At 41.6% G+C, this 72,089-nt stretch overlaps 1 protein-coding gene across 1 annotated transcript; it reads right to left on the bottom strand.

Moving 5' to 3' along the window:
* Positions 1 to 11,909: 11,909 nt before the first annotated feature.
* Positions 11,910 to 67,760, bottom strand: MBOAT1 (membrane bound glycerophospholipid O-acyltransferase 1). Its single transcript, XM_080611726.1, has 13 exons — positions 67,580 to 67,760; positions 41,501 to 41,646; positions 40,920 to 40,997; positions 38,884 to 38,979; positions 29,325 to 29,380; positions 27,290 to 27,344; positions 24,404 to 24,587; positions 22,613 to 22,805; positions 19,698 to 19,801; positions 16,886 to 16,950; positions 15,959 to 16,091; positions 14,588 to 14,739; positions 11,910 to 12,828 (listed from the first exon to the last, which is right to left on the bottom strand). Exons 1-13 carry the CDS (start codon positions 67,667 to 67,669, stop codon positions 12,696 to 12,698), a joined length of 1,485 nt encoding a protein of 494 aa, XP_080467852.1. The 5' UTR covers positions 67,670 to 67,760; the 3' UTR covers positions 11,910 to 12,695.
* Between the last annotated feature and the right edge of the window lie 4,329 nt (positions 67,761 to 72,089).

Below are 72,089 nucleotides of genomic sequence, written 5' to 3'. Positions count from 1 at the left end.
AACTGACAACCATGCTGGCAGGCTCAAAACGGTGTCCAAGCATCCCAAGGGATGGTCCATATGACAATCTACCCTGTGTGCAGGTCTGGGGTGCCTCCAGAGGTGAGCAGTGCACACCCTGCCCCAGTGGGGTGGGAGGGAGGCTGCCCTTGCTGCTGCACTGGCTCTGTGCTCAGCAGAGTGCTTTCTTCTGTGAGGCTCCCTGTCCTGCCACTGTCATACACACTAAATTCATAAGGGAGGAACAAGACAATGCACTAGATGGAGGTTAGCTGGCCACAAACTCTCAGCCTTGTCCCTCAACAGATGTTTGGCCTCTTCAGGAAAATGTCTACAGTGAATTTTGGGTGTAATTTTCAAAGGACATGAGAGAAAAGGCAGTATTTGCAAATGCTCCTCACCAGCATTTCTGGGTTGGAAATCCAGGAAGCCATGAAACACACATGTTAGAAAGCACTCTTTGCACCACGCCATCATCCAACCCCATCAATACCTCACTTGCACTTGCAGAACAACCTTCATGTACATGTGCAGCCCAAAAAAGTTTGAATTAAGGAAACCTCCATATAAACTAGCCTAAAAAAAACCCTTCAATACACCAACACTTTCTAGCTCCTGGTACAGTGACTCTCATGAAGCTGTGGCATTCAAGGAGGGTTTGTATGCAATACGCAGATGTATCGTTATCTGGATAATTTGTCTTGTGAGGCTTTTTTATCCTGCCTCATTGAAACGCCTCCACTGCACTCCTGCCCTTGCCTTAACCTTTCAGGGCACTAAGAAAGAGCAAGCAATGAAGAGCCCGTAATGCTGGGGAAATAAAATATAAAAAAAGCAGTATGCAAAAGAGAGGAAAAAAACCTAAATAAAACACAACCTGAGGTTTTAAGAAAAGCATCATAACTTTGGGGCTGGAGGAGGCACAAGTGCATTTGCTTCAGATCAGAAGAACTAAATCCATCTATGTGCAAGCTGCAGTATTGAAGCCGTCAGTACCCTTTTGCTGGTGATTGTGTATCGCTGGTGGTTAGCAATGCTGAAAATACACATGTACCTTCTCTCATATCTAACCTGGTAGTGAGCTGAAGCCCTGCTCATTCTCACTTTTAGGCACAGAAAGGAAACCTTCAGGGTTTATTTAAACGCACTGGAAAGAAGAATACTTGTGCGTTTCGCTGTGAAAAGCAGGGAAGAAAGGCAAAAGGGCCCCAGCGCTCTGCCCTCGTTTTCAGCCGCTTTTGCAGCAGAGAACTCGCTGGTGGCTGGTTGGGGTTTTGCCGTCCGCTCCCAAATTCTTGAGGGAGCAGTGCCACCTGCCGGGACAGCACGGACGCGCCGCCGGGACCGGCGGACTGGCGCCTCTGAGTGAAGGCTTCCTTTTGACGTCATGCTGCAAGAGGAGGATTGTGCCGAGGGTTTGCAGCCCCTGATCAAATGCAGCGGGGAGGCCGGGGAAGGAGCACGGAGCGCGCAGCTTTTCCGCACATCAGTCCTGTTCACTCACTGTTTGATTCCCTTCACCACAACTGTAGATCAATAGAATCATCATAGAATGGTTTGGGTTGCGAAATGCTCATCCAGTTCCAACTCCCTGCCATGGGCAAGGACATCCTCCACCAGACCTGGTTACTCAAAGCCCCGTCCAACCTGACCTTGAACACTGGCAGGGGTGGGGCAGACACAGCTTCTCTGGGCAGCCTGTGCCAGCGCCTCAGCACCCTCACCACTTTGTGCTTGAACACTTTGTGGGGTTCAGTTTTGTCTAATTTAACTACAACAATTTTCCAAGGAGTGACGACTGGATTGCTGGTTGTCTCCTATACTGCTTGCTGCACTGCAGCCCTGAGCTGGACACCCAGCTTCTGTGCTTCTGCCTTGGGGCACCAGGCTGGGAGGTGATGGTAGCCCGCCCATACACCAGTTGCATGGGGCGTATCATGGGTGATGTCCTCCAACAGCTGCCCGAGAAGGTGGGCAAAATCCTGCCACCAGCCATGACAGCATGGTCAGGGCTAGGAGCAGTAAAGCAAGAGATCTGAAAAAAAAAATCCCCTGTTTTCCTCTGAGTGTTCATGTGTGTGTGTAATTTCCATAATAATTGTGTCTGTTGTCTGCAGACATGAATTCATTACAGCAGGAGGTAAGAGAACAGCCAGCGTCAATATACATTTCAAATTCCTTGCTACGGCCTTGATTTATATGGCACAACCTGAAACACTGACTAGCTGGTTGCCTTTCAGTGGACTGAATTTAGCATGATAGCTGAGAGGACTGAAAACAAATGAACAATTTTTGCTTTTAAAACACTCTGTCTCTGCATTTTTCATTTTTAAGAGTTGCTAGATGTGTTCTGGATATCCCCCTGCCCCCTACACTCTACCCTCCTCCTTTCTCCTGTGCATGCCCCATCAGCACTTGCATTAATCCAGGCCCCAAAGTATTAAATTGATTCTTAGTAGTGTAGGCACCCCGGGGCAGAATATTCCAGGAATAAATGAATTCCTCATCTCAGAGCCTCCATTCTGACTCACGTAAAAGCCCACTGCCCAGAGCAGCAGTGATGACCATGCAGGAACAGGTCCTGCAGCAAGCACCCCACCCACCCTGGGCACCACCAGACACGTGCTGGGCACACACAGATCTGAGATGGTACAGGCACTCACATGGATGCTCTTTGAAGAACATCAGTGTATTGAAATAGGTGTAATAGGAAGAGGGAGCCCTGCGGAAAGAAAGAGGTCTGCAGCCATTATAAATGGACCTTCACAGTAACAACAACAGGGGAAGGGAATAAAAAAGCTTTCAGGGAGAAACAGAAAATAATGTTTTGCAATTACAGTCCACAGCTGCCACAGCTCCAGCGCGCGTGCTATACACAGGTGCAGCTATTATAACAATGAATGGAGATCGCTGAAGGTGCCATCCATATGGGTAATAATATGAGGGCTGAAAAGGTATTTTCATTTGCAGCCTGATGCTGGGAAGGGGAAAGAAATAAATAAATAAGTGGACTTTTATTTAAACAAGCTCAACCACCTAGGTCTCAGCTTCATGTGAGGCTGTGGCGTAGTAGGTGGGCACTGGCAGAGTAGCTCCTTACACCATCTGACTGGGGAAAGGCTCCCAATGCACCAGGTAATGTCAGAGTTGAGACCACAAGGCATTAGCCGACAGGAAAACTGGCAGCTTTTGCTCTTTCTTTGCTCTAAATAGAAAGTTTATAGAAGTTTCTTCCCTTATTTGAAACACCTGAACTGTGAAAGGTACTTGGGAGATGGCAAAAAGTGGGAGGCTCTCTTCTGGTCTCTTCCACCCAACACCCACGCTCTGGCAGTGCCATTTTGCCAACTTCAGTGCCAGGGTCCCTTACCAGCCTGAACAAGGGAGAATTAGACATAGAAAGTAGGCCGTGGGACCCCTTCATCAATATCTTGCTCTTTCCCTGCTATGGTGAGCTTTTTCGTTTTCAGTGTCTAGGCCACTAAGCATATTTCCACTATCAGTGAAGATGTCTAAATCACAAATGTAAGGCTAACATCAGGTTTGCCTTTTCCTCACAGAATTCTTGGCAGTTGTCCACAGACCTTCAAGCATCCACAAGTCATAGCTCCCTGACTTAGCATGCAACATGGACAGCTTTCACAAGTACAGGGATGTCCTCACCCGCCTCACCTCTACCAACTATGAGCCCATGTCAAGGTCCCTGTTGCTGCTAGTCTAAAGCTAGCATAAGTCCTCACAATCTGCACCCTTTAGACTTGCAGTCCAGACACAGACCAAACCCTTTATTTAAACATATTCTTTTGGCCTTGCCTAGAAAACCCATGTCACACCTCAGTGCTCTACCCCAGCTTCAGATGGGCTTTTGATGAACAACCCCAGGCCTGAGAAGCCAGTCAAGCATGGGGACACAGGCACAAGGCTCACGAAAGTCTGACCCAGCACAGCACAGGGCAGAGGTATGACATCTGAAGCGTAGCTCATTCTCTGACCCTTGGAGGATGCTGGGGTAGGGTCCGGATGTTTTCAAACTGATAGTGCCAGGAACATGCTGAATGCAGGCAGGGGAAACAGTTACCCCCGGCACCAAGGCAAAAGCATCCTTCAGATTTCTGAATAGGTCCCAGTTCACCAAGTTAGGCAGAACCAATGTCTTTTTATAGGCCTTAAAATTGAGGGAAGCATTAAAATTAATTTGAAAACTTTGCAGGAAGCTGGCATAATGAAAACAAAAGTGGATTGATGCACTGGCTGGCATACCCTCGCCCTGGGAAAGAGCTCAGGCAGCCGCTTCCAGAAAAGCTGGAGCCTGCTGGAAGAGAGCACAAAACAGAAAACACTGCTCAAAGGAAGTTCGCAGACAAAGTGGCAATGTGGAAGAAATTATAATGATTAATACAGTGCCTGAAGTGTGCAGGGGACTACTGAAGATTGGAAAAAAGACCAAGAGATTTGATTTTCCACTGCCCTTCATCAGCAGCAGTCATTTTATACCAGTGCAAAGCAGGAATGCAATCTTCACGTTACAGAACAAGTACACTTTATATTGCCTCTGTCTCTTTTCCTGCTGCAAAGATCTCAGGAAAAGGGGCAATCAAGACTATTTGTCCCTGACCACTGGGGCTTGGAGCTGAAGCTAGGACATAGACCATAAACAACAGACAAAGGGAGAGGGAAGCCACTCAGAAGGGCTGCCACATTTACCTCTGGCTGAGATGGAAGAGGGAGTAAGAATAACCTGGGAACAGCATCCAGTGAGCAGCTGCAGAAAAAGCACTGAGCTGAAGAAAACCTTCTTTCTTATCTTAATTTGATTGGTATTGAGAATTCTGCCACAATCAATCTTTTCTAAAATCAAAAGCAAACCCAATTAGAGCCTTAGATAATAAAATTTTAAGCCTCTAGTTCAGATTCAGCCACCTCCCTCTATCCATCATAGCAGGTAACAGCAATAAATAAATAAATATGGATTGATAGACAGACAGACAAAACACGTACAGAACGTTACCAAGCCCAAATAGCTGCTTTTTGCTGTGGCACCAGCGTCGAGCAGACCAACAGTGCACCCTCAGGGCATTCCGGGTTTGTCCTGTGAGGTGCGACCACGTTCCAGGTACTGTGGTTTCTCCAGAGTTAAGAGGGTTAAGATTTGAGTTCTTGAGTTCTGCTTCCTGAAAAGCCATGGTTTGCATTAAAAGGTTTCTCACTCAGATTTATCGTGAATGGGAATATGTTTCTGCCAGGTCTGACTTTAGCTGCTCAGTGCAGATAAGCACCAAACCAAACTGCTGATGAGATTTTCACTATCTGTGAATTAAGCAAATTTAAAAAGATCTAGATGGCCTTTAGGGCTGCAACAATGGGGAAAGGGGCACATAAAGCATAGGTTTCCCTCAATAAATTAAAACCACATATATTCACCTGTTACTTATTTGCTGCATCAAATCCTGAGCAGCTGCGATTTGCATGTTGTACCTCACTGTACCACACAGGCGCATTATTTACCAGATACAATAAATAAATTAGAACCAGTCAATAAAAAAGTGACAAAAACTCCAGGTGTGTTGAAAGGAGTAACTCAGCCTGAACAACGAAAGGATCAGGAAAGGTCTGACCTCTGCCCAATACACACAAGTATTCCTTGCTTCTAGTTTGCAGTCTGTACAGCGGAATTACTATGCAGCCAAGTGTCTCCTACAGGTCATACATCTGTGGCAGGGGTAATATATTCAGCCTCTCTAAAGTCTGGCTTTGTAAGGCTTCGTAAATATATTGGGATGTATAGTAGCTGTATCTTAACATGTATTTATGTTCTGTGATAATGTTTGGACTAAGCTTCTAACGGAGATCACAAAAGAAAGAAAGGGGCAATGTTCAAAGGAATAGGCTACATCCACCTAAAACAAAAAGCAAACAAACAAAATCAGAATAAGCTTTGTGGATAGATCTTTTAATTTATTATTTTTAAAATAGGCAAGGAACATTGTGTGTATTTGGATATCCAAAATATTCTTCCAGCTCAAAAATATTTATCTCCTGACTTGCATGCTCTTGCAGCAGTCTCTGAATTCCTTTGAGTCATTAAAGGATTTTGTCCTCAAGTCATTCCCATTAGGGGAATATTCAATTTAGAAACTTGCCTCCTGCTCAAAGTTCATATGTGAAATTCATGGTTAAGATCCCTCCTCGCTGAGTTTCAGGTTGGTGCCCTATCCCCTGAAGAGACAGAGATACTTAACAATTAAATATTCCTTTAGGCTACATCCCTAGGAGGCAGTCCAGGAATGCTCTCCAGCCCAGGGATCTATGTGCCCTGACTGTTTTCACTCTGGGAAGGTGTGGTCTCATCCCATCTCTCCTCATGCTTCCTTTCCTACAGGAAGGGAAATTCCCTGCAAGGGTAAGAAGGGATATGTGGTGCCCTCCCGGTCCCCAAGACAGGCAGTGGGGGTCTCTGGCCACAGAGCCACCCAGCCACCTAAGGCAGTTGGATGCTGCTGAAGAGCTGGGAATGAGACCCAAAATTATCTCGTGGTGCCTAAATTCCATGCGTAAATCTGTCAGCTGCTTCAGGCTAATGTTAGCACCCAAGAATTAGGAGCAACCTGAAAGGTGGGAGGAAGAAAGGACACTAATTTCTTTGCCTGTTCAAAGACAACACAATTCTGCTTGTACAAAGCAAGTTATTTTTCCATTCTCAGGTTTTTGATATTAAGAATTAGCTGTCCACTTTCCAGAAAACAGGGAATTAGTCTTTCCAGACTACATGTTTAACAGAGAAGAAATGAATCTTCATCCTCTCAAGACATATTCCCTCTTCTTCTCTTACCCCCTCACCCCCTGCCTCATATCTCTTCTATGCAGTTTTTCAAATAGTTTAATAATATTCACAGGGACATTAGATTAATTGGATTTTAATTCCAAATGACTGTGAAAGCAGAGAAGTGAGTCACCAGTCCATGCTAATGAGAAGATCTATTAAGGACCCTTCTCTGATAGACACATAGAGTAGGGTTATAAATATTTCATATTCAATTAATTGAATTTTGCCCCCTGTTATATGATGCTGCCCTGGAATGTTAATCAACTGGGACCAGAGAGAGAGAGAGAGGAAGAAGGGGGAGCAGGGGGGGAAATCTAAAAAAGAGGCTTTAAACAACATCAGAGCCGTTCCCATCCCTAAATCCTCCCAGTTCACACAGCGCCTGCACATCAGAGCGTAGGCTTTCATACAGACTGCATCTGGTTGCATACAGTGGATAAATTAATGTTAATTAATCAGACAGTCATTTTATGAAGAACTGTGTGCGAAAGGTTATTCAAGCCCTGCTGCAAATAGATTTATAGGTATAATTGCCATGTTGAATGACCCTCTGTACATAGGCTCATTAAACTGGCCATCAGTCAAGAAGTCTAATTGAGGCAGGCCAATAGCACGCCGCTGAGACCACACGGCTGGCTGCAAACAAAATCCCTCCGCAGAAGCCAGCTCTCTGAAAGCCACCAATATTGCTGCTTCCCATCCTTTGGCCAGTTTCTGCCACTGTCGCTCCTGCCAGCTAAAACCCTGGGCAGGAAGGAGGGAGAAGAGAGGACAGAGGAGAGCTCCCGTGCCCATCCTGGCTCCCTTGTCCATAGTGGCTTTACATAGTTTACAAAACCTACCAAGGGACTGGGTGCAGCATGGAAACAGTTTTATTGACAGCTGTAGTTTCCAAAAGACATTCTGGCCTTTGCAGCTGGGAATGGCTTGAATGTGCAGGCTTCAAAGGCACTGAGGTCAGAGAGCAAATATAAAGGCATTAAACATTCTTGATGATGTCTCATATTTTAAGAGCATCTCTTGATTTCGCTGGGGTAGGGGGGAAGCACAGAAGCATCCAGCCCAGGATTTGAAATGCCCATGACTGGCAATCAAGCACACACATAGTACCTTAGAGATCAAGGCTGCAGTCCCCTGCGCTGGTGCAGCAGAGGTCCTGCAGTTACACTGTGGCAGGCGTCATTCCTACAGGGGCTGCATTGAGCCCCATGTCTGCTGAGTCCAGCATGAACTCCTCCAAAAGCAGTAGGCAAACCTTGCCATTGTCTCTGGAAACAGACACATGAAGCTGTATGATGGCACTTTAGAAATCCCTTTTGCTCCTTCTTGTGGCAGCAGCTGCCTGCTCATGGTCCCTTGTCACAATCTTTCTGTACCTGCAGTACCCACCTTCACAATTATGTCTGCTGCCCACAGCGATCTGTCTTTCTGCTCACAATCTGTGTGAGGATTGTCTCTTATTTCATGTACCAGAGGGGCCCTGCACTCAGGTTTGCACATCAAGGGCAGAAGTTGCTCCTGTCTCTCTCTCCCCATCTCTTACGCATGTGCACAGATGCCGTGCATCGCACATATGTTCACAGGGTGAAAGAAGGAAGGAGGAACCACACAACACCCCAAGCTATTCTGAAGCAGTCTGTTCAGCCCCTCACCTGGCTGCCCTGGAGAAACTGTGGACCAGGCCAGCCAGGGGGGGTCAGAGGGGTTCCCATTTTTTGTCCAAGCTGCTTCCCGAGACACCTCCGGAGGAAACCTGCCGCATCTGCTGCACACTGCACTGAATCATTAAAGAGTACTTGGGGAAAGAAAAACCCACATCAGAGTCACAGACAGGTAAATCAATTGAATATATTCATATTATCTATTCCTATACTCACATTATTCTGATGTTGCCTTTAGTTTGTGTATCTCCCTGATCAGATATCAGATCCATGTAGCACCAAGTTTCTCAAACACAAATAAAACAAAGCAGAAAAACTAAAGTGCAATAATACAGAAGTCATCAAAATAAGAGTAAATATGAACAAAGAGAAATCCATGTGTCTCAGAGCAGTGACATCACCACCTGAAGATGCTTCTGATGAAGAGGGGTACCAATTTCCATCCCTGGACAAGGCAAGAGTAGCTTAGTATGTCCAGGCCCTTGTAGTGTTTCCCTTCACCCTGTCCCACCATGACTGGTTCAGCCTTGGTACACTCCAAACTCTTTTCCCAGTACCACTGGGCACTGTATTTATCAGTGCCGCATATGAGAGAGGGATTGGGAAAGCCAACTGTGAGCATGGCATGCTCCTGGATTGATGGCCTGCGATTTGTGCCAGGGCCTCGCAAGCAAGCTACACGGCCAGCATCTACATGTGCAGGGGACCACACTGCAGCAGAAAAGCCTCCAGGCGCCCTGGGGTTCCACTTCCAGAGACGCTCTATGGACGGACAATAAGTTGGGTCCTGAGGGCAGTCTCGGGGCAGTTCTCAGAACTGATTTGCCCCCATCCTGCAGTTGTTTTCCACAGACCATATTTGAGTTAGGTGAACGAAAGTGTACCCCAAGTTCTTAAGGCACATAAACACCCTCTTCTCTACCAACAAGCAGCATTTCCTCCTGTAATACTAGTTTTCTCCAGTCTTCCTAGGTCTTAAATTTCTCTTGGCCTTCTACCCCAAAGCAAAACATATTCGTTATCATGAAAACCACCTGCTGTCCTACAGTTAGCACAGCTGCACTGCTGCAAAACCCTAGGCATTTGCCGTGCCCCGCACTCGGCACACTTCAGTCTTGATTCGAGTGTTTGCCTTGGCCCAGTCGCCCACAGAGGGCACTGCTCGTAAATGTAACCCAGCAAACGCTCATCAGCACTCTGGAGGCTGCGGTTTCCACCCGGAGCAAATCCGAACACTTCATGCATATTATTACTGCCGTCTCCAAGAAGAAAGGGAGCAGCAGGCTGATGTTACACAAAAGAACATGTTTTTAAAGCACATACTGTGCATTTGTACTCATGCTGAGAAGTCAGGCAAAGCTTCCCACTTTGTATCACAGTAGAACGCCATCTAGCCCCCCAAGAGCAGAAGCACATCAGTTCAGTGATGTAAGAAAAGAGAATAGTACCTCAAAGAACGTTTGGTATTTCCATATGCAACCGTGCATATCACTTCATCTTGGGCAAGGATGAGGAACATGCTGTTCCTCTGTCCACATGTGGGCTACAGACATCCCTTATAACACCCTTCTAAATTTTCATGGCAAGTTTCCATTTGTTCCTTTATTACTGCAGCCAGTAAAATGTTTTTCTCAAGTCTCCAGTTTAAGAATAAGGAGATAAAGGATTTAAATATCAGAGACAGTGACCCCACTGATAGGAATTTTACCACTAAACTTTCTTGGGTGTAGCGATTTCAACCTGTATTTCCAAGAAAGGATCCAGATATAGTTTGCTGAGCCTGCTTTTAAATGTGCAAGAAAGAGGTAAGTGCACATTTATGCAAACACCTACAAAGACAGTAAAAATCTATGGCTTTCTCACCCACCTACCTCATTTTAAGTGATGCAAAAATCCCAGCTATGTGCAATGTATGCATGCAGAACAGAGCAGCCAAAAAGGAAAGAAAAACATCTACCCACTCTCTATCCCACTTCTACACTGTCTCCATTGCTTGGCATGCTCCAAAGGGACACATAGGAATGCACTCAAGGACAGAGACAGCTTACAGGACAGTAAAAGAAAGGACTTTATGGTTCCAGTCCACAGAGAAAATTGCTGAGCTGTTGCTTCTTTAAATACAAACTAGATCCCATGGACAGCAATGCCCAAGCCCCTGGGAAGTTCTCCCCAGGGAAGAACCCTAGTTCTCTCCCACAAGAAACATGGCTGGCACAAGGAAAAGTTAGATACTCAAGATGCAGCTGTGGCTGGTGCCACAAGGAGAACACATGCATGAGGATAAACAAAGACTGGCCAAGTTAAGGATAAAGCTGCCATGAAAACTAAATCACAAAACCAGGGGTCATCTTGTCTCCATTTCAGCAATAGCAGGATGTAAATCCCAGCTGCTCTGTAGAATCCAGCAGACCTGAACATTTTCCGCCACAAGTGTGGAGGACCCATTCACCCCTTTCCACATTAGACTCGGCAAGTTTGTGATGAATAATGCCAGACAGTGACACACAGCAATTGTTTATTTAGATCAACCTTTTAATCCCACATTGCCCTCAAAATATATTATCAAATATACTCTTCCATGAACTGTGCTTTAAGTTCTGAGGTGGTCATGACAAAAAAATCCCCCCAGAAAAAAAAAATTTAAAAAAAAAATCAACTTTTTTTTGGAACTTGTTTTGGTTTCACTGATTTGTTTCTTCCCAAAACATTAGGATTCTGCAAAATTTTAATCTGACACAAAAATCAGAATGCAGTAAACAGCAGATTCTTTGTGCAATCACACGTCAATTAAATGACCATAAAGCAACGGTCACACCAATACTTTAACAAGAGAATTGCTTCTACAAAATCCTAATAAACACATTCCTAAAAAACAGTAATTTTAAAAAATGTCTTAGTTGGTTTTGATGTGTCGCAACAGCTTGTTCTATTGGGGTAAATGGGTTTAAAAAAAATTAAATACACCTCCCTGACACAGCATTTTGCAGGTTATCTCGACGCACAAATAAGCTCTTAGAAATTAAAGCCTCAAAACATCTCTGTAAGCCAAGGACTTTACAAGCAGGGCAGCTTGCATAAACAGGCCAAGCCACATTGCAAGATCATATAAGGACTTGGTCTTGACTCTTGTGATGCTCATATCACAACACATATTTTGTAGGGAATGACTTATTATGATTATGATAATTAGTGTTCAGGTTTCAAATTACTGTTACCCTGCTGGAAAGTAACAACTCCATAAGACTGAATGTTTCTGAGTAAAAGAGTCTGATCCATTACAAACCTTCTCCAGATTTAACCCATAACTGCAAGCTTTAAAACACTAAACCTGCACAGCTCCTCAGTTATTTTGATTCTAAAATGGAAGTGCTGCATCACGCTGAAACTGCAAAGTAAAGCTGATGTAGCAATGAGCATCAGCTGCATCGTTAGAGAAGTACAGCTCTACAGATCACAGGGCAAATGTGACTTCTTTCACTCTAGGCTGGGTTTCCCCATGCCTTTTGTTTTGCTTTTATTTGGTTTTAGATTTTAGCTTCGCCAGTTGCAAGTGTTTCCCAACACCTACTCCCCAAGGGACTTGTCTCACCTTCATTGCCAGCAGGTGTCACACTGAAGGATGTGAAATACCCTTGCTACCAAGCTCAGGCTGCAGTCCCTGCTCTGGAGATTGCTCAGGAAAGCCCTGTTCCCTCTTCTCCCTGCCAGGGCCAAAGTCAGTGCCAGCACCTTGAGCAACCCCATGTCTGTAATTGCACCATCTCTTTCCACAGCCAAGAGATGAAAAGCTTCCCCTGCCAGCTGCCCACAGCACCAGGCTATCAGGCAGCTGGTCTAACTCTTTACAAGCTGCTTCCTGTCCTTTAATCACAAGATTATTTATTGATTAATAGTTGCATATTTCTGTAAAAGAGCAAAAATGCCTCTCTGAAAAAGTTTAAATATATAAAAACACTTCATAAAAATATTTATTTAAAAAGTCAAAATGCCCAAGGAGCCTGTAAACATTGCCTGTAAAATCTCTGTTAACTGGAATAATTTGAAATATAGTAATTCAGGCTCTTTTCTGCCCTGTCCACTAAGATTTTAAGATAAGCAATAGAAATTCCACTTGTCTTGTAGTTTGACCCTCATCCCACCTAGTTTTTTTCTTTGTTTGTTTCCAATATGACATCTTGATTTCCCAGTGTTGGCAATTTTCCTTGTAGTCATCATTTGTCTTTTCTTTTAACAGAGTTCAGCATAGCCTGATTCTGAGCCTTTCTTATGGAGTGAGCTTGAGGTCTGATTGGCAGCAAGAGCAACACCAAGATGCTTAGAATGTGCATGTGAAAATACATAGACCTGGGAACAAAAGCAGAAAAAGAATATTACATTTTTTACAGGTCAGAACATGAACTGTGAAACCTCAGTAAGCCCATGCAGAATTTAGTGCTAAGAGATGTGTGCAGAAAGTATGAACCTGACCTAGAAAGCACAAAAATACACCCTTGAATTTCACACAACAGCCTATGTATGCAATATCTGCTGGTATCAATGAAAAAGTTGCCAAGGGTGTTAATGAGGTAAAGAATCAATCAGCAAACTGCAGAATCCAAAGTCTGACAGCTCAGATTAAGCCATGTAATTCAACTCCAGAATTATTCAGCCCATCTTTCTTTAAATGTTAAAGTATACAAGGCTACATTCTGAAGAAACATCTTTCATGCTTAGGACATAAAATTTCTGCACGTTAATAAAAAAAAAAGTGTCAGAAAGGAAAAACTTAATACCAGTTGTTGAGATTTTAAATAAATCAAAACACTCAACTTCTAACTGGGGAATGTCAGGTTCACAGAAGGGCTGTGTTTCTGAAGGCAACTTGAAGGCAACTTCAGAAACAGATTTCTACTCAGACATATCTTTATTTGGCATCTTATTAAACATCAGGGGGTTTTATTTCAAATAATTTGGTATACACAAGATGGAATAGAAATAAAAAATATTTAAACAAATTACACGGGGCTGTGGCAGCTTGGGGAGGATGATGCTTAGAAGCAGTATGGTCCACTCCTTAAAAAGAGATGCACCTTTTTGTGGTCTTGTTTATGTTTCTTACCATAGTTCTTGGTATCTTTGTAAAGTGCTTAAGACCACTGCTAGGTGTGCAGTGTTCCAAAAACTCGTGCTGTGGGCCAAAGGCCTACAATTTCCTTGCTTAGCAATCTTGAAGTTTAAATGTTAACTATGTTCAAAATCACTAGGAAAAAAAAATATTAAGGAATGAAACTAAGAAAGATCTGGAGTAATTTTTATATGGTAAGCTTTCTGTGTTGAAATCAAACATTTTAAGAAACAGGAACAGGAAATGTCAAAATCCAACCCCCTTCAAACAGACTTACTGACATCAGCTTCTTGACTACCAGTTTTATGCCTTTTATGTTAGAGGATCAAAACCTTCTTAACCAAAACCTGTTACTCTATGTTGACAGTTCACTGTAGAATGAAAGAAAAGTAAAGCAATGTAGTCTATTCTCTCTTTGCAAATTATTTTTTCAATTTCTCTATTTCAAGTTATTTTAATTAGAGTATATTTGATACACTCTGAAACACCAGTGTTCTCCTATTTTTAAGGAACCTAAGGAAGTAATCACTTCCTATGAAATATACAAAATGAAAAGCATACTCATTTCAAGAAGTAATGCTCTGTCAGGCACCTTCTTTATCTCCTGCTGACTGATCATATCTCCTGTTCTTATGTGTTCAGCAGCTGGAAACCTGGTCTTTTCTCATCAAGTCCTTCCTACTGCCAACTCACACGTTTCTTAACCTCTCCAACCTTGGCCACTGTTAATGGTCAAGACTCAACTGTTTTGAAAAAGGAAACTGAGCATGTGAAAAGACACATAAGGAAAGGCTGAGAAGTACAGGGGAAGTGTTCTGCATTGGCATTATTATCATCTTGTTAAGTTACAGGAGTGCAAAAATCACCAAATTATTAAGCATCCGTTTTGAATTCCTTTCAAATTTGATTTAATACCAAGTGCCTTTAAGTGTGGTTTTGGGTTATTTAACAAGAGCCTGTGCCAGTCTGGAGAGTATGAGTCAAGAGGAGAGGACTTACTTGTAAAACTTAATAGTGGGCTCAACAGCCAGCATAACAAATGGTGCAATAGTATAGCACACTGCCAGTTGAGTGACAACCCAGGTGACAACATCGTAGGCTATCTTGAGAGGCACTGAAGATAGAAAGTAATGTCTAAAATTGTTTCTTATCTGCAGGTCAGGGAAAAGTAAACAGAAAAAATCATAAATTAATTTCTCAGGCAAGTCACACAGACACATTGTAGTATATGACTCTTCATGTATCATCAGCATTAGTATTACAGGAAAGTTTATACATCAGACAGAAAGCACTGCATGTAGGAAGACAGACATGTATTGACTGGTATATCCAAGAGAAGTATACCTATTGATATTGTATATTGACTGGTATATCTACAGAGAAGCAAAGAGAGAAGTGCCCCCCAGTTTCCTCTATAGTAATCACAGGAGCAGACTCTCATGCTGGGTATCTGGCATACCTTTGGGGAAGGAAGTTGTGATTTGATGTTTCTCCCTCTTGATTTTATTACTGGTTATCAATGGTGAAACAAAATTACTTTAAAAGAACAAATATGTGTTTACGTTTGTGTGCATGTGTTGTTCCCTAAAGGTTTTAGTTTAGCTTCACGTCTATGAAATCCTCATAAATGAGAGGCAAAGCACGTTAAGAACACATGTTCAGCAACCTGTTCTAGCCATAGCAGTTAATATGATCACTAGTTTAATTCACCTTTAAATTGACCTGGTTATTTATCCATAGTCAAACTCTCAAAGACAACAGTGGTGCTTCCCAGCCCTGCACAACTGGCTGGTTCAGCCTGAAAGATCAGCAGTGATAAATTAAACAACAGTGAGTCATATCTTCACCATTTTGTCTTTGGTGACTCTACCCATGATGGGGCACATAAACACCATAAACCAGTTTACTGCATCAATTGCATCCACATGAAAGAGTTTATGTTTGGGCTAATCCTCAACTCATAACAGCTTCTTATGACAGACTGGGCCCAGAGCAGATTACACACAGCATATAGGTAACACGACCTAGCAGAAGTCTGGACTCTAGCATGTCCTTGAATCTCAAGCTAATTTGGCTGCATAGACATAGCCAGTGGCACTACCAACTGTACACCCACAAGCAACGTTTCCTCTGACAACCAGGAACAGCAATACAGCATGTGCAGAATTGGTGCTAGTTATAACTGCTCAGGGTACTTTGAAATCAATACATCAATTCAGAACAAAGTTTCAGTGAACATCAAGCCTGCAAAGGCGTGAAAGAGAACTCACAGCAGGGACAAGTTGCTTCACCATGTCAGGGTGGTCCCTGCAGTTGACAACTGGATAGTATCTAGCATAGTCTTAGAAGAGAACAATGAAAGGTACATACTGCTCTGGCTGCAAGTGTGATAAGGATTCCAGTGAGAAACGTAAAATAATATCCAGGATAGATACCATGCCACAGAGCCGACAGGATAAATGTTAAAGCTGTAGGGTACCAGGGAGCTCTGTCATAGCAGACACTGCAAAACAAGAACAAAACAAGAAAAGGCTGAATACAATTGAACAATTGACACTGCAGTTCAAATCCTTCTCTGTTTTTAAGGTCTTCTGTTTTCTTAATGGTCTTATCTTGCTTCTTTTGCGGACTAGGACATGAGGTACTCTCTCTTCATTTAGGTGGAGGTTTTACGTATTTATGCACTGAGTGTCAAAAGAGTGCTTGTACAGATATTCCTGGTGCTCACAGTATTTAAATAAATAATGGGGCAAAGGGCAGGTAAAATTTCATTCACCTTTATACCTCTATCTGGAATCACCCTTTACCCTACAAGACCAAGAGTGACTCAAAAGACAAAGAGATATGACCCCACCTTTCACTCAGGAATGAAGGTATTTTTAGGCACTGTTATCTGGCAGATGCTGGGAAAACCGGGAGTGTCACAAGCTATTGCAAAGTGGGGGATTTCTGCTAACTTTAGCAGCCCAAAATCTTACTCCAAAGATGCAAGCGAATGACACCATTTCAAGAACACACCAACTGGTCTATTTGGCTATCTGAAGTTTAACTGAAATGCTGGAAGACTGAATAGTTCATTTATGCCTTTGCTGCTCATAGATAAAATGCAGGCATTTTACATTTGCAACAATAAAACTTTACAGCACCAAATACCCTTGTATTCCACCAACCATTACACACACAGGAAACAAAGAAGAACAAGAAGATATACATTTGTGAGATTGACCAGTCAGGGGGTTTCCAGGCCATCTATAGTTTTGGGGCCTCACAAGCATGTCACTGATTCATTACTCTTACCGTTTTAGCCAGGCAGCTGTCTGAATGTTCCAGTTTTCAATGTACATTTTAAAACTTGTCGCAGTCTAAGAAAGAAATTCACATAAGTTAGCACTGACACCTGTAAAATAATACTTGCATTTTAAATTAGAGAGGAGATAGACAGAAAATACTGATTCTAGTAGCTAAGTGCTGTGCCATAGTCCATCGTTACATTAACATGCTTTGGAAGGAACATTAATTAAGCTGATTGCTCACCACTAGCACTTGGCACTTGCTAGCAAATCTCACTTTCTTTTGTAAAATTAAATACAATGTTTGGTTATTTTTCAAATCATGGGAAATCTGAAAAGCTTTCTTGTTTTAAATGCTTGGCTTTCCCTTCAGTTCCTAAACAGCGTCATTTTTGGAAGAGATATCTTGCCACCCATTACGCAGGCTGGACTTCCCTAGAGTGCTATTAAAACAAAGTGCTATAAAACCTAAAAGAAATTGATTGTTATTTGGAGAAGTCAGGAGGAAGACTGAAAAACATGCACAATAAAGGTTAGGATTAAATTTAGAAGGCAATTCTCAGCCCATTGCCCAGCTTGGCAAACCAGTTTGGATTTCAGGGTCCTGGGAGAACATCCTGCACCTCTTCACAGCATCAATTCCCCCAGCTTTAGAGGGCTGCTGGACTCCATTCAGCATCAATTCCCCTAAACCTGGTCATTTCACCTCTGACAGTTCTGCATCCCCACTCCCTCTTGTTCCTTGCCTAATGACAGAAGCCTCTGAGGACCTCCTCACCAAGCAGGGACATGATTCACTGACACCACGTTATTTTGCCCTATTAGCTGGAGGGAAAGACACACTGAAAAGACGGATTAAAGACAAAGGCTTCCAAGGGGAATACGCAGATATTTTTGCACTTCCACGCAGAATCCTGAAGGCGAGTGCTTCATCCTCTGTGTTTAAGGAGTTAAAACAATTAGCAATTCCCAATGCAGTACTACCACATTTTAATTGCATTGCTGCACCAAGAGAAGCCAAGAAAAATATCACTTCTTTGCCAACTAATATTGTCATTCTCTTTTGGCCTCCTTTAAGTTCCCCTGTTACATTACCAAGAAAGAAAGTAGCCAATGGTTGTCAAAATCTGCATGCTGCCTAGGCTTTCAAGTCCCCATCACATTTTAATGCCCCCACAACTCCTACCATGTGCTTATCTTTACGACAGATCAGGTCATTTCTTAGCCACATTTGGCACTAAAATTCCTAATTTAAGCAATTTTACATATGCAGGTGGCTATACCTGCTGAAAACACATTGTACAATCACAAACTTCAAGTTCTGGAATTATTATTGGCACATGAAGTGATAATTCAAGGCTTACCCAAAATAATGGGTTTTGTAGCCTCTTTTTCTCATTTTGCACATGATCACATCAATCGAGAACACTCTGTTTTATGCTCCTGGAAATAATTTCTCCATCCTGATCTCTATTGCCCTTGTGACCAGTAAAGAAAGTTTTGAGGGGCCTACAGTTCAGTGAATAGAGAGGAGCAAAGGCTCCTGTTTCCTTAATTTAGCTTGACTGAGGAGCACTGCTTGCACTTCCCTTCTTCAAGCAGAAATTGCCTTGGCCCATCAAGGTAGGAATCATCTTCTGCCCCAAAACTGAATCAGACATTGATTTAAGATCTCGGAGTTGTATCTAGGGTGCTGCTGCCATTGAGGAGTGTAAAATATTTCTGGTTGTATATTCTGAACCACTTAAGAAGAGATGTACACTGAGGATTAATTAAGGTAAAAAAGGAGGACAGAGAAAGGATGTTGAGAAAGACAGAATGTATAATGATACTTCCAGTTTTGGCATCTTTCAAGGATGAATTACAGGAACTCATTTTTGAGAAGAGCTATTACGGCACATCTACTTAGTCACAGATCATTCAGCAGTAAAGCAGTCAACTTATTTTCATCTGCTTTTCCTTTTAAAATCATAACTACAGAATTACAGGGGGGAAGCTCCTCTTATTTTGAAAGAAAAGAAGCCTTTAGAAAGCAGTCTCAGACACACATATTTTCACATCTCACTGGCATTCACAAAATACTTTTAGAGGCAAACAAATTACATTGTTTCTCTAATGCAAAAGATGGCCAATCATAAATAGCTTACAAAAGACTAATGGATGTTAAAAGTATACTGCAGTCACAAAAAACATGTGCAAGACATGTTTTGAGAAACAGCGTGGTTTGCTGAACAGAGCTTTAGATCAGCAGCCATCTAAAGTTCTATCTGGCCCTGCCAGTACCCATCCAGGTTCCTCAGTTTGTACCCACTATCTCTTCAACCCTTGCTCTTCACCATTTACAACAGGCACTCCAAGCATGTGCAGGGACCCAGACTTTGCAAGCATTTGTGCAATGCCTACTCACAGCGGCCTCTTTCGCTATTACCACCCATCTCAACTGGGCTAAAAAAGTGGGAAGACTGTTAGAAGTAAACAGCATACACCACAGATGGTGGAGAATCATAGCTGTGAGCAATTTACTGACCTGATGAACTCAGCTACAATCCACAGTAATTGACTGCTCATTTATAAAACGTCTGATATAATCACTTATTAGCCCTCTATGAACTATTAAAAAATGCAACCTGAATACAGAGCGTGACGAAGCCTGTGTGACAGATGCTTTTTATCTGCCCAGCAGATAAAATGCAAAACCTCTTCACGTTAAAGAGGGGTAGCCTGGTGGCACGGACTTGCTTTCCTTCTAGCAAAGCTTCTCCCCATTAGCATGGTTATTTCTCTATGATTATGCCAATGCAGCCACAGCTTTAACTCACCTCAATGTTCCAGATATTCAAATTGGACAACAGGTCCCAGCGGAAAGTGCCTCTTTCATCAACTCCACTGAATCCATAACCAGCTGCATTGTTGACTGCATCTGCTGCAATGTCAAAGCAAAACAGATCAAATCAGACTGCTGGCAGAGTCACGTTTTCTTACAAGTCAGTATGACACTAAACACACATTCAAGCCAGCTTTGCAGCAATTAGCATCCTCTCTTTCAAAGAGAAGCTTCCTCTTGGCAAACAGGCACTGTTATAAGGCAACAGAAGAGTCATTTCCTCCAGAGGAAAGACTACCTACTCCTTGGGCAGAAGAATAAATAATAAAAGAACAACAGATAGTAATCACTTTAACTTGCCGTTATTACTCAAGATAGATAGAGTTGCCATAACTAAGCACTTTCCTCAAAAGGGTACCTGGATGTCACAGCATTTTCCAGAATTAAGAACTGTAATATCTCAAAGACATGCTTACCATTTCTATTAAGAGTTCCAACGTGGTTGTTTAATTAAGACTTTCATTCAGACTTCCACAGAGAAAGCCTTTTGCTAATCCCATTGCTCAGTGCCTCACTAAAGTATCTCACCACCTCTATAAATCACATATGGAGTAGCTTTGATTACAGATTCAGCTACTTTAAGTGCAAATAAAGGCTTGGGTATTGGTAGGCATTTCACATGCTGAACTCTTTGCCAAGGTGCCGGTCAACTACCTCCCCTTTCACCTTCGCCTGGGAACCACCTCATCACTGGATTTCAAGATTATGCTTTCAACATGCCCCTGCCAGAAATCCTCTCTCTGAGTACTAAGAAAACAAGAGGTATTCATTATCTCTGGATCTCTAGGTGCAGCCAACACTGGTGATTATTGGAACAAAAAGGAAAAACAAAATACAGGTAAGGCTTTCCATTCCAGATCATTTTCAAAATACAAGTCTGGTTAAGTTATGCTTTAAAAAAGTCAGCATTTATTTCCCAAGGGTGAAAACTGATTTTGCTTTGTAAATGCTATGAGTACAGGCACAAAAAATCCTGGATTTGGTCCTCCTTGATTCAAGGGTGGCAGGGACCAGTTAGTGTTTCTTTGCCAAAGCCAGGAAACAAGAAGTCTAAGGACATAATAATACAGCAGATCCATCAGACTCTTGCTTCCTGAGCTGCTTTGCAGAGCAAGGAGTGAAGCACAGAACCATCACAATTGCCTGCCTTTAAATTCCTCACAAGACCCCAAGCTCCACAAAGCCCAGCTGAGATTTCCCCAACTTGAACAGCTCTGGCTTATCATTTTCACAGCTCCTTGGATGCAGGAGCTCAGACCCAAATTGGTTTCATCAGCAGCTGTGTTAGATTTGCAGCCGTGTTCCCATGACCATCCCTAATGCAGCAAAAAGCTGAATTTTCCATCTTTCTATGGATCTGGAGGAATTCAGCGGCGTGGCTTTTGGACAATAGCGTGCCTGTCCTTTTCTGAGGACAGGAAGCGCTTATCAGCCTTTTCAGCAGGCACTTTTGTGATGCCCTGGGCCATGCCACCAGGAGCTAAACTGCAAAAGGATAAAGTGTCTGCTGTTCTGCTGCCTAGATTTGAAAAGTGAATAATAGAGGCCTCACCCTCCAGTATGCAATGCATGCTTTTTGTGAACTGCCTCATTTGTAAAGAGATTTCTACAGCCTCTATGGCTTAGCCATATCACAAATCCAAGTTCAGTTTATCTCTTTGACAATGGACTTTTAGTTAATTATAATACTGGAAAAAACTGAGACAACATTTTAACACTGGGTCACACAAAAATAAGATTCTGAGCAAGCAATTCTTTATCCCAAAGCCTTTCCCATCCCACACATGCTAGTCCTGGCCGCCTTCCCTCGATCTGTCAGTTTTAGTCTCAGCAATTAAATCGCAGCCTTGTAATCAATTTCCCCGGCTCTTTCCTTCCCATCTCTATGACACTCTGCTCAGTTTCAGGTGTATGCATTGCTGCCTGAGCTTTCAGGATCTCCTCTACACACAAAGGCTTTTTAATAACAGCAAAACAAATGCAGTCTCTCAATTTTTAGCCTGGCCTAGAAGGACTCAGCTCCTCACACTTAGATGGGAAAGGTGACTTCTAAAAGAAAGAAAGTAAAATACAAAAAGATTATTTTGGCCACCAGTCTAGCTGGCTCCCAATAAAAGAAATTTACTTTTTTTCTATCATGAGTTCCTCTTTCTTCTCTTCTCCTTTTCCTTCCAGAGATTCTTGGGTCCTTCTCATCATCTCCTTTGTTCCCCACCTTCCACATGGTCTCAAATCCTTTCTCTTTAGCTTTCAAAGCTAACGTGAGCACAGAACCACACTATGCCTTAATGCAAAGCCTAACTTCAGCCCCCCAATAAGCACCACAGCTTTCTGATACAGACGCATGTACTAAAGATGTTCCTAAAAGAATAGAGAGATCTGTTTGCACTGTAACATACTTGTAAAGCCTGAGTCAGCATGACACATTTTAACCTGCTAACTTCACTGATACATGTAAATTCTAAATAAAGTATAAAAATCAAAGTTTAGAGGGGACAAACTTTCTTCCCCTCAGTAAAATTAATTTGGTACAATTACAAAATTTTAAGTAAGATGAAATTGTGACATTGACTTTACTGGCAATCAGCTGAAAAGCACATTTCGTGTCAATGGGAATTTGGCATAGGGAATGTCAGACAAGGTAGATTTGATGCCTATTTTTCAAAAGTTTTGACATCTCCCCACTTAAGCAGGGTCCACTGTCTACAAGAACACATGTACAAGAACACACTTCCACAAGGACTACAGGTCTAGGAACTAATTTGTTCCCCCTCATCCCTCATGTTTCAGACCACTTCCCCCATTTATGAACTTGTTACCTACAGAAATAAGTGATGTAACCAGACTTACCTAATGTCCATGCAAAGTAATACTTTGGTTTTGCTGCCTGTGCTACAACATACAGGTAACCAAGTCTTGACAAGAAGGGTGTTTTATCAAGAAATTCGTTATCAATAATATATGCCATAGGAAAGTTCTTGGTAAGTGTCAAGAATAAAATGAGAGATACTAGTGCGATACACAGCTTGTACATCACTGCTCCCTAAAAAACACAAACAAAAATGAAGCATCATTAGAAACATTTGCTTAAGGGGAAAAAAAGGCAGTGCTCATGACATACAAAACCAATGCATTTCAAGAACCAGTAAAGTTAGCAGTGACAAAGTTAATAATAATTAATTTAAAGAGATGGTAAAGAAAAGGTCACCATCAGAGCTTTGGCTTAATTTGGTTTATTGAGCTACCTATAGATAGGTACAAAGGACAATTAGGAATCAAAATTGGTGGTGAACTTCACAAGAGACTCCTAACATCAGTCAGTGGAGGTCCTCAAATGAGAAAGGAAATAAGCAAACAAAACCTTACAATGGAAACCAGAAATCCTCCCTATAGGTATTGTCATCTCCTCTAGCTAAAGGCTGGATTCCTCCTGAAAGCCAAAAGCATTCAGTACAACAGTAGGTCCTACTGTTCAGCTACCATCCAGGGATCCAGCTGAAAATCACTTGTCCTAAAAGCATACATCTTACCTCATATTGTGAGAAGGTCTGCATGCTGTGTATCTGCTATACCACAGTATTTTCTATTACAGGTCTCTAGCTTTCTATATATTACTACTGACAATCATGTCAGTAGTTTGAAGCTCAATTTCAAATACACATCAGGAGTAAACTCTGCTTGATACAGTCATAATTAAAAAGGTAAATCTAGTACTCGGGTGCCATGTAAAAATTGACTCACATTCTCAAAAGACCAGTAGCAGTGCAACATACTATCGAAACAACAGTGTGTTTTTTGATCCCAAGTACTGTTTATATATTCTCCATATTCTGGAATAAACTAATGTGCAATTATCTTTAATGCTAATTTTAATGTTTTCTGCTAACTCACATCTAAAACGATATAGGTCTTATTCTGACTAACGTAAATCAGAATTAGCACCACTAAAGTCAGTAGAAATAGAAGAGTGTGCAACAGGAATCAGATATGCCTAGGCATGTACTCAGCTTCTGAGAAGGAATTCTGCACACACTCACAAAGCTACACATTCAGTGTCACCTTAAGATAAGGGAGAGGAATCTGGTTCTAGTGCTACATTATCCTGCCTTACCAGGTCATTTTCTAAGAAGGTTTTAGTATTATTTTAAAAATATAAAATAAAATTTGTGCTAATAGTATGTGAAAAATGACCTCTACATCATCTTACAGCTTGAGATTCTCTTACAAAAAAGAAACTAGCTGGAGAAGCTAGTTTTTGATTAGATGTGATTCATGTACTTCCAACATCTCTTGCACTATGGGTGAGATTTGACTTGCATTCCTCTTCTGTCTGAAGCTGAACAGCAACTTGTCATTGTCAGAACCTGCAGACCATTCCCATTGCTACACAAAGGACATGCATCAATCAATGACCCGTTTTGTAAGCCGAATGCATCTGGGAATTCAAAAGAAAGACACTATCCCGTTCACCCCTGACCCTGAGATAAAAACAGGGGCCACTTCACAGGAAAAAACTCACTAACGTTTACTGGGAAGATAATCCAAAAATGGATTTTCCTCTTAGTTTTTAATTACAAGATTCATCCTCAAAGCTGTACTCTCCTGGCCTTTGCAATAAGTCTTTGTCATTTTAAAACTTACAGTTGGAGAAGGATCAGGAAGTCTGTCATAACCCTTCTGCTTCCAGTTCACTTCTAACAGTTTCATGTGCACATGCCTCCCTTCAATGAAGGCTATATAATCCTTGTAATTGCTGCAAGGCCCAGCTATGATGCTCATAAAATTGAGGAGATAGCTTAAATACTCCAATAAAGAAGGTCTTGACCTGTGAAAATCATCCACACACAACAAAACAAAACAAGGTAAAACACAGCAAGGGCTTTCACCAATGCTTTTTGTTGTACTGTTTGCCTCAGCCTCCAGCTCTCTCCTACCACCCTCCCCTCAGCTGAAAGCTCACTAGATGTGTTTTGGAGAATATGAAGCACAGCCTCTCTTATATCCCAGTGATGTCTGGCAGATGGCAGTCACAACAAGGGTATCGTGGAAGTGCTTAAGCTACAGGTGAAAAAAATGCTACTGATTTGAATAGTTGTCATCTTATTGCTTAGAAACATTTTAGTTAAAAAATAGTAAATTTAAATACCCACTCTCAAACAAATTGACTTGCACATTTTGAATAGGCCAGCAGTATCAGGAGTGAGAAGCTGATAATTGTCTTTGAACCTCTGTCCAGTACGTCAGGGACCAGTAACAGCTGGTAAACCACAAGCTGAGTGACACTGGTCTCACCAAGCTGTGCCATGCAGTACATTGCCTTCTCATGCAGACCACAGGGCAGGGAGCATTTAAGACCAGGACTCTCAGGCCTGAAAGGAGCTCTCACGCACCCTTCAGTTCATCCTTTTGAAGAATGGGAAGTGTGATGTGAGACATAGAGGAAGAGAATGAAGAGGTACTCTGTCCTACTGTGCAAATGAAGGAAGTAATTGACTGTATTGTATCATGATCAGGAAAAGGAACCGATTGGAAAAAAATCCACATAATTAAAAGGCACCTGAACACAAAAGTCAAAGAAAATCCATGATGTTCATTATTTCCATTTTGCAAATTCCCACAAGTTCCTTTGGACTTTTATATTAGATGTAAAAGGAAGAAGATCCATTGCTCTTACTATGGATCAGTGGCATGGAAGAGAAAGATGCACAGGCCTCTCACCCCTAGTGTAATTTTTAAATTGTTGGGCTTGTTTTATTGGTGTGGCAGAAAACACCAACATCCAAATTCTACACAAAAACACAGTGCTCTCCACTAACATCCTAATAGCCACCCTCCAAGTAAACAAGGATGAGAATAGAAACTAGAGTACAGTGGTTCAGGGCTCTCCTATCCAAGAAACAGATGAACACTCACAAACCAAAATCCACTTAAAATTCCTTCAAACCAAACTAAGTTTCTAGCAGGAAAACTAAGCAACAGTTAAACATTTGCTGTTGCCTACTTTTATTCTGAAGTGGAATTAGCTTGAATAAACAGTTAGCTTAGCCAGGATTTTCTGCATTCATGCTAGTGGTTATTGTAGATGTTAGTGACTAAATGGTATGTTCTCTGGTGAAAGCATTTCACAGAAAGATGCAGCAAACAACTGGGATAAGGCTCATCTTTCTGTTCTGCAAAATCAGGTCGATGATTTGGGCTTCTGAGCTCTACAGTAAGATTGAAAATAAAGTCATTAGTTTCAGCTTAGATTCTGCACATGGTTGGGTGGGGAGACATGAGCAATGCATGAAGGAATGTACAGAGGATGAGTGAGAAACAAAACCAGTCCAAGAACAGGAGGGAAGACAAAAGGCTGTATTACCAAAGGGGATTTAAAACTCTTCAGTTGTGACTTGTCTGCCACCAGCACTTGAGTTACTGGCATGTACTTTTCTGTTATGAGCTCATCTACTGTACAAGAAAGAAAAAAAAAGGCCTGTTTGGTGAGAATTTGACTAGAATTAATCATATGGTCACAAGGGCCCAGTGCAGCTAAACATTATGCTGTGAGCTATAAAAATAGATACAAAGCTATTGGTCATACCAAAAGTTAAACAACTCTTCCTAAAGGATTTCTGCTTTTCAAGAAATTACTCCCTCCTTACTTTTAGAAGCTCATCAGCAGATTTTCTGATGGCTGAATCTTCTGCCTTGCAAATGAAGGAAATAATTTCCTCAGCCTTGACCATTTCATGATGAATAGTAGTTATGGTTCTAAGACTAATGCTGTAACACTAATTCTTCAAGAAAAAAAGAAGAAATAAATAAAAAAAAAAAAAATCACCTGTATCCTGCACATGTATTGAGAGATAAATTAGGAAAAGAAAAGGTGCTCAAAGATATGATCGACATGCAGTTTCCCTCCAAAAACTAAGAGGACAAGTCACACAACGCAAAGGACTGGGAGTGTTAACATTCCTGAGGGAGTTAGGAAAAATAAAATTTCAGAATCCAAGAAGTATAGCAAAGAAAAGCAGTACTTGAAGTGACAGAGTCAAACCAAAACAGATTTTTACTACTACAGTGGTGACAGTGGAGGAGTATTCTGCTTGGAAAAATAACATATCAAAGATAGGATGAAGACAACACCCAAAAGTCCATATAATACAGTCTTGGCTTGAATATAAATGAGTTGATTCAACAAAGACTAATATTGTTGCATGTGGAGTCTATATTTAAGTCAGTGAGATGTTGCCAAGTACTTCAGTGCTTTACTGACCACCACTGGATGATACAGACAGAAGTCTTAGACTGAAGAAATAAGAAATAAAGCAGAGAGTATATATTTGTGTAAGAAGGGTACTGACAGCAGCATTACAAACCAAAACTGCTCAAGAAGATAGAAAAAAACCCAGGTAGAATTTTTGGCTTATCATGGGCTGGAAAGAAGAAGGGAACATTTTCATGGCCATGTCATTAAACAACCTAAACCCTAAACTTCTCTGGATGAAATTAAACACAAATCACTAGAAAAAATTAAACTCTTACTTTACAGCAAGCCGATTCTGCTCAGCAGTGAGTTCCTCAGCTTGTCGCCCTATTCCTAGAGAGAAATAAAAGCCACATTAGATCTTTCCAAAAGCTGGACAGTGAAAGCTATCCCTAAAGCCTTATATTTATATCCCACAGACAACTTTCTTTAGCCATAAACTTTAAGATTTTGTCACAGGCAGTTGTAATACAGCTCAATTCCTAACTTTCAGATCAAGTATACTCATGTTCTACTCCACCTCTTCACCCAGTTCCTTACCTCTTTCCCCCTTTTGCACCCTTGCTACACTTTCAGAAAAAGCAGCCATAGTATTCTCCACACATAATGCAACTCTCAATGCCATCAGCTGGTAGCAACTCCCAGCAGCCTCTACTAACCAGTCCTGGCCTGGAAAAACGTCTGTTGCCAGAAGGCAGTGGCTCATTTAAGCACAAGGCTCCCACTGGCTTCTTGGTGAGAAATGGAACATTTCACAGCAGGGGGAGTGGACAATGGAAGAGAAATAGACTCTTTAGTGAGCAGAAGTTCCACTGGTGTGAACAAGCAGCCAGGCTGCCCGCTGCTGGAGCAAGCGTAAACACACATATCAGTAATAATCTGGAATTGTCCAGACTGGAAGGGCAACCTCCTGTTGAGTCCACAAGACCTTTGAGGCCAGAGGTAGAGCACAGACTCGCTGCCCAGGAAAACTATGGAAAAGTCTTTTATGATGGCTATCTTCATACTGTTCACAGCTCATAGCAAATATCTCAAAACTTTCACTCTGAAGCTTAAGTTGCACATACTGCGGGGAATCCTACTGGCTTCAGCAGAACAACTCACCATGGTATGAGTCACAAGACTCAAAGCTGAGCATGCACATACACAGCTTTACAAGATCGGAGGCTTGTCATCAATTAACACAACTGTTCTAAACGTTGTGGCCATAATTACCAATACACACAAACACAAGACCCATTTCCTAAAAAGACTGCTGATAAACTGCTCATTTCCATTCTTTCTCCATTCTTTCAGTTTGCAAATACTGGGAGGGTCTGAGTTCCAGGGAAACAATTAAGCACTTAATTATTTAAGGGGCTGGGTATTTTGTTTGTCTGTTTCCATTTATGGGCGGCTGCGTTCCATTTTTACAAATAGATATTTGTCACTGATGCTTGAACCACAAGCTGCATCAACTGCACTATGTATGGAGGTTCAATGTAATTCATGTAATTCAATGTAATGAGCCTTTTCCACGATCATTAATCTGTAGGATTTTCAGCTTCTGTGTCTGCTGTTATCTTTTCGTTCTGTTCATTTACCTTAAATATTCCAGGTGTACATCTAGGTGCATCTCCTAAATTTTACATCGTAACTACTCTATAGCAGGCTACTCATTTAGTCACCACAGCTCATAATGCAATGGGTCTCAGACCATCAGAAATTCACATCACAGTGATGATGATTGATGTTTCTAGCCTTACAGCTGTACTAGACACAGGCATTTTACTGGGAAATAATAGTGCTCTTTGTCACAGCGCAGCACAAGACTGAAGACAATGCTATTTTGCTTGCAACTGTGATTCTCCCTGCACTGGGAAAAAAGCTATTGAATTCCATCTCATAACCCATGGAGTACATTAACACTGTATATATCAATGATAGTATATTTTTGCTTCATTAATGTTATTGACTGAACCTACATATCGAACACAACTCTTGATTTTTGAGAATCAGGAACACCTTCAGAGAGCTTAATGGAGGTGCACTGTAACATCTAAATAGCAGATACCAGTACTAGCTAAAATCCAAATAAGACCCCCCCAAGAGAGCACCTAAGGGGGAAAACGGTTGTCTTTGTTACTGCAAAGACAGTTCAATCCTAGAGAAGTGATTAAAACCTGAAGTTTCTAATTTTCAACCACAAAAACATTTTTCGTCTTTATTTGGAGCAGCTTGCTGAACTATTTCATCCACTCTGTAACTCAACCACAGAATGCACTGGTATAAAAAGACTGTCTTCAAAACATGGGAAGAAATTCCTTTTCTTACCATCGTGTAACTGGCATGCAAGTGTTGTGATCTTCTGTGTAATTATCATCAGAGGACTATAACAAAGAAAAACAATAGTCACATCTCTTGCAATACAAATTAATCCCAACTTTCTTCCTGAATATCTTTATCCCTTTAAAAGGCATAACTGTACTTGCAACAAGTGGAAAACATCCAATTAAAACTGAAGGAGGCACTCAGGCATAAGACAATTGCCTGGGTTCAAAACAACCCCACAGTAGCTTGCACTGGAATTCTTAATTGCTAAATGTGCACAAAGCCTTGTTTTATTTCTCCCCATCCTGCAGCAGTGCAAACTGTAATTCAGGAGGAATTGCACCACCAGGAAATACCAGCTTCTGAAATCAACTAGGTTTTTTTTCAAGCAAAGACCAAATTTAAGCCCCATAGGACCCAAAACTAGAATACAGCAAATACTGCTGTAACATAACTCTGTCTCTTCTTACTGTTACTCTCCTATTGTCTGTCTCCTCAGCTCTTAAAAAAATGTCGACTCTGCAGATGCACGTGCTTATTTCCCCTCATGAATAGCCCTATCAATTAATTAGGACTGCGTGCAAATACCAGAATAGCTGTCAGCACAGCAGTTTCCCCCACTCTCTTCTTGAACAAGCAACTGCCTTGCGGATAGCCTGTCCAAGATATGCCATCCAACTAGGAATGTCTGGGCATGCGTGATCTGGTGCCTCACAAAAACATGAGCTAGCTGTAGCTGAGCCACACTTGTAGGCTACAACCACCCAGCAGCTTTGGTGTCAACCAGAAAAGCAGTATAGGAATAGCCACTATGTTCAATAGGACTGTGTATACTTCCTATATGCAGTTTTATAGAGCTGCTTAGCCTTGTGGGAAATGTGAGCTGCTGCAGGGGAAAAAAAAATGGAGAAAGAAAAAAGAGAAAACTCAAGTTGGTGCATCAGTAGCTGGTCCCCATGAGGGTAAAGGATGCAGCCATGAGTATTCAAAAGAAGAAGAAAGATGGGTGGAAAACCATGCGGACAACTGACTAGTCCCTCATAGGCAGAGGTTCCAGGGCTAATTGTGATCCATATACAGCTTCTAAGGGCTGTGGAGCCCTAAACACAAAACCTGATCTGGAAGGACACTACCTTTGAGACCTTCACAACCACAAGCACCAGGAGGTTGTAATGGGTGATGAGGATATATCATTATTTAAAAGCATTAATTGTGATATGTAAAACCAGTTCCACAGAAGAGATTCATCTGTGTTGAGGATTAATGCAATGGATTGTGATAAATTTTCAACATAAACCATACAGAGGTTTCTTCTTGAGCACAAACGACATCTTCAACATGGAAATTAAAACCCAAGTTGTGTACGTGATGTTTACGGAGTTTGACGATTATATAGAACTTTTTAAAGAGAAAGAGGCACAGATAATTACTCCAAATATTATGGCTATCCAGTTCAAATATTGTAGTAGATTGTCTGGAATTCAATGAAAGAAAAAATGCTAAAACCATTTTTTTTTTTTTTTCCCAACAATGTATTTTTCCCCACCAATTTCTCAAGGTAAGAAGAACAGTGAAAGTTACCATCAATGATACATCTATCTAAAACAACAGATGTTCATGTTCTGCAGAGATTTTCAAGAGATTCCATATCATCCTTGACTAGATCAACCTACTGGTTACAATCAAATGTAAACTCAATGTCTAAGATAAACAGTTTGCAAACCAATTATCCCACTATGATAAACTGAACTGATTTTCAAGATAATCCATATGCTGAGAATGGTAAGCACAATAATATTGGAAAAAGACTTTCATACATCATAAGTGGGTTTGGTTTTGTTTTGGGTTTTTTTAATACTAATTATGGCTGACCTTTTTCAGGAGTCCACATATAATTTGCGTTTTCTACGCAAAACCAGTGAACATGCAGTATCAGCCAATTTCTCAATCAGAAACTATTTTTATCATTTCAGCAGTCCCTACTTGAAATGTCAGTTAAAAAAGTTTGCTCATAAAACCCAGAACATGCTAAAATATACACAGATCTGGAATACAACTCTAACACAAGGGTTTATACACCAGCTGTCTTTGGGTTATCTAGACCGCTGATGGCAGCTAAGGAATGGAAGAACATAGCAGTGACTTTCACCTTCTAAGCAATTCCAATATTATGAAAAAGTCATTCTAATTTTTATTCCAACTCGTTTTTCAAGAAAAAATATTTATAAGCTGTTTTCACCATTATCTTCAACATCCTATTTCTCAAAGTAGATTTTCCCATTCATACAGAATTTAGCTTTTCTTTCGAAGGTAAACAAATCCAGATTCTTTAAGCATATGACAAAGCAGATATTTTTTTTAATCCTAAAGAGAGAGAGAGGCTGTCAGCGATCCAGCAGTTCTACTGCAATAAATACAGATTTTTATTTTGTCAGTGCTTGACCTTTTACCTTTGTGGGTGAACACTAACATTTGTTCCAAACTGGTTAAATTTGTTGTGTATGTTTCTTACAGTAAGCACTTTATGCCAATATTGAAGTGCGTAACTTTAAACCTCAGGCTCGGAGCCAAAACTGTATGCCTTTAAGTGCCTAAATTTAGACATTTGTCTTAGAAAACTGGGCCCCCCACTGAAAGCCAGAGAACCAAAATGCAAACCATCTTGATATGCTGATTAACCGATGGGAGCAAAATGCAGCCTGCACTAAAGTCATGCAACATATAAACAGAGAAGAGAGAGGCTTTCTTCATCTACATTAGGAATTCATCACCTCATTGACAGCACATTGTAACCTAGCAGAACAAGTCAGCCTTTCCTGCACTTTAATTAGAGAAAACACAGTCTGCCTGCCTCAAGTCCCCACTCCAGAGGAGACATGCAAGCACAAAAGTGATGCTGCTGACACTGTGGGTGAGAGGGAAATTGACAAAGAACATATGAGATACCTTCAGCTCTCCTGCCATCATCGTATTACACATCTACATATCTTTTCTATAATCCAATTGGGAAGGTGGAAACTAGCTGTACAGTGGCAATAGGATGACACCCTCTAAATCTTTCACAAGATCAGTATCAGATACCATTAAACACTTCACACAAAGGGTAAGCAAGGTTTCAAGTAAACAGAGAGCATCTTCCTCCTCCCTCACCCATATACCATTCCCCCACTGCCTTGATTCCAATGGGGAGCCAAGCCTTCACTGCAGGTAAGGGCAGAGCACAACAAAACAATGGCAGTACTGGAGCTCCCCCTTCTTCTGGCACCCCTTTGCTTTGTGGAGGCCCCCCTTCTGCACACTTACACCCATCCCATTTCTCCCTGGGGATTCACTGATCTATCCTCATCTCACACATGCACAGAGCAAGTCTAGGACCGTTTTTGTTTTTCCAGAAGGAAGAGCAGAGCAATGCATGAGGATGCAAGTCTTGAAACAGTATTAAAAATTAGACAAGAAAAATACATTCAATATAGGCGGGAATTAGTATCATCATTTCCTAAACAGACTTGTGGGTTTTGATTTAAAACTTCGCTATAGCAGAACATTGAATTATCATTTCTATTCAGCCTTTCAAGCAAGCTCTAATTCTAAAAAGCAATAAAATGTTGCAAAGTTAATAAATAAAATATTGCATTATATTACATATAGTCACCTGTTTCCTACATGATAATATTTTAAACCTTAGACTGTACTGGAAAAAGTCCTCAGTGCTACAAATAAGAGGAGGAGCTCACAAAACTATAAAACTTCCAACCACCTTGAAAAACTGTCCCAGGGAATCAGTATGTAATATGAAACTTAAATAATAATAAAGTAATAAAACAACCAAACAAACAAAACTCTTTACCTTATGTTAAATACTAAAAAATAACCTTAAAAAGGAAGACAAAAATCCAACAGTTTACAGAGAGCGCTCCATAGTGGATTTTACCCACCTAATTAAACATTCCAACTGAAAACATGCCAGCTAATGTAATTTTTGAACGTGATTTCCCTCAATATAATAAATTCGCCCAGAAGCACAGGCCAGTGGAAATAAAGAGGTCATCAATTGTAGACTGCTATGGGGATCCTCCCCGTATTACAGGCTGGCTTCTACACTGAGCAAGCTTCAATGCTTATGAGAGAAAAGACATTTACCAAGCACAGTCTGCCTGACCTTAGATAATCCCATCGAGGAGTCTGGCACATGCTTGCTAGAAATAGTTTCCACTGACCTGATTTCACTAAGAGAGGAGGTGGAGTCAAAAGGCTCATTGCAGACAGGACTCTAAACCAGCAAACATATATTTCACTTTGATCTCTTTAGCCCTGAAGCCACAACGAGAATTTCACACAGTCACACTCTGCTACAACACAAACTCTGCTGCCAGAGGGATCGCCAAGCCAGAGATGCCACAACAGCTTTACCGGCTGCGGGCTTACTTCTGCTTTCAACAGCAAAATGAAGAAGTGCTGAAGGAAAAATACTTCACTAAATACATTCATGTGTCCACAGCAACTTACAGTTTGGTTCATAGGGGGTTTTTGGTGAAAGCTCCCATAGAAGCATTTTACTTGAAAGAGTATTTACTTCTGGAGAAGTCTCCTGGAATACACTAGCTGTGCAGAGCTCTCTAGTAGTGACTGCCTGCTCGAATTTTGGCTAATTCTCACATTGCAGCTCTTGCAGGGCTTCTGTGTAATCACTAGTAAGTGATAAATCATAGAATCATAGAATAGTTAGGGTTGGAAAGGACCTTAAGATTATCTAGTTCCAACCCCCCTGCCATAGGCAGGGACATCTCGCACTAAACCATGCTCTCAGTGCAGTTTCAAGTGGACAAATGCCCAGAGGAGCAGCCAAGAAGCAAGCAGGCGGGGAAACCGGACTGACCACCCTTTATTCACCCTGCACCTGCGCTGCTGTACTGCCCCTGGGGACTTGCTGTGACCGGAGTTACTCAGAGCTGTTGAACATGCCCTGCAACAACACACTGCACTTCACACATTTAAAAGACAAGCAAATAAAAATAACAAACTGAACTCACAGGACCAGTCGGTATTTCTGCACTGTGTTCTGACATGGTAACAGAAAACACCTATGTTTGTTTCTATCTGCAAATGCATTTCCTTCATAAAAACCAGCCTGTTGTATCTTTGTTCCTTCCTTTTGTGGCTGATACTAAGCCACTGAGAAGGGAAAAAAACTGCAAAGAAGCACCAGCCACACAACAAAAATTCACTGCCTGAAGTGATGTTTGTTACTGAAGTATCTGCTTACATGACTTTTTGAGAGGGCTTTTTCAGTGACCATCCCTTTCTAAGCAGTTTGCTGAGAATGCTGCTGCTGTTCTGCATTTGGGATATAGCGAGCACAAAGAGATGTCCACTCCTTCTGCAGAGTGATGTCTACTGAACTGTTCATGTAAGAGCGAGAGTTGACATCTGCAGGGAGGAAATCTGATCAAGTCTCCCTGATGGCTATTTCTAAGACCAACAGAATATTGAAAGCGATGCCAGTGTGCATGGTGATTTTCACAAACTGACCTTTTCTGTAAGGAATGGCAACAAACTCACATATGCATAATCATTCCCTCATGGTCGCCAAATGAGCTGCAGTATTAGGAAATTTTGCTCAGACACTGCAAGAGTTCAAAGAGGAAACAAAAAAACTTCATGGTCTTAAGCAAAGGATTAAAGCAGATACAACTTCCACATGGATGAGGAGCTCCTCTAAATTCTGTCCAGATAATCATATGCATACTTTATCTGTTCATGTAGCTTGCTAGATTGAAACCATGTTTGCTACTAGTTTCCAAAAATCCCAATCAAGACCCCTTGATTTATTTTAAACTAATTTATCTCTAAAGCCATAATATTACTGTACTCAGTCTGAGCTCCTGATACAAAGGAAAAACCCCACCAAACTGTGTGTTAGTATTACCATTTTTATAAAGTTGTATAGAAACCAGGCAACTTACCAGCATAATCCTCTTAGCATAAAGAAGAAATAAGAGAGAGAAAGAGAGACAGTTAGGATTTAGTTTTCCTAGGTACAATGTATAAATGCCACAGCAAACCAAGCAAAATAAAATATGCATGTTTCAAAGATTGATTTGAATGAAAAGAGAAGCACAGCATTCACTTATTTTACAATCAGTGTTCAAAAATTAACAGTTTTCTTTAAGAAAGTAGTCAAGAGAAAACTGCTACACTATGTCACTGAAATGAAAACTTTGGTAAAATAAAATCATAGAATCATAGAATAGTTACGGTTCGAAAGGACCTTAAGATCATCTAGTTCCAACCCCCTGCCATGGGCAGGGACACCTCACACTAAACCATGTCACCCAAGGCTCTGTCCAACCTGGCCTTGAACACCGCCAAGGATGGAGCATTCACAACCTCCCTGGGCAACCCATTCCAGTGCCTCACCACCCTAACACTAAAGAATTTCTTCCTTATGTCCAATCTAAACTTCCCCTGTTTAAGTTTGAACCCGTTACCCCTTGCCCTTTCACTACAGTCCCTGATGAAGAGTCCATCCCCAGCATCCTTGTAGGCCCCCTTCAGATACTGGAAGGCTGCTATGAGGTCTCCACGCAGCCTTCTCTTCTCCAGGCTGAACAGCCCTAATTTTCTCAGCCTATCTTCATACAGGAGGTGCTCCAGTCCCCTGATCATCCTCGTGGCCCTCCTCTGGACTTCTTCCAACATATACAATTTCTAAAAACTAATTGAAATTAAGGTATAGTAAACTGGAACTCATTTCCATTAAAACCTGGCACATAGTTAAAAAAATAAAATACTGGAGTTTTCACGAAAGTACTAGCAAATACATGAAAAGCTCTTAAATCAAAAAATTGCTGCAAGCAACTTGAGTACAGTTTTGATTGTGGGAATCAATGACCAGACCTACTCTTTGTGTGGGCTGCAAGAATTAACGAGTCATTAGAAGTGAATGTTTCCTTCTTGACTTTGAAGAGATGAGTCACAGTTTGATACTCCATTTTCCAGTTTACTTAAAACATGACTCAAAAGTTACCCTGTTCTACCAATCTTCACCTGCATTTTAAAAGCTGTGTTCTCAAAATGTGGGACTCCAAACAAACAGCACAACCAGCTATTACTAAAGAACCTCCCCTTCCACTCCCCCCCCCCAATAATATATTTGCAAGCACACATCAAAAGGGTTATACATGCAAGCTGTTAAGTGCACAAGAGAACAAATGAGGTATGCCAGCTTTCAGCACCAACACTGTGAAACTCTTCTTTAGCATCTAGCCCATCACTTTTCGGAACTGACATTGCAAAGCTGATAGCACTCGAACTGCTTATGTGCCTGTTTGATGTGGATTAAAACTTCCCCCTTGCAATTAGGTATCAGACTTACAGGATACTGAGTACTCAAACACAAGTCAGCAGGTGAGAGGCTCTTTGTCCCCTTTTAAAGGTTCCCTTAAATAGAATGCTTTGCCCTCTCAATGTGTGTCCCCAGCTACTTCACCCAAAAGAGTGTGAGGCTGGAAGGAAATGAGGATTGCTCTGTGGATTCTGTCTCAGTTGCTTCTAAAGTCCTGAGGGAGAGCTTGAAAGCCATCCTTCCAGCCAGGAGGCTGTTTGAATGCTCCCCTATTACCACATGCAATAGATGTGGAACCATAAAACATAGAAGAATGAGCAGGAAGGGGTTGAGTTGTTGCTCATACATGGTAAAACTGTGGTCAGGGAGTATATTTTGTCTCTCTGGGTCATCACAACTGTTTAGGTATGTGCATAAAGTTTCAGTGGGCACATATAATTTACAGCTCAAGAAAATCAGTTTTAAGGCAGATTTATGAGACTGACCTTTGTTTCAGCACTTTGGATTGCAAGTTTTTACTTACACCACTGCAGTATTTTTATTTCGCCTGAGTTTTCAAAATACACCATGAAGATGTAGCTCATATCCATACTACATTTTCCAGTTGTTTACTACTTGGCAGCTTTATGTTTGACTGAAGTTTGGGAATTGGTTTATATCTTGAAGCATCAGGACAAAATCAAATAACAGAGTAAGTTCAGTACCATTACTATCCTCAAGCTCATCACTAGAGAAGAGTAGCTCCATTTTCATCAAGAAAGCAGAAAATACCATAAACAACCACCATTCCCGTTCTTCCACCCCCAGTCTCAGCTGGATCTTTATTAAATGTTTTTAGTGGCAGACAACTAATACACCTCACAGTGCATTTCTGAACACACTGCTCAGAAAAGCATGCTTTCTTGCATTTCTCTGTCTCATACACACACACAGCTACAGCATTCCAATTTCATTTGTATTCTTCTTGGTATGTCATGCTCTTTCAGGACATGCTTTTGTATATTAAAAGTACTGCAGAAAAATATAGAACTAAATTTCTCTAAATGCACGAGTCACCATTTCTGCCCCTTTCTCTAATTAAAAAAACAAAACCAACCCCAAATTTAACCTCAAAAGTCTCAGAGGAACCTTGCCCCTAATCCCTGAAATGCAATTAAAACCTTAAACCTACCACCCACACAGGCAGCAAAACATTTGTTTTCCTTCTCTATGCCTATAAGAAGACAGAGGCTTGGAAAAGGCATCAACCTACTTATGCCAACTTACAGAAGCTTTTCATAGTATGTTACTAATTACTCTTTATTCAGACATTAAATTAAACAAGTGGAATACAGATTAGCACATTGTTTTCAAATCATGCAAGAGCATACCTTCCTCTTATAAACAAAATATGTAGGGTTAGCTGTGTTTTGCAAAGCATCCTCTACTGCTTCAGCTAAATCAAAGACCACAGTATACATGAAGAACACTGTTCCACAGAAATGCATGCTATGTAAAAAGTTGTACTATTTAAACATCAGCCACAACCCGCCTCTGTGAGATAACCCGTAAGCCCAGCAACAGCAGTGAAAGATGATTCTGTTTGTCTGTCTGCTTGGGTTATCCACCCAACAAACCTCCCAGCGCCTTCAGCCACTCACCCCCTGCTCAAGTCCTGTCCTCCTACCCACTGGAGCGCCTGGGGTGGGAAACACCTCCCCAGTGAGGGCATCAAGATAAATCAGAACACAGCAAAGAATGACCCAGACTGATGGCGGTGCCTGGGAAGGTGGAGGAGAGCAGCCCACCCCACCTCTCAGGGCAGACCACCAGGGACCAGAGCACCAGCTGTGCTGCTCACCTCCAGCAAGCCACTGTGCAGATTTATTCCACCTAAAGCAGCCTAGGAGAAGTCTAGCTAATCAAGTTCTACTTTCCTAACTAGATAGTGCCTAGCAAGAAAACAGCAGAAACAATGAATCAATGCAAAAATCACAGTGTTTATTCCTTCCTAAAAACAAACAAACAAATGGAAAAACAAACCAAAAACCACAAAACCAAAACACAACAACAAAAACCAAAAAAACCCCAAATAACCAACAAAATAAAAACCCTTAGAAAAAGCTTAATAGAAACAAAATTGCAGGTGCTCCACAGATAACATAAAAATTATTCTTGAAACATAGTGAATTCAACTAATGCTAATTGACAGAAGACCCAGCTCACAGACTCACTCACCCGGAAAAATCTGTAGTGAGAATACCATAATGAAATATGTATATTCGGCTTATGTGGCACAACGTGAGGTATCCCATAGCTACAACAAAGGAGTACCTAAAAACATAACATACAGAACACATAGTTACCAACACAAGTACCAACACGAGCTAGAATCACTCAAATAGATCTGGGGCTTGTTTAGGAGCGGAGTTTGATTTTTGCAAATTAGGTTGTTAAGAAGTCTGAATGTTACAAGAACTGGCAGAAACTTTCGAAGAGGACTGATTAAGTCAGGTACCCAACTCAAACGTTACAGAGGTGTCTCCTCACACTGGGGGTGAGAAATGGAATAAATAAGATCACTTCAAGTCAGACATTTAAATTTTAGAGTTCCAGCCTCACATGCTATTTTGAAATGTCTGACCCAAGTATTTGAAACCAGGTGATACCATATGCACATCACTGAAGTTATCTCCTGCCTTTTTTGTCTGTAAATGTTCTTTATTTACATGTACAACTCTTCCTCAGATCTACCAGAAACTTAATATTTCAAGATATTTTCTCTCTCCTGATTTTGTATCAAGGCAAATAATGACACAGCCTAATCTTTTCAGCTCTACATGCTGAAGTACACCATCTTCTAGAAGAATCATAGAAACAATTAGGTTGGAAAGGACCATTAAGATCGTTGTGGCCGACTGAAGAAGCATTCCTTAAGTGGAGTGTAGCAAATTCACTCTGTTTTTTAAAATGATCCTAAAATTATGTCAGGCAGGACAGTAGCATCACTGTCTCTTTAAGAGTTGAAAGGACTGAGGACTTGAAGTGTTGCAGTATCTAGAGGAGGCAGATACAGCCTTTCATACAGCTAAGTTCTCCCTGTATTTAACTGAGCAAGAAAGAGGATACTGGAAAGGTAAGAAGTGAATGGATACTTGGAAACAGACTGATACATGAAGCAAACTAGACAGTTCAATGGAGAGCTGGGACACCAGAATTGTGTCACATGGACAGGCATCAGATCCTCAGACAGCCCAGGCCCTGAAGACAAGTGAAGAAAGAGTTTCCATTCCCCAGCTTAAACTGATGTGGATGTGAGCATTCAGCAGCAGTTACAGAAACAGCCACACAGCACAGAGACAGAAATCACCTGTAAAACACCCAAACCACAGTATTAACTGCATGCTGTTAGAGAGACCAACACAAAATTAAGGACGTGGGATGAACTGCCAGCTCATCCTTCTAGCCTGCTATAAAATAGCAGTTTTACAAATAAAAATCCTTATTTGTGCAGATGATTGGGAAGCAAATGACTCCACCTGCACAATTTTAAAAACTCCCATGGGCTGAACTCTAACAGAGAGTATGGTACCCACACGAGAAGGCTCAATGATGGGCAGAGCTCTTCCACATGAACTTCCTCTTAGTAAGTGAAAGAAGCAGATGTAGTTTTCAGTTCCATATGAAAGCACTTTTTGCCTTTGGGCCAGGAAGACACTCATTTCATAAAGCATTTCAGGAGTCTTAAAGTCTTTCTTCCTCTCAGACATTTTTGTAGGGAAAACAAAGATCCCATGGTGGTGAACTTCTCATGATGATGCTGTAAGGTTCTGCTTCAAAGCAATGACATTTCTGGTACTTTCTACTTTTCAAGCTCAAACCCCAGTACCAAATGCAAGACTTAATTTCATAGATCACTAACTTAAGCTGCCACAGTGACCTTATTTGAACTACCTAACTCAAGAATAAGTGGAAAATACCTAAAGGCCAAACAGCAATGGGAAAACACATTAAAAAGGATTATCAAAAGCAATTCTCAAGACACAAGACCAAGGAGAATATGACTTCATTATGTTTAAGAAACCAGAGGTTTGGGCATAAATTCTTAAGTCTGCAAAAGCCAACTTTTGAGGCCAGCAGTTTTGCAGGGAGATGCAATGTATCAATGCAAAAACCACAAATTGAGATTACAGCTGCTTCTGTAACAGGATGAACAAAGCTCCTGCAAGTAACTGGGAAATAAAATCTCTAGACTTACAGCTACATTAGCTCACCTGTGGATGTTGGGAATACTTGCCATATTCATAATGCCATAGTTCATCATCACCAGGACAAAAAGATGAAGAGAATACCTTGAAGACAACAAAGTGAGTATTTAGATAATTTCTACGTGACCTGGAAGGGCTGGCAGTTCAGAGTGAGGAAATATTTTTCCATGCAGATGACATAAATGGAATTTCATATCAGGGTATCAGTAAACATGGATTATCACAACGACATCTTTATAGCCTGGCTATCCATCAGAAGTTAATATTTATGCCAAATGTATTGTCAGCGTATTTCATTGAAAGAAAGACCAGCCTGACTCATAGTGCACATTCACACTTAACAGATCTTTTCCAAAAGAGGCATCTTTGCAGCAGACTGGTGTGGCTTTAACTTCCAGAATAAACACCACAGATTAAACACTTCACTCAAATACTTTCACGGCTCATTTTACTTTGAGGGTTTGGGAATTGTTAAGAATAACATAGAAAGTGCCTTAAGACTAAAACGATGTAATCCAGAAAAGCCAACATGAAGTTTAAAAATACTTTTTACCCAAGCCTTGTCTACATGGTGACTAAATACTCACCACCCAAAGCAGAAGACAGCAAAGTATATTCCAAAGAGGGTGGCAAATGCATGGCGAACAGCAGAGCTGGCATGACTGGGACCCAAGTAAATACGAAACCAAAATGCAGCCAGAAGTGCGAAGAGTTGACAGGCTACAAAATTGATCTGTAAAAGACAAACAAAAAATGGTTATGATTCTTGGAGGATGAGGGGCAGGAGTTGCTCCATCCACAGAAGAATAAAAAGTAGAGCCAGGAAAAGGAGGGGAAAAAGGGAAAGCAAAGACTCTTTTGTTTCTTAGCATTCTGACTTGTGAGCCTAAGTGATAACTTTGCTAGGTCGACAACAAAAGGGATTAAACAAGCACACAGACACCCAAAAACTCAGACAAGAGGACAAGCAGGTTCCAGTTACCCAAGGTACTGGCAGGCTCCGGGCTGTTCTCAGTCTCCCCAGGGCAGGTCTCTGCTCTGCTGCCAGCAGCACCGGCATGCCAGCACAAGCCAGGTTTGGGGGACATCAACCCCTCTCTGCCATGTTAGGAAGCAGAGGCCAGGAAGCAGACCAGGACTCTGAAGCATTGTCCCAGTGCCCAGCTTTCTGCACAAACCCCAAAACAAGGGCAAAACCAACAATCCTGGTGTGATGCTGTTTCACAAACAATAACTGGAAAGCCTTCTTAGCAGAAATCCTCCACTCCGCAGCATCCTCCAAGCTGGCCTTTCAACTTACCATTTTTTTGAAGTTCAGGAGTGCAAAGAAAACAACTTTGCTCTACAATCACACAGACAGCTAAGGGAAAATGCTTCTCAATCATTCTTCGGCTATTGTATGTCTCTATAGAGCGCGGAAAGGAGTCTGGCCCCATTGTAAGGAGATGCCAATGGCAATGAGAGCACAAGACAGGTACATTTGGAGGCCAAGCAGTCCTTGACTAGAGGGTACTCTTATCAGACATAAGGACAAGCAATAGCTTCAGTATCCTCAGAAGAAAACCAACACGAAACTGCCTTCTTGAAGTCACATTCTCTTTGACAGCCTCAGCAAATATCGCAGAAGTCAGAGGAACAGAGCTCAGGAACTGTCTCTAACAGAGGAATACAGCAGTAGGATACATCCCTAAGCCTAGCCTGAACCCCAGATAGTGGGAGTTAAATTTATCTATGTGGCTTTTTTTTTAAAAAAAAAAAAAAAAGAAAAAAAAAAAAAAAGACTGCAGCCAAATAAATTAATTTTAAGGAAAAACCAAACAAACAAAATAAACCAAAACAAAAAACCACCCTGGAGGACTCCCCAACAGCAAGTCATCCTGGAATGAGCAAAACTAAATAGGCTGCAACATTTAAGCGATCACTTGGATTAGAGGATTATCCAAAGCTGTCAGCCCAGGACAGGATGATATATCTCACTTGGAAATGCTCTGACATGCTGGCTGTCCAGAGGTGGTTGGATTTGGGCAGGCTTCTTGTCAAAAACATTTACAGTGTGTTTAACAAGATACTACAGCCCCAAACTGCTTTCATTCTGGTGGACTATATCCAGCACAGTACTGTACAAGCAAATGTTTTTATCAAAGGTTTGTTGGGTGCGTTGCTGCAGTTCTTTTATTTCAGTGGTGCAGACAGCCATGCAATAGAATAATGCCATAATTTAAATACTTGGATATGCTGAATTTTAGTTCTCTAGAGCAGAGACAATATCAATTTATTTCTTGTTCATATAAGCAACCAGCATTTATTACAGATGGTATCATAGAGCTAGATTTAAATGCAAGTAATTCTTATTTTCCATGCAAGATTTAAAAAGTAAGAGAACAAAATTACACTGGTCTCACAAAGCCCAGATGCTGCAATACAAACCCCAAACTCTCATCTGGTCTATTATCATACAGCTCCACTCAGAACACTAACTCCTCCCTCCCCTCCTTCCACAGCCATAGGTGCCACAGAAATGACTGAAAAGAGGACATGCCTACAGGGCTGCTCTGATTACATCCTTTCTAAGCAAGCTTCCAACATTGATGGATGCCAGTTCATCAATGACAATTCAGTGAACCTTAATACCACTTTAGCCCTCTTCATACCTTACATCCAGTGTAGCAGCTCAATTCTGTGGCATGCAGAGCTCCTCTGATTTGATATAAAGAAGGAAAGTGCAGAGACTCCAAGAAACTTGATGTGGCTGATTGTTTAAAAGACAATACCCACTTCTGTGCAGCGTCACTCATAGGAGATTTAGGCCAGTAAAAAAAACATTGAGATAAGCAGCTAATTGCCTTTTACTTTCATTCAGTTCTTGTATGTTCAGCTTGAGATGTTAAAAATGCTGGGACTTAAGAGGTTCACACCACAGCAAAACAAAAGTGCAAGACCCCATATCACACACTTATAACAGCATTTACATAACCAAGGCAGCAGAAAGCAAGCAGTAAAGACTTCATCACAAGCTAACACACAGTATATGACAGTACAGCAGCCTTGAATACCTACGCTGTTACTTGCTACTTGGTGCTACTTGGATTAAAGTTAGCAGGGAACATCAACCATGCCACTACCACATCCTTAATTGGTTGTGTGAAGGAACCCAGACAATGTCTCCTCTGCACTGTTTTTGCAAGAGCTGGGGTAAAGCCTTCTACTAGGATAGAAGCAAAAGTACATGCTAGCCTTACATTTCAATCAGCTTTCAAGTTAAAAGGGTTGTTTCTGCAGAGCAGCCAAACATCAGAGACCTAAAGTACTCCGCAAGCAATCATCTCAGAATACTAGTTTACATTTTTTGTAATAAATTAAGTTAGAAAATATCTTACAGAAGAATGATTACAACACACTGTTAGAAGTTACGGATATGATTCAAAACCCCTGTTTTTTTCAGGATCCATAAATGACAGAGGCAGTGTCAGAGGTACCAATACAAACCAGGATTCCTCAGTGTCATATGAACATTACGTGACTTATCACAATAACATCGAGAAGGCTGCACCCAATGCACTGATTGGGAGATTGACTTCCAGATACAAAAAAAATGCAGTCTGAAATGCAGAAAGATAAAACTTTTGTTCACTGGCTGAGAACATTCATGCCTTTGCCCTTCCTTCTGAACTGCAGCCACCGTAACTCTTCAGCAGCTTTCCAGGTTCCTCTCCTCCATGACCATGTTTTCCTGACAGGCAGCACTGCTGCACTAAGGCTTTCACATTCAGGGCTTTTTTGTGTGTATCTACAGTAACATATACACATTACAAACAACATGATCAGTTTCAAAGATTCATCAGCGGAAGGACTGGGAGAAGGATACCAATAAACAAGAAAACCAGGTAAATACAAAAGTTACTGATAAAACCTTTCTGTCATCCATGACGTATTTGGTACCTGCTAGACAAGAACATTGGGAAATAGTGTTGGAGAATACTTCTTTTACCTGTCCACCTATAAACCTGCACTTAGAATCTGAATGTACCAAGATGACCTCTGATTTCTGTGGGGTTCAGTCTGAAGCACAAACTTATCTGAGCAGAGCTCACGGCAAGGTCTAGCATGCAGTTTACTACAAGACTGACTTTTAGAGGTGCTGAGTAATTGCAGAATACTTCTGCAGATCACAGAATTACAAAATCATTGGGGTTGGAAGGGACCTCTGGAGATCACCCAGTTCAACCCCCTTGGCCAAAGTACTAGCACCTAAAGCAGGTTACACAGGAGCGTGTCCAGGCAGGTTTTGAATATCTCCAGAGAGGGAGACTCCACAACCCCTCTGGGCAGCCCATTCTAGTGCTCTGCCACCCTCAATGTAAAGTTGTTCTTCCACAGGTTGAGGTGGAACTTCTCGTGTTTTAGTTTATGGCTATTGTTCCTTGTCCTGTTGCTGGGCACCACTGAAAGGAGTCTGACACCATCCTCCTGGCACCTGTCTTTGAGATATTTATACGCATTAATAAGGTACTCTCTCAGGCTTCAATTCTCTAGACTAAACAGCCCAATAGTCTCTCCTCATAAGAAAGATGCTCCAGACCCCTGATCATCTCTGTGGCCCTCCACTGGATCCTTTCCAGTAGCTCCTTGTCTTTCTTGTACTGACGATTCCAGAACTGGACACAATACTCCAGATGTGGCCTCACCATTGAGTTGAAGGGGAGTTGAAGGGTTGAGTAGAAGGGGAGGATCATTCTTTTCGTATGGCGACTACCTTTTATTTAGTTATTTACATGTAACTTTTTAAACACACCCAGCCTTCACATATGTACAAAGATTGCCAGTTTATCTGATAGTGACTTTACTGCATTCTGTTTAACATGGAATTAATTTTATTTAACACGCATTAATTTTACTCTCTAAGTATTTAAGGTACATAAGTAAACAGGTCCTTGAGATTTCAAGTAATGTTGTACTGCATAACAAGTGAAGTAAGTCACACTTTCCTCCCTTTCCCTTCCCAAAGAGAAAAGGCTTCATATTATTCCCTTTCGGTTATTTCCACTGTTGTTAAAAAGATTTTGTAAACAGTAAATTGAGGGCTTCTGAACATTGATAGGTTGTGTCTACAGAAAAATAACATGGAAATAGAAAAGAAATTATGAGAACTAACCCTTCTTGCAACTCACCCTTATAAACCATTTAACCCATGTTTTTAGCTAGTTGCATTTATTCAGTGTTGCCATCAAATTTTTGCACATGTAGTTTCAACTTTGCTAGCAGAAAAGAAACACTTTAGCTTTTTACCGTCATTTTCTTCCATGCTCTAGCAAGCAAGATGTAATAAAAGTAGGAATAGGAGCATATGATATGTTGCCAAAACAAGATACTATCTTCCTTTCATTTTCCATGATTAAACATTGGAAGACAGAATGGCAGTCTCACCACAGTATCCTGGAATGCCATCTGGAAGACTTGTATCTGAGTCACAGCCAGCTGAAGACAGCCTTGCAATGCAGGAACAAGATATCTGCACTTTTGGAGACAGAGAAAATTTGGAACAGCTCCAGCCAACTGGGTTGATCATTATCGTTGTCTGGTTAAGAAGTTCTTTAATATCTAATAGTCTCGACTTTAAAAGACCAGATGGGTCCAGAGCATGTAAACATCAGGTATGAACAAAGAGAAAAAAACCAAAACGTGGTTCCTCCCTTTATCCATTCAAATTCTATAGTAGCAATCTCTCAAAGAGACATTTAGACTGCCAATCTGAGTTTTATACAAAGCTAGCAATCAGGTCAAACCAACCAAGCAAGCACCTATGATGTTGACACTAGAACAATCAAACACAACGGTTTCAAGATTCACCTATACTATTATGCTAAAATCAAAGCCCTCACAGTACATAAAAGTTTAGTTCCATTTGTCTCAAGCCTTTGCATCTTCTCCCATTTGTAATGGGGTGAAACCAACTTGGCAAATGTTGGACAGGTACTGTAGGAAGAGAAAACACTAACTCCTAGGGACCTGGAGCCACCTTTTCAGTCATCTCCATCAAAAGACAGGGCATATTATATGGAAAAATCATCTCTTCAACCTCCTAACCATTCTCAGAGGAAAACTGTAAGACTTTCTGCTTTACCTTTTATTAGGTTTCATTAACCATCTGCAGGTGGGCATTGTCAAGGGCAAAAGCCAGTTGGCAAGTCACAAAAGTCCCAAATACCTGTGTCTTGAAAACTCAGCATTTAAAGGACATGGAGACATAGCACATTTCCAAAAGAGACTGGCAAATATATTGTTTGGCACACCAAAAAGTGACTGAAAGAAAACCCCACAAAACTCTTACAAGGAGAAACTGGAAAGTGATTTTCCTTGTTAAAAATTCTTGAGATGGGGAACAGAAAATACTAGGGAAGGCAAAGCCTGGCTTTATACGTTTCCACCAAACCATCACAAATAGCCTTGGTCACAGCTTACCATAGCCCAGGGTAAGCTGCTAATCACCCACTTCAGGAAGCTTCAATTCCCCCAAGCCATGCATCTTCAAATATTCCTACTATAAAAAGTGGTAACAGACATTTGAAAGTAACTAGATCACACTCTAGGAAGAAATAAGTAAGCTTAAGCACATTATTAAATAACAGACATATGTCTGTTATTTTAGTGCTTTTAACATTTTCCTTGTAGTTTAGTATCAGGAAGAAAATTCCTGCATTCTATCTTGACCACAAAAATACTTTGCTTTTCCTTTACTACTTTATTCCTCCCTTACACTAGCAGAAAAACTGATCTCATTTTCCAAAAATCTAGGAGGATATAAAAATTGACCACACAGTTCTTTCCAAACTCCAAATGGCAATTAAGTCCATTACCCAAACCAGACAGTCCTCTGCAAGCAAAATTCCTGTTAATGCCATAATTCATTCACTATGAAAATCACTATAAAAAATCATACTGCTAACTTGCCATTTGTTGGATGACAAGGTGCTGATGTGTCCCCCCCAGCACTCAAACTCCGGACACAAAAAAGGCATGCTGCACATTCACACATGTTCACAGAGGTACAAGTGTGTTACACACAGTCAGGATGCCAGAATATTCCCAGCTAGCATTTAGGTCCGTGCTGACTTCAATGTGCAGCAGATGATGAAAACTGTCCTCACATTATAGGTATCACAGAAGATACATATACCAGCTCTTGTGCTTACCAGCTAAACATGAGAATAAGGCATTAAATCTGCATTTCATCTGCTGAACAATATAAAGTGTACGAGCAGAGGCTTCCTATGGTGACTTACTATAAAGATGAAGTTGTATCCCATGGTTAAGATACTCTGTATTTGCTGCTATATGCTAATGACCTACTGTGCATTAGTTTACAGGCTGCTACGAAGTTTTTATCTGGTAAATTAGAACGTCTCTTCTATTCACAAACTTAACATAGATCACCAAACAGCTGTTTTCAGTATCTGGAAAAGCATAAGTAACCATGTTAATAGAGAATACTGACAGCAACATCAATTTCTTCTCAAGTCAAACCACTGTCTGTGGAGTCCAACAGTGCTTGGGTAGTATTTTGGAAAGGGGATACCATAACAAAGCATTCCACTTTGCCAGATATCAGCCCCATCTTCCAGGATGATGTCTTTCTTCCAAAGAATGAAACAAGAACTACAGAAGTGTGATAGCTTGTTTTCTCTGTTTAAGAGATTATTTTGCACATACAACAAAAGACATTCAGCAAACAATATGTTTAACTTCACTTTGCTGGAGAGATTTCTACTTTGATGTTGAAAAACAGACCTGCCCTTATGATAGCATTTCATAATATCCAAATTGTGATATTTTAAATGGGTGTGTTAAGAATGAGAGGTGGAATATTCTTTAATCAGATCATCTCGAAGATATCTGATATTTACTGAAATTTTTCAAAATATTTTGATCTTCCAGACTGTTTTTATGAACCATAAGAACAAATATTCTCTGCAGAGATCATTTAGCTCTATGCAGGGAGGGCACAAACACCCCAAAATAGTAAAATGATATCACAGAAGCAGCATCAAATTTCCCACTGCTAGAATTTTGACTTAGGCTTCCATGAAGGAAAAGGATTCATGTAAAATCATCTGTGCAGCTGCCCTTAATGCCCACAATAGCATCGCTCTGCATAGAACTCAGTGCACCAAGAGCCAGCACAAACAGGCATTTGTGAAAAAATCAGAATTGACTGCCACTTGCAAGATGCTGTATTTTCTGTCTAAAGCCAGGCACTGTGAATTGCAAACAGCATGGATCAGAGGAGACAAATTAATTTACACTGGGGAAATACTGATACAACTACTGAAAAGTCACGTCACTGATATTATACTGAAACAACTCATTTCTCTGACTTTGTGTTCGTAGATGTCCTGTAGAAGACTCGGGGGGGGGGGGGGAGGCCAGAAGCAAAGGTTTGAAAACAGAATTTCTCTCAGCGGAGGGAAAAGAGAGAGAGAATATAATGCATGACTAATTAAAGATTATTGTTTCTCTTGAAAAGCAGCACTAAATTCTCATAGCCCTGGCTTTTTTGTTGCTGTCGCATATGGAATATGGAGTTGTTAAAGCAGAATATGCCAAATTGACAGTATTTTTGCCTGTTGTGCTGTTTTCCTGGGTAAATTCTGCTGTTTCTCTACTTACGGGTCAAATATCCTTCCATGATTTAGACTATAAACTTGAAACAGATGTTCTTTCTGGATTACCTCTATGAAGCCACTGGCACAATAATCACTACCAGGACATACAAACACAGCTATAGAACAGATTAAACCCTGAGTCATCAGAAATTTTAAAGGAAAAACATTTAAGTCAAAAGTAAGCTTGAGAAGTCAAATCTACATCATAATGCTGTCACACCTCTGTACATTTACCTTTGATGGCTGATGCATTTAAAGCGTGGACATGACCCAAAGACAGCTTTAGCTTGCTCTCAGCAGCTCATACACTGAATTGTAATGATCCTGTATGCTGGACAGAACTCTAAGTAGTGATCATTTATGCACAGCAGTTCTGCCACTACTCAGTAATTACTGTTCTCTCAGTGAGTAATACAAAAATACAGCATGATGAGATTTTGTTGTACCCGAGATATCCAGCAACAATTCCTATTCATACCTGTGATAGCCAGCACCAATTCCTGCTTGTAACAGAAGCGTCAATACAATTAAACCAGCTGGAGCCCTTTTTTAAACCAGAATGCCTTTAGGTTGTTAAGAGAGCTGCCTCATTTCTTCAGACTACTCAGCAGTGAGGTAGAACACTAATTACAGTACCTTTAACCCCAAAAGAGTTCTTTAAAAAGAATAGTTTGACATACCTCTGTGCAAGGATAGTATCACAGAATCATAGAATCATAGAATAGTTAGGGTTGGAAAGGACCTTAAGATCATCTAGTTCCAACCCCCTGCCATGGGCAGGGACACCTCACACTAAACCATGCCTCCCAAGGCCTCATCCAACCTGGCCTTGAACACAGCCAGGGATGGAGCATTCACAACCTCCCTGGACAACCCGTTCCAGTGCCTCACCACCCTAACACTAAAGAATTTCTTCCTTAGATCCAATCTAAACTTCCCCTGTTTAAGTTTGAACCCGTTGTCCCTTGTCCTGTCACTACAGTCCCTGATGAATAGTCCATCCCCAGCATCCTGGTAGGCCGCCTTCAGATACTGGAAGGCTGCTATGAGATCTCTATATAGTATCACATGGTATAATATTGCAGACATGTCTAAAAGCAAAACTACAGCCAGCAGGTCAGAGTATGCAGGATATTTGAATGAGAAAAGGAAAAAGAGGAGGTAAATGTCATTATCCAAAAGGGAATTCTGACACGGGGAGAAAACCCAAGTAAACAAAAAACCCACCACTAAAAGCAAAAACACCATGCCAAGACTACCAGCCTTGATTTTCCAAAAGCTTTCACAGGAAGTAGGAAGTCACTGAGATCTTGAAATTCTCACAGGAAATATGGCATCTTGTACCGCCTACCCTCCTTTCTTATGCATAGGTTCATACTGATGCAGTGGGAACAGCCTGACCTTATCCCATTACTCTATCACTCAAGTGGAAGAGGAGAGTTTACAGGTCATGGAAGGAGGGGCTGGCCACTCGGGAGGAATATAAGGCTGCTGCTAGAGGATGTAGGAAGGCAGCTAGGATGGCTAAGGCCTCCTTAGAATTAAATCTGGCGAGAGGGATCAAGGACAGCAGAAAGAGCTTTTTCAAATACATGGCTGATAAAACTAACACCAGAGGCAAGGTTGGCCCACTGGTGAATGGGATGGGTGCCCTGGTGACAGAAGATACTGAGATGGCAGAGTTATTGAATGCCTTCTTTGTCTCTGTCTACTCTGCCGGAGGCAGTCCTGAAGAGCCCTGTACTCCTGAGACCTCAGATGAAGTCAGGTCAACGGAGCAGTTTGCCTTAGTCGATGAGGAATGGGTTAGAGACCAGTTGAGCAATCTGGACATCCATAAATCCATGGGTCCAGATGGGATGCACCCGCGGGTGCTGAGGGAACTGGCGGAAGTCATTGCTAGACCACTCTCCATCATCTTTACCAAGTCTTGGGAAACGGGAGAGGTGCCTGAGGACTGGAGGAAAGCAAATGTCACTCCAGTCTTCAAAAAGGGCAAGAAGGAGGACCCGGGTAACTACAGACCAGTCAGCCTCACCTCCATCCCTGGGAAAGTGATGGAACACCTTATCCTTGATGCCATTTTAAGGCATATCAAGGATAAGAGGGTTATGAGGGGCAGTCAACATGGCTTTACCAAGGGGAAGTCATGCTTGACCAACCTCATAGCTTTTTATGAGGAAATAACATTGTGGATGGATGATGGCAGAGCGGTGGATGTGGTCTACCTTGACTTCAGCAAAGCATCTGACACAGTCTCCCACAGCATCCTCATAGCTAAACTGAGGAAGTGTGGTCTGGATGATCAGGTAGTGAGGTGGACTGCAAACTGACTGAAGGAGAGAAGCCAGAGAGTTGTAGTCTATGGGGCAGAGTCTAGTTGGAGGCCTGTATCTAGTGGAGTGCCTCAAGGGTCAGTGCTGGGACCAGTATTATTCAATATCTTCATCAATGACCTGGATGAGGGAATTGAGTGTACTATCAGCAAGTTTGCTGATGACACTAAGCTGGGAGGAGTGGCTGACACGCCAGAAGGCTGTGCTGCCATCCAGCGAGACCTGGACAGGCTGGAGAGTTGGGCAGGGAGAAACTTGATGAAATATAACAAGGGAAAGTGTAGAGTCCTGCATCTGGGCAGGAACAACCCCAGGTTCCAGTATAGGTTGGGGAACGACCTGTTAGAGAGCAGTGTAGGGGAGAGGGACCTGGGGGTCCTAGTGGATGGCAGGATGACCATGAGCCAACACTGTGCCCTTGTGGCCAAGAAGGCCAATGGCATCCTGGGGTGTATTAGAAGGGGGGTGGTCAGTAGGTCGAGAGAGGTCCTCCTTCCCCTCTACTCTGCCCTGGTGAGACCGCATCTGGAATATTGTGTCCAGTTCTGGGCCCCTCAGTTCAAGAAGGACAGGGACCTGCTGGAGAGAGTCCAGCGCAGGGCAACTAAGATGATTAAGGGAGTGGAGCATCTCCCTTATGAGGAAAGGCTGAGGGAGCTGGGTCTCTATAGTTTGGAGAAGAGGAGACTGCGGGGGGACCTTATTAGTGTATATAAATATATAAAGAGGGAGTGTCACGAGGATGGAGCCAGGCTCTTCTCAGTGGCAAACAATGATAGGACAAGGGGTAATGGGCTCAAACTGGAACACAAGAGGTTCCACTTAAACTTGAGAAGAAACTTCTTCTCAGTGAGGGTGACAGAACACTGGAACAGGCTGCCCAGGGGGGTTGTGGAGTCTCCTTCTCTGGAGACATTCAAAACCCGCCTGGACACATTCCTGTGTAACCTTATCTAGGTGTTCCTGCTCTGGCAGGGGGATTGGACTAGATGATCTTTTGAGGTCCCTTCCAATCTCTAACATACTGTGATACTGTGATACTGTGAAGCTCTTTTCACAGAGTCCATTCAGAAGACCTGATTTAAGCATATGCAAAGTTAGGAGACAGATGCTGAAGTGAAAATGAACATAAACAAGAAAACAACAACTCCAAGGAGTAAAATATAGCAAAGCAGAGACCTGAGTGTTTGCAAAGCCTCCTCTGAAAGTCCCTAGAGCTCTAGGAACCTCCTGTGGTGAGAATATCACAGCACTGCTTTCCACCCTTTCTCTGTCACCTGTAGGGCTCTGGCAACTAAATGAGCTTGGATCCTTAGTTCTCATTATCATTACTTAAATACATCAGTTACCCATCTTTTTCTCAGAAATGAATTCTTGGATAACAGATATTGTTCCCAACTGGTCTTTTCAGGCCTGATGATTACCTCCAAACCACAAACAATTATTTTCACACAATCTCTCAGGAGCCTTGCCTAGCCCCTGCTTTACATCACCATCACCCTCTTCCATCTCAGACAGGGGTTTTTTTCCTGCAACAAAGAAAGAAACAGGACTGACACAGGTATCATCAGACATGCTCCAGCTCAACTTCATCAGCCTCAAGCTCTAACAGCTCAGATTTTAGTACAGTTTCTTTTTTTCTAGTGTTTGGTACATAAGTAGCAGTGCTAAGAGTAGCATCAACACAGATCTACATTTTTCCCTTGATTTAAAGGTTTAGTTTTGTAAAACTTAAAATACAGCACAGCAAGTCAAGCACCTTTTCACTTTATCTATGCAACCAACAGAACTGCATAGCTGACTTATTCAAAATGCAAAGAAGGAAGATAATACAGACATATGTGTGTATACCCAGTTACTCTAGTGGAATGTATTTTAGTGGCTTCAATGTAAATTATGTTCTCCAAATACCAATAGGAGTTGCATGAATGTAGGAATGGCAGGATCCTTACAGCAGTGTTTCTAAAGTCCCAGTTCATAAACTCACTGAAATTTCAGGCCTCGCAGTTGCACATGTTCATCAATTTAAGAATAAAACAGGAGACTTAAAGTGCAATCCTTCACTAGAATGGGAACTGGCACTTCAAAATAACTTGCCCCATTATTGCTGTTGCAATGTCTGTGCAATTCTACTTTCAGTTCCTTTTCTATAGAAAAATGTGTCAGTGGTCTTTAAAAACGGACACCAATACAAACAGAGCAGTTTTGTTCACATTATCCCAGTGATATCCCAGTAAGTGCACACAACAGAAAGAAACAAACACAAGTAAGGCAAAAAAGTACCAACTCCACAAGAAATTCTAAACCAAAAGGAAGTTAGGCTTCTCTTCATCTACTGTAGACATTGTCAGCACTGTGTTAAATTTAAGCACATTATCTTTGGAATTAAGTGGCTTGATCAAAGACTGGACCTTTCAGACATAGCAATGGTATTATATAAGAATTTAATAGGACCTTACACATCAAAAATCTGGAACATCCTGTACTTAAACACTCAATCATGGTCATACCAACTTTAAAAAAAGGCACTGTAAAACTTAGCATATTAGGACATACTTTAAAAATTTATGCAAGGACTTCGATAGAGAAAGGGGTAGAATTTATCTGTCCTAACACTGATGTCGATCCCTGAGCTAATCCATCTAAATTTCTTTTATTGTCAATGCGGAAAGAAGGCAATTCTAGGTTGCAATGCACCTAATCCTAAAACATGAGTCTAAAACAGGTACTTCTACTATGAAAGTGATCTAGATGAGTAAGTATAGATGTAGAAATATACAATGCAGACTTCCAAAAACAAACGGTAGCCATATTACATATATTACCTTTACAGAAGCAAAAAGAAATGTCTGGACTGCAAAACTGGACTTCTATCTAGTTGCAAGAAATCAAATTTTCAAAAATGACCTACAGTCCCTGGTGCTTTATTTTTTGTTTAACCCCTTAAAGACACCATAAAATGGTATGATATTCCAGAAACTGGTACTCTGCAGTAAACGAAGCCTACTTCAAGTGCCTGAAAAAGAGCTGGGGAAAAGGAGGGAAGGAGGGGAGGAGTGCCAATCAGAAGGCACTTCTCAGAAAAAAAATAATTACTTTAAGATATATCTACTGCCAGATATGCATGGAAGAGCTCGAGAGTAACAATGCTCCTACATGATGGGTGAAGTCACCCAGCTTCCTGCTTCTGCAAGCAGGTGCTACAAACCTCAGTTCTTCCTGTTCTATTCTTTGTCTAAGCAGTTTTGTATCTCTGAAACACGCAGCAACAGCACTTGAAGAGGGAAGGAGGGAGAACCTTTGTGACCAACAAAGAAAATGCTTTCAGTTGAGCTTAAAAACATCACTCCAGAGTACATCAAAATGGAGAGGTGAAGAGCTGTGTTCTTCTGCCCATGCTCCAACCTCTCAAAATAAGGGGCACAGATCTCAGGATGCTATCATGCCCTTTGCAACACTGCAGAGCCACAGAATTTGTTAAAAGAGGTACAGAAAATATTCCCAGCTGCCTTTCGACATGGAACTCCCTTGCAGATAGAAAAGAATACGCAAAGGTTTTGGGAAGCCATCATTAAGGGACAGGGAAAATCTGCAGTAATCTGCTCAGGCTTTTTTAGTTTGTAGAGATAATAACAGTCAACTCAACATGTGCAGATGCCCAATTGGAAGTTTTTTCACAAGAGAAAAAAAAGCAGCAAGCCACAAGGGGTGGGAATATGCACAGCATCACCTATTCTTAGTAGTAAACTTTAGTCAGAGCAATTTATTTGACTGGGAAAATCAGTTTATATTTTGGCAATTATCTTTGCAAACATAACAGTTAGTAATTCACTTTCTTTGTTTCCATAAGCAATGAAAACTTTATATTCTGCAGTCGCTTGCAGAGCCCCGCATTTACATCGTGGCCTTCAATTCTGCTGGCAAGCAGGTTTTTTAGATAGCTGTTTTCTTTATTTCTTAGCCTATTTGCAAAGAGCTGCATGTGGGTTGTTTTGTTTTGGGGTTTTTTGTTTGTTTGTTTTCAACTCAAGCACAATTATCTTTTTTATTCCTTTGCTGTAACAGTGACTGCGTAGAATTAGCAACCCTCCATAACTGCCATTTTCAGATACTCACTTTCTCAATCATGAGATTTCAGAGTCATAAAATACTGCTTTTCCCTATTTTTCTACAGTTTGAAAGTAAAATGATTGCTCTATGCTGTTCAGTAGAAGATGGGTTTATCCAGCCCTCATTCATGTGGGCTGCAGACTTATTTTTAATCCTTTCAGAACTGTGGCAGGAAGAGAAGCCACCAATAAAATGTGTACAGTGACGGTATCCTGTTATGGCTGTTTTTTCCTTCCTTACTTCTGCTCAGAATCTGCAGCACGCTCACTTCATGCTCATTTATTTTGGATCTTGAACCACACAAGAAGGCAAGAACATAATCCCAGCTGTTCAGTTATGCCTGTGTTATGAGCATCTTACATCTACAGCAAATATCTCTGGAAGCTGAACTTTGGAGCATGTCTAATTTTAGGCATTCAACTTCAGACGCTATTGAAAACAACTTAGAGATGACAAGCACTTGGGAGTCAGCACAAGTCAAACAGCTCAACCATCACTAAACTTTCTGGAAATCATTAGTACCTTTCCTAAAAGGTCATGTTCTGAATTAATTCCAGGGGCTATCACCTCTAAAAGAAAAAAAATTTAAAAAAAAATAAAAAAGAAAATCCTGTTTTTCAAGCTTAGCAACCAAATCAAAACAAAAACTAACACAAAAACACAGAGCATGAGCAAGTGTCAATTAGGAAATAAAGACATGTAAAATAAACAATTAAAAAAGAAGACATACTTGGATTTCGCTATTATTTTGCACTGTATTATCTCTGAAGAAAAAAATATTCAATTTCTTTGCCTCATTACAGTCATGCTGCCTTCTTTATATATCCCCCACTAGTGTTCAATACTTCTATTTGCACACAGCACAGCAGAACTTTGGGTTGTAACACTGATATTTTTCAAAGATAACTGCCATATCAGAAGGACAAAAACCCACCCACGTCTATTACTTAACCACAGTATTATATTTTCCCCCAGCATTCTTGCCATGCTATGAGTCAGCAATAGCAGAAACTTAACTTGATTTCCTTTACAAAAGACAGCAATCATTGGGCAACGGGAATAAGTCTCATATTTTTTTCCCTTTTAACAGTTTGGAAAAAAAAAGAAAAGAATGCTTTTGCATTTTAGAATTATTACAGTGATATTCCTACTATGCAGTGACAGGCAACTCATTGTCCAAGAAAAAAGTACAGCAACAAAATTCCACAAACTCCAAGTGAGCTCTTCTCAAAATACCCTACAAACTTGAACATAGCCAGGGAAAAGAAATTCAACAATCCTTTCGGTTGCATAAATAATTACAACTTCCCTTTCAAACAAGCCCTTCATGCATAAAGCCTAAAAGAACCCATGCTTTAAAAGAACTAGGACATTGCACGATCCACACAGCTGGCTTGCAAAATTTATTTCCATCTCTCTATCTCGAGGTTTTATACCACTAACATCTGGCTATCTCAGAAGCACTTTGAGAAAGCATTTCAGGTTTGATTTTCAGCAAACTTAAGGTATCTCAAAACACACATGGATTTTTTCCCCACTGTTACTGTAGCACTAGGGTGCAGAGTGTGGTAGTATGTTAGCTTCCCTGATGCTGGAAGGTGCCTGAGCAACGATCAGCATGTACTTTACATGGGACTAGAGAAAGAAGACACAGAAGGGGGTGACCAGCGATGTGTGTCTCCACCGACTGCTCAAATCCTCTCCAGTCACACAACCCAGTACTTTTACCTGCCACCAAGTAAATGAGGCCACTGACACCTGCCATTTAGGGTCTTCTAAAGTGATCTGGTACACTGCCCTTATTAGTGACTATGCTCCAACCTGAAGTGTCAGAGAGAAAGGAAAAAGACAAGGCAGATATAGTATCAGTTTTCTCCTAATAATCATTTAAACCCTAACTCAACTTTATAAAAAAAAAAACCACCAGGAAGCCTGAAATAGTTAGGCAAATGAGGTAATGGCACACAAAATGTGTGACTGATAAATAGTTAGATAACAGAGTACTGTCAGAACCCTATCAAAAGATGATGGCAGACTACATCTGTTGGTGTAGTCTCTTCAAAGAGAACATGCAGATCACAATGCCTCCAAATACAGGTTTAAAGGTATGCAGCATGAACTGAAGAGAGAGGAAATGCTCAGCAGATGGACAAAAAAAGGACCCCAAAACTCAACAGTTAAAAATCAAAACAGACAAGGAAGAAGATAACCAAGAAGGAAACACATTGCAGAGCATATAAGGGGTCAGTTACTTTCTGTATAAGCTAATAGCAGGCCAGCTTTAGTTTGGGCACCTTGAAAGCGGGATGTTGGAGAAGTGACATCTCTCGGGTGTTGGCTGATCTTTCCTACAGAGATCTGCTGCTTCCTGCTATAACACCATGTAAAAAATAACCTCAAGTAATAAATCCAGGGTTGAGCCAAGCCCTGGGAGGGGATGACTATTAGCAGATCCACTCACCCATAATGGGAGCAGCAGCCATGCTTGGAACTGCCAGCAGCAACACTAGTGGCAGAGCTACCAGAAACCAATGCCTGCAGAAGGGACAGGCCTTCAAAGGAGCCAGCAAAAGAACACATACTTCCAAAAGCTTTCCCTTTTAAGCTATTAAGTATCTTACTCTAGATATACATGTTCTTTCATATAAACATCCAAGTTCATGCTGTCTCTCGCCAAGTTCTTGGCCTTAGCATCATCCTGTTGAAATGGGTTTCACAGTTCAGTTCTGGGCTGCATGAAAAAGACCTTCATTTTAATCACCACTGAACCTGCAGCCTTCCAATGTTATCACAGTTTTCTCTTCACATGGAGAAACACTGGGAGGCAAAAGGAAGGAAATCCTAGATCTATTAGATCCATCTTATTTATGCTGTTCATGTATGCTTTCACTATGATGCCTCTTTAACAGTCACACTTCTAAAGCACACAACCCATTTCTTAAACATGCAAAAGTGAAGTGAAGGAAGTCTACCCTGGACTTTCTTCTCTTGTACATTGTTCACATTTTCATTCTGGTTTCATGCCAAAGAACAGCTACAGTCATCTTTTGATTGACAAGAGCAACTACAACAGGATAGAAACATAATTACATCACCTCTGCCTTGGACCATTCCTTGTTCTAATCCTCACTTTAGTTACCCAGTTAGCATCAGCAGAACAACTCTAAAACTTTGTTTTTCCAAACTTCCAAGCCCATTTTCCTCTCTGCAATGTTACATTTGCAACTGGGAACTGAAGCCTTAGCAGATAAGTATCCATAAAGGTAACAAAGTTACATTCTCTGAGTAAATAAAAAAAATCCAAACAAATGTTTTCTTTCTCAAGAGGCTATCCCATTTCACAATGTACCACAGCAATATGCCTACACTTTCAACATACTTGTATAAAGTAGGAAAAACCCACCCATACACTGAGTGCAGTGTTTTTGTTGCTGTAGCAACTACAGACCACAGTTTTGTGCCTCAAGAGAATTAGCATGAACACAAACATACACACAAAGGCATAAACAGCTGTGGGTGCTAACGGTGCCTACAACTCACTGTGGACGTGTAACGCTGCCATCAAAAACTGGATTTAATTCACAAAGTAAGTCTTTTGGCTTCCCAGTCACTGTCTCCAAACTATTTGTCTACACTTGCTTTTCACCTTCAGCACAGCATAGCTGGCAAAACACCCTGAGAAACCCTACCACATAAGACGTTTAAATGTAAAACAGCTTAAAACTCTGCTTGTGAATGAACAAAGTAGTTCTAAAACTCCCTCTCAAATAGATAAATCACTGATCTATCAGCTGGAATTTGCTGGTAAAAAATGCTTACAGCAAAACGTAGGAGTCAGTGATTCGAACTTGCCCTCTGTGTGTGTACATATGAGATAAATAGAGTCAATACTGTACTACTCCCCTACTTTAACACTCCCTTGCACTAGTAACAGGAAAAAACCTACTTTCACTAGTTTATAAGGTCATTTAAGCTAAGTGTAAGAGTTAATAATTAAATCTTTTCTACTCAGCAGTCTTTAAAAAAAGAAACTTTAAAATAAAACCAATAATGGAGCATGAAAACAAGCATGGAAGCTATTCAAGAAATGTCAGGAGCCAGGGAATTCTCAAATGTCTCATTTTTTGCCTTGTCATTTTGCCTTCCCCATTCCTGCCCTCTCTGCATACCAGTTACCAGTGCCAAACTGCACTTGACCAAGAAACCACAAATGAAGAAATTGCTCAAGTCCAATTAGAACTTTGTCACAAGACCAGGACCCATAGAAGCAGCAAATGCTCACCCAGTGCAAGACAGCGAGCAGCTGAAGTTTATTTCTTGGCCTGAAATTGTTTTTTGGTTTTTCAGTATTCTGCATGCAATCCAAAAGACTGATCTAAAGGACTGTTTTGTCACGTCCTTTTTCCCCCCAGGCATCCCCACCTGATGCATTCACTGAACTTGGAGACTGTGGAACATAATCTCACACTGATCAATAATTTTTAAGGCTGCTGTACCATAGAACTGACAGATTTTTATCTGGGATTTACCAGGCAGATAGACACAGTCAGGTCTATCTGCCCTTTGCATAAGTCATCTAGGACAGTAACTCATGTGCTTTCAGGCAACATCCAATTCTCTATGGTGCAGTGTCACCTGAGGATATAGGCAAAATTCCCATTATCCAGGCATCTAATCACCCAGGAACACCAGGTAAACGTTCAAAGTCCTCAAATCCTGTGTGGAAAAAGCATCCAGAAAGAGGGAATCCAAGAATGAAGCATTGTTTTCATATTTAGTATTTGTTTTGTCCAAGACCAGGTAGCATGCCAGCAGTCATGCTATAGACTGATAGAGTAACTTTCTTAATAGTTTTCCTAGTAATGTAATGACTACCATTTCCTGCCCCTCCCCTCAAAAAAACAAAAAAACATCCAACATAAAACCCCAAAACCGAAGCTGGTAAAGCTGTCTAGTAAATATCCTGGATTTTGGTTTAAAAAATATTTTTATTCAGGCATTTTACTAAAACTTAGAGGAATCCCAAAAACCTCTTTGGGAGTTTGTAAATGTTTCAATTTATTTGATTCAAAAATGTGTTTACAGGGCTTTTTTTTTTTTTTTTTTAATTTCACATTTTTGAGCTTTCTTTTTTTTTTAAGCCTGAAATTTTTGTATCCTGAGGGAAGCCCTAACATGGTAGAAAAAGTATTTCCCACCCAAAATCCAGCTAAGGATGCAGCATACTCTAAGTAGCCCCGCCAAAAAGAAGTTCTAAGAAAACATTTATGTCAGAAACTATTGCTTATGTTTTTGTTTTCTCTTTGATGCTCACCTACAATTTTGCAAAAGCTGTTTAAAATGCCTTAAGCCAGGTTAAAAAAGGACTGGTAAAAAAAAACATTTCCAATCAAGACTGGAAGAAGGGAGAATGATCAAATCCCACCTCGCCCTGGGGAAGGACCACACAAAGAGTTTCTTCTTTGCCATTTTTCTCCACATACTGTTCTCCCCATTGGCAGAAGCAGGACAGGCTGACCCAGCTGGGCCCCATATAAAATAGGCTGGATTCCACATCATCAGAAGTGACTAAACAAGCCTAACCAGTGCCATGCTCTGAAGAAATCACCAAATGAAGGTCAGAGATTTCCCCTATGCTTGTCTTCACAAACCCTGCGGTGCAGCGGAAGTGGGTCTGAAGAGCAAAGCAGCTGAGGATGAGGACTCCTCTTTCCTATGATTCGTTGTCTGGAGCGTCTCACTTCAGAGAAGCTGAGCTGTGGTGCTGCGGGCTGTTCAGCAGCAGAAGTACTGCAGGCTCTTGGGAGACATCCTTCACACTCTCAGAAAACAACACTGTGTAGATGCTCTGGGGCCACTTCACATACAGAGCATGCAAAGTCAAGAGATTAATTCTCAAAGCACACTCCTGATCCAAATTTGTTAACATAAACACACCCACTATTAATAAAGGACAGTAGGAATCTATGTTTGGGCTGTGCTTTCCATGAGCAAGCCTGAATTTCCGGAAGCTCTCCATAAGTACCCTCATTAGACTCCCCAGGCATCCAAGAGCTAAGTATTGGTACCCACAAGGTTACCTGTAATTACTAGGTCACATACCGAGGGTTTCTTTCACTCCCGAGAGAAACACAGTCCATTGACATCTAGCATTTTATTTGTTTTTGGACAAGTACAAAAGACTGGATTCACCTCCGCACTGATGACAAGCCAACACTGCAGCCTTCCCTGCCCGGCAATTACCAGCACCACTTGCAGTCTGGCAAAGTCTTCCTCAGGAGCTGCCCATTCTCATGAACAGTAACAGGAGCCAGGGAGCAGCCAGGGTATTAAATACTGTGCCAAGCTGGCCAATGCATAGTAAATCCTAAGCATCAGTGGCTCCCTTGAAAGCACAGAGCCAGCTCTGTGCTCAGTGCCTAGACCCCTAGGCTGGAGCCCAAGAACCTTCATCACTACTTCATATTGTCTCAAAATAGTTGCAGAGAACCACTAAATCAGTGCTGGTGAGATTAACGTGCAGAAAAGGTTTTGGGAAACTTTGTGCAGCACTTCAGTGTTTATTTCCCCAGATCTCATTTAACACAAATGAGAAGGAAAGTGCTTAAAAGGGGGAAAATTGCAAGTGGCCAATTCCAGTTGCATTTCTGTCCCTTGCCAAAAAAAAACAACTTAATAGGACAGACTTTGTTTTCAAGGCATGAAGGATGTGGAAATATTTACACCCATAATATCAACATATTAGCCACGAGGTTCAAGACTGCAGTGCCGAACTGAGTAAGAACACATTGAAAAGGGCAGCATGTGTTCCCAAGTCAGAGGCAAATTTGTATTATTGCAATTGTCAGTAATAGCTGACCTGAACAGAAGGAAATATTTTAGATACAGACTTACTTTTTAAGAAGCACTATACCTCTGTCTCAGGACTCTCTCAGGAGCATACAGAATTTGGGCCTTACACAAGCACATGCAACAGGTTAGAGTGGATTTGCTCTAAATACACAGAAAAGCCATGCAGCTGACCAGCACTGTGAACTGCCCTGCTTGTAGGCACCTGTTTAACTAGAGACCAAGTTAAACAAGGTCAGCAAGACTATGCCTCTGCTCTTCAAATCAAGTACCATGCTCTTCATGGCATTATGGCAAAAAGATTTCTTTTAAGGAAAATAATTTAACAAAATCTGAGCACTCAAAAGTCAGAAAATATCAAAAATAAGTTGGCTTTGGCAACCCAAGTAATAGCTTCCTATAAATACATTTTAAGATATTGATTTCAAATTTCATTTTTGCTTACTGTTTCTCAAATAACTAAAAGTTACACAGCTTTATTTTTTTGCAGCTGAGGTTGTCAGGCAGGTAGGCTTTAAATCTGCTGCAATTCAAAATGAAAACATAGAATTTTCAATTGTGAAATGGCTGGCATTAGGAAATTAAACCGTAGCATAATTCGTACCAAACATGGACAGTTGGTGCTGTTGCCTTAGAGTAGCTTTTTTCAAGTAAAAATCAGATACTAGCCCCACTTGAATGAACTTCTATCTTTGGTTATCTTGCTTCAATCTACAACAAATAACCTTTTTTCCTCAGCATTACATTTTCTAATGCTTCTACTGACAACCATTAGAGGAGCCTCAAAATTCCCAGCTTAGTGGAGTTCCTAGAAAGGTAATTTTTTATTTGGCTTTTCACTGCCCAAAAAACTGATTGGAAAAGTCATGTGAAGAGGCTTGGAACTAACACATCTGCTGACTAACTAAACCAGAAAGCATAGAAGTAAAACTGAAGTTGGACAACAATAGAGCTGAAAAATGTGAAATTTAAGAAAACAAGCCCTGATGTGAGGATCAGAAGTCATGCTGGTTTTTGTAAAATGAGATTTAAACCAATTCAACAGCATGTTTTTGGCAGAGAGCTATTCAAACTCAAGGAATGGTGGGAAGACATCACTAATACTTCAACTATCTCAAGACTCAAAGGCATGTCGCACAGTCCCTCCTCAGAGTTAGTGCTTTATTTAAACTGCTGCCAAACATAAACATGCAGACCAGCTCCAATGAAAGGATTAAAATGCAAAATAAGGCATACAACCAGAAGCCAAAGCAGCAAAAATAAGAGTTTAAATGGTTATTTTTTTCTCCCTTGGAGGAACATGGTGGGCCTCATCAATGAAAACACTGAAGTTAAAAGCCCTCCAGTAGAAACAGGAGAAGATGCCCACGTATTTTTTTGAGAGAGAGTCTCCTTAACACAGCACATATTTCCCTGAAAGTCAACAGACTTGGTACTGTCTGGCATAGGTCAAGGTAGTGCCTGTTAAAAGGTAAGGTCTATTGTATGAGTGTTGACCACCTAGATTTGAGCTGCTTCTTCTAAGGCAATAGACAACCTGGGTTATCATGGGTACTGCAAAAGAACCTTGAGAAGTGAAACTTTTAAATAGTATGGCTTAACCCTTTGAATCTGAATTACTTCTAGAGATGCCTATAGTTAGGATGTCATGGTAAAACTACTCATGGATAAACAGTGCTGTTAAGCTTACTTTTAATATATCTTTAAATAGCACATTTATTTCTTTGCCCTGTTTATACACACATACTCTTTGTTTACAGGGAGTACACTATTGCAAGTTTAATGTTTAAATTTCCATATCTCACTGATCTATGGTAGAGGACAATGTCACAGAATTGGTGATCTAGGGCATATGTGACAAAAAAGTATACACACCTTGTCAAAAGTTACTGTATACTGGAGGGATGACATTCCAGACTCGGTGATTTAGGGTGTACATGGCAAGAAAATTAAAAAACACAATCAAAACTTTTTTTCCCAATGCTGCTGGAGGTGTGTCATTGACCTAGCCAGATATTTTTAGAACGAAGTTCAGCTAAACTTCAAAGTCTGCTTTCCTGGGATATGAGGATGAATTGAACACAGAGTCTTTTCATCTTTTTTCAAGCTCATTAATCTTGTTACTGAATATAGCACTTCTCAAAAAAATAGTATTTCAATGCTAAATTAAAAGATAAATCATCCATTAAAGAGACATGCAAATATGCACTGGAATGGCAAGATTATTTTAACATCTAAAGCAGAAAATGTTGCTATATTCTCATGCAGTACTCCCTCTACTAAATAAAATGCCAGGTACACAACACAAATAGGAATTGCACCCCCTTGTAATTCTGCACTGGTTTTAAACCTAAGTTGTAAATTTTTAAAATGACAAAAGCCACCAGCGTGAAAGATGACATTTTCATATTCATCCATGCTTCACATAAAGAGTGAGACATAGCTGGTTATCAGATGACAAAAAAATCTTCCATGACCATCACTATAGCTTTTCTGCCCCTGCTATGAAAGGGTAACGATTATGACTTTCATTTTTCAGACATTCAGCTTCACTTTTTTTCTCATCCTTCTCATAGACTGAAATCCCTTTCATGTCTCAGACCTCATGGGAAACCATCTCTAGGAAGAAGAGACAAGTCCTCTCTGTGCTTATCATAGAAGGTAGACACACACAGCTTTCACATACCACCGTGATCTGGAGGGTCTAAACTTCACCTGTGCACCTTTACCTCTCGCTCTCTGGCCACTTCTCTGCATTTTTGGAGGCTCAGGTTCAGCCGCAGGGAACTGCCAGCCACACGAACCAGAGGGCTGTTGCCATCCAACAGGCTGAGCACAAGGACACTGATGTACAGTGACAAACCAGAGACTACCTCCCCCACCACAGCCTAGCCACTGAGTGGAAGGCACAGAGAACCTGCTGGCATTGATATAAGGAACTCATTTAAAACCAGTCCCTGCTCCATGTGGGATTCATATCCAGCAAATTAGTCTTTCATATGCAGAGCTCCATTCTGTGCGGAGAAGTGAGTGAACTTTTGCCCCCCAGCAAAAGCCCTGTCTCATTCAAATGAGCAAAGTAACCACCCAACTGGCAGAAGAGCCCTGTGAAAGTGTTTTTATTTTGTTTCCAAGGGCGTTAGCACTGCAGGTCAGGGTTGAAACTCCTGTGACTTGAGGAGACAGCAGTGACACTACACTTGCACACAGCAGTATGGGTATTTCCCACTTCAGGGCAGCAGGAATCCCTGACGCTCGGTATGGTCCAGCACATTGCAGTGGGGCAAGAGGAGTGGGGAAGACTTTTTAAAATTATTGATAACATACTCTCACAGGGATAATTAAGCAGGGGTGGGTGGGGAAGGGGATTTCCAGGTGAGGAAAGCTGCATTTCAGCACAGTTGTGCTGCAGTTCTGCAACAAACCTTAGCAAGGGGGTCAAGTCCTTCAAATCTTCATAGTTTGGTGACCCAGGCAGCCTAACACTGTACGTACACCATGGCATCACAAACAAGCTGGAACAGAAAATGTTTGCTATTCCTCATTTGTTTAGTGTTCCTGTATTCCTCAATCATGGCATGGAATACCTCAAAAAAAGAAGTTACCGCTAATCACATACCTTCTAAATTAATAGCTTATAAATAATTATAGGCCTTTACTATTTGACTGGTTTAACATTGAGCAATAGACCTCTTTTTAGCATCAAAACCTGTTTTCTGTTTTAAAAGAAACAACTGGCACGGTTAGATGTAGGGTTTAATCTATGAAATGATATATTTCTTACTCAACTTCAAAAACAAACAGTAGTAAAAACTGACACACAGCACCAGTCACTCTGCAAACAGAGGAAAGCAGTTAAATCTCAACCTTCTGTTGGCTTTTACCAGCACGTCTCAGCTGCCTTGGTTTCTTATAGAGCAGCTCAACCTCCCAGTAGTTCGTTGGAGACTTTCTGGTCAGCATGAACTTCCAGACCCAACTTCCTTGTTGCTGAAAGAATGCAGGAAGGCAGCAGGTGCTTGCCAGCTAGAGAGACAACGAAAGGCGCATGGGGGGGGGAGCAACGTTTTCTGCCTGTATGGGGTCAGCTTAACAAGAAGACTACGAACAACCTGACAATACCACAGCCAAAAATACATTGTCCTGTTAAGCACTTCATGCAAACTTGCTTGCCCACCTGCTCGCGTGTTTTGCGTACCTCCATGCAGGCACTTTGCAATTTCACCGGGCACCTGCACTGGGCTGAGTCTTCTGTGCCTCCTTCACAAGCTTGCAGCCTGAAACTGACGATGTCCTACCAGACCTCATTACACCCACCTGAGTACCCCAGAGGCTGACAAGCATCGCGACTATTTAAACTCTTCAAACTTAGCCACAACTTGCTCAATGCTGCTCCTTGACAGCGTACAGCAGCAGCGACTTTTTGTAAGAGCACGGAAAGAGGAAAGCATTGCCCAGGAGAATAAAGAGCTCTCAGTGCAGCAACGAGCAGTCCGCCCGGCTCGGCTGCACTGCTCACCCCATCCCGGCCCACCACCTTGCTCCGCCGTGCGCCGTTCGCCGCCGGAACGCGGTCCTACCCCGGGGTCTTCCGCGGGAGACGGCGCCTCCGCGCTGCCCCAGAACTCTTTTGCAGATGCGAGGAGTGACAGCCGCGCCTGGAGACCCCCCTCCGCTCCCCGGCACCGCACGGCACGGCAAACAGCCTCACCTGGTCCAGCGGGATGCCCAGCAGCCCGCTCAGCGGGTGCAGCAAGGTGGAGCCGGTGGTGCGGTGCGGCGCGCCGGGCGGCTCGGCCATGCTGCATAGCCCCACACCCGAACCGAACGGACCCGCCGCCTCCGTGCACACCTGCGCGCCCCTCCGCGCCCAGCTCCGCACCGCTCCCGCGCCCGCCGGCCACCGCCCCGCCGCGCCACCCGCCGGGCAGCAGGGGGCGCTCGTCGAGGCGGGGCCGCCGGTAACTGCCGGGGCGGGGCTGGCGCTGGAGGACCCCGCCGGGCTGGGATCGGGGATTCCCTGGTATCCCCGGGGCATTTCCTGTCTTCTTCCATCACGCCCGTGGGAAGGGGGGAGCTAGGGTTAGGCGGCCGAGCCCGCGCGTGGAGGGGGGGGGGAGGGTGTCCGTTATAACGGCGGTTTGCCCCCGCCGGATTCGAATTTGAAAGGCAACGGCTCTGTCCTGAGGGAGCCCGCATCCCCTCCCTCCGGCGTCGCGGTGCTTACGGGAAGTCAAAAACATCCCGGGCGTCCCCCGGGCACCGGGAGGAGAGAGGGGAGCGCGCCCGGGGCGAAGGGGCGTGCGGTGACAGCGGCGGGCCTGGTTCGGGTGCGCTCACCCGCTCTCTGCGGTACCGGCAGTACCGCGGGGGTTCGGTTCCACCCGGTACGCACCAACAGCCACAACTAGAAGTGGTTTCCCTGAGCCGTCTCTTCCAGAAGCATTTAACTTCTCTGGCACCTGCGCGGCCGAGGTGCCAGCTCGCAACTGTCCGGAGCAGAGGAGAGCTGGAGTTTCACAACTAAAACAGCTGTAAGAGGGGTTTAGTATGTATGCTTTAACACAGAGATGGGGTTTTTTTCAGCCATTGCTCTCAGAAGTACTGATGCTTTTAATGGAGAATTACCAAGCATTCAGCCTACAGTTCACATTGCTGGAAACTCAGATGCATGTGATTTGGGGAAATAGTGGCTTTTCCTTGATAGGGGAAGAAAAAGGAGTAGGAGTTCTAAGTGAACTGTTTATCTTGTAAGTGCAATTCAGCCGTTCAAAAGGTGGTCTGCCAAGACCGTATCTTTGCAAAAAGAGTATTCTTACGCTTGCCCTGGACAATGCTGTGTTGTGTTGCAAGGAGTGCTTGGGCAATGTTGTGAAGCTTTCTGTTCAGCTTGTGCTGCTGACATGCTTAAAACCTGAAATGTCCCAAAGGGTCTTTGTGGGCTAGGTTTTTGGGCTCTTTAATAGGCACATCGTTGTCTCTTCTTCAAATAATAGTCAACTGTGGTAGCTGAAACTGTAGTAGTGGCTAAAAAAGGTAGTGTGCCATCTTTAAAGTGTCCTGCCTATACTGTGCTAGAAACCCCAGGCAAAAATTGTTTGGTGGGGAAGGAGTTAACAGCAACAACATTTTCTTAATAGTATTGTTTTAGTGTGCCAGTTTGAATACACATATAAATATATATGTGTACATACATGCATGCACATACTCACTTTAAGTAGGTAAACTAAGCAGTTTGGAAGGACTGGGTAGCCATGTGTAAGGGTTCCTAACATTTTCCATTAGAAGTCGCTGTTTCCAGTTGTTTAAAATTTGCCAGCCTGAATCTATCTGCATGGAACTTTCCACAGGCTGTGTCTACCACAGGCAGGCTGCTTGCTGAGCTTGGGCTAAAACCACTGACCTGCTTTTGGGAACAGAATAAAAGTGATTTATTAAACACACACGCTATAAATATTCTCAAAGAGTTTTCACTGTGGAAATCAAGTATTTCTGGGATGGTGACTTCAAGTTTAGATGTGGTAGTTGTCCTGGAATCGAGGAAATGCCTTTCATTGTCTTTGCGAAACTACTTAAGAGTGACCAACTGCCACAGTTCTGGGGAAAAGCCACACATAACCCATGTGGAGACTTGGGGGTCAGCGTATAACATCTCTGAAGACCATAAGTATTTTTCAGCCCTTCACATTTCCTCCATATGACTGGACTCGCATCTATTTCTGCCACTACATGAGTGGAATATCACATGGCTGCAGGCACAGGAACTGAGAAGAGCATGCATGTGTCTCTATAGTCGGTACTTGGCCATCTGGGTTTTGTACAGCAGTGGAAACAGCTGCTCCGGAAAACAGCTGGAAAGAGAAAAGGACAGATGGAGAAAGCCAGGAGCAAAAGCACTAGAAGGAGAAAGATGGCAATTCTGAAGTGAGTTAGCCCAAGCAGCTTGGTGAAGGGAACTAGAGCAAAGTTGGTTACAGGAACAGAAGCAAAGGGAGCTATGGTAAGGAGGACAGAATTGGTGGTGGAAGCATATCAGCAGGAATGAGGTGGGACAGAAGTTAGAGAAGAAAGGCAAGATAGTATCAAGATGAAAACCCTGGGCAGAGAGGCAGGAGAAGCTGAGTGGCAGCAGGGGAGGAAAGAACACTATAATTATTATGAGGAAGATTATCACTGTTGAAAACAATTCTTCAGTTCCAGTGCTCCTTTTCTTGTTTAGATAGTAGCTGTAACACATGTAAGTAAAATACTGTCAGCTCTACAGCTTATAGACATGGAAGGCTGATACAATCCCAAAAGAAGGAGAAGGTAGATTTCACCTCCATACCCAAGCTGTCAGCAAGAAAGCTTGGTTTGATGGCTCCTCAACACAGTCTTTGGTGCACTTCCTTCTTTGGGAGCTTTACTAGTTTGGTTACAGGGTAGTACAGATGTATGGAGCCAGCAGTGCAGGGCGTTACGCAGAGTCTGTGCCCCTGGAAAGGGAAGCCCTGCTATAAAAGACACATAAACTGTCACTTCATGAAGCCAAGGGACGTTAGGCGGGGCTAAATGCAACTGAGAACATGCTCCTGGACGCAAACTGGCTCAGGAAAGGTGCATTCATTGTATGCTGCACTTAGATGAGAAAGCTCTCCTACACCCTACCATGCTTGAATGTATCACTGCTGTATTTGATTCATGAATAAATTTGCACATAAGAATTGTATGTCACTGTCTGTTGCCCCCTCTTCTACCTAGGGCAGGACCACCTATAAGGTGTAAAAGTAGTCATAACTTGTTAGACCAAAAGGTTATTTAGGTCTCTTGTCTCCAACAGTGACAACTGTGGATGCTTAGGCAAAGTGTACAAGAAATGTAGCAAACACAGCACAACACTTCTACTTTGCCCTCTCCCAGCTTAGAGTAGTCAGGACTTCCCAAAATGAAATTTCATCTGGAATATAATGTTTAATAGCCACTGATGGGCTATGTTACATGTCTAATATTTTTCAGATTCACTTATATTTTTGACCTCCACAATATCCCATGAGTTCCGCTATTTGATTATGTGCTGTATGATATAGTACTTCCTTTAGTTTGTTTTAAAGCAGCTGCCTCGTAATTTCATTGGGTGCTGTCTTGTTCTTGTGCTGTGAGAAACAAGTGAATAATCATTGCTTAATCACCTCCCCAATGCTATTCATAACTTCATATACCCTAAGTTGTCTCTTGTCCTCACTAAGGCATCTAGTTAATCTCTCACTATATGGAAGTTACTGGTATCTTTGTTCTACCTTTTCATCTTTTTCTGTTTCTGGTTTTGAAAGGGAAAGACTATAGATTTACATAGCAACATAATGTTGTGTTCTACATTTCTTTACCAAGAATTGCTAATATCATCTCCAGTAACTTCAAAGTCAAAGGTAATAGGTAATTTAGAGCCTAATGTGTATTTATAATACAGTTGTTTTTCCCTGTTTGCATTTATCAATATTAAATGTGAACAGTCTTTAAATTGTCCCACAATACAACACTGAGAAATGTGTTACCGTGTAACGAAGCTTTGATTATCTTGAATTATTTCATGTCCTTGCTAACTTTGTCTTCTCATCTCCTTTTCCAAAAACTTAAATGTGTTCCACAGGACAGTTTCCTTCATATATTTATTTATTTATGAGAATATTTATTCTCATCCTTTATTTATTTCCTTTTAAACAGCTATTAAGGCAGAAGACAGTATTCCCTACTATTCTGTGACTATTTAATTTCTGTGGGTACAAAACCTTACCCCCAATAATCTGGAAACCTTCTGGACAGGATCACCCTTAGTCTTCAGAGAACTCTAATGGATTTGTGATGTGTAACTTCTGTATAATGGCTGTAGTTTCCCCCTTGTATCTTAGTTACCTGTGTGTCTGCGAACTTGATTGCTGTAGAGTTTCTACCAGTTTGCATATGGAAGTGAGTGCTGCTCTGTGATTCTCTGACCATGCATGATTGATACAGTTCCATATGGTTAGCATTACTCTTCAGTGGAAGGTTTTGGTTTATGGTTTGAACAGTAGAAGACAATTCACCAGACAATGTGGAGAAGTCACAAAGGGTCATTTAATAGTTAGGAAATGCAGGAATGAAGGTTGCCAGTGTAGCAGCCAAGCGCAGTGTAGCAGTGTTGTAAGACATCTAGAGCGATCTCATCAGTAGAAATGTTAGTCTGCCACTAAAAAGTTCCTTTTATC

This window comes from Psittacula echo, assembly GCF_963264785.1.
Source record: "Psittacula echo genome assembly, chromosome: 2".
NCBI lineage: Eukaryota > Metazoa > Chordata > Aves > Psittaciformes > Psittacidae > Psittacula > Psittacula echo.
This window is presented reverse-complemented; position numbering and strand designations above follow the sequence as displayed.

Excerpts from the sequence above, each read along its gene's own strand:
- MBOAT1 (XM_080611726.1), bottom strand. The coding sequence starts at position 67,669 with ATGGCCGAGCCGCCCGGCGCGCCGCACCGCACCACCGGCTCCACCTTG. Across the intron at positions 24,588-27,289 it reads CAGAATCGGCTTGCTGTAAA|GTCAAGACCTTCTTTATTGG; the intron begins GTAAGAGTTTAA and ends TGATTTTCACAG. Across the intron at positions 16,092-16,885 it reads ACAGCTGCCTGGCTAAAACG|TGTCTGCTATGACAGAGCTC; the intron begins GTAAGAGTAATG and ends CTTGTTTTGCAG.